The sequence below is a fragment of the Pinus tabuliformis genome, chromosome 1_1 (assembly GCF_031772625.1).
Source record: "Pinus tabuliformis cultivar Carrire ecotype Pingquan chromosome 1_1, CPIR1, whole genome shotgun sequence".
In the NCBI taxonomy this organism is placed as follows: Eukaryota; Viridiplantae; Streptophyta; class Pinopsida; order Pinales; family Pinaceae; genus Pinus; species Pinus tabuliformis.
In genome coordinates, this window is record NC_142297.1 from 774,885,319 (window position 1) to 774,957,407 (window position 72,089).

The 72,089-nt window shown below is 36.6% G+C and overlaps 2 protein-coding genes across 2 annotated transcripts; one reads left to right on the top strand and one right to left on the bottom strand.

Moving 5' to 3' along the window:
- Window positions 1-736: 736 nt before the first annotated feature.
- Window positions 737-5,215, bottom strand: LOC149216292 (uncharacterized). The gene is made up of 4 exons (XM_089389897.1): window positions 3,254-5,215; window positions 2,423-2,878; window positions 1,293-2,329; window positions 737-761 (listed from the first exon to the last, which is right to left on the bottom strand). The coding sequence occupies exons 1-4, from the start codon at window positions 5,213-5,215 to the stop codon at window positions 737-739; spliced, it is 3,480 nt and encodes a 1,159-aa protein (XP_089246023.1).
- Window positions 5,216-5,651: 436 nt separating this feature from the next.
- Window positions 5,652-6,402, top strand: LOC149216293 (uncharacterized). Its single transcript, XM_089391176.1, has 3 exons — window positions 5,652-5,990; window positions 6,124-6,186; window positions 6,282-6,402. Exons 1-3 carry the CDS (start codon window positions 5,739-5,741, stop codon window positions 6,366-6,368), a joined length of 402 nt encoding a protein of 133 aa, XP_089247302.1. The 5' UTR covers window positions 5,652-5,738; the 3' UTR covers window positions 6,369-6,402.
- Window positions 6,403-72,089: the final 65,687 nt, after the last annotated feature.

Here is a 72,089-nt window from a genome sequence, read left to right on the forward strand (position 1 = left end):
ATACTAGAACCTTTCTGAACTTAAAGTCTAAGATGCGTACCTGGTACTCGATTGCAGGGGTATATACTGTTTTCTGTAGTCACCTGAGAGTTTTCACTCTTAACCGCCCAACCTTGAGATCCACTACGCTGGATTCTCCCCCCTAGCCGTCTTGCAGGCCTGCAGCCCTCAACAAGACTTAAGCACCACGGTGCTGAGTTATCTGATCACAACCAGACATAACCCGTTTTACTTTCGCTCTGCAACTCCTCTCTCTGGAATCTCACCTCTGCCTGTTCCCAAACAGCCCAGAGGTCTCCTTCCCCAACCCTCTTCAGGGTGAGAGGCAGTTGTCTTTCTTTTTCAGTTTCTTAACTGATTCATTTCTTTTAATAGAAAAGCCTCTTTTAGAGGCTGCCAGCATTTCATTCCACACATGTGTAAAAATAATTCATTTCATTTCTTTTAACAAACAATAATGTCTTTTAACAAAACAAGTTATCACCCAAATTGTTTTTACTGCAGCATTTACCGGAAATTACAAGTTACCAGGGTTATTACATCTGCCCCCCCTGGGATTGGACGTCGTCCCGATGTCCATTCTTACTAAAAAAATTAGGATAAGCTTTTCTGAAAAGTTCCTCATCTTCCCATGTAGCCTCTTCAGGGCTGTAATGCTGCCACAGTACCTTAATTTGGGTAATAACCCGTTTCCGCAGCCGCACTTCTCTCCGGTCGAGAATGCTCTGTGGTTCGATTAGGACCCCGCCTTCCGGTTCGACCTGCAAACAACCAGCACTTAGTCAATTTTCATTAAGCTTGGTTGTATAATTAAGCCAATTGAGGTAATTCTTACCCGTACATCTTGCCATTGGATGACATGTCTGGGGTCATACACATACTTCTTTAGGACAGAAACATGAAACACATTGTGAATCTTAATGTGACTGGGTAAAGCAAGTTGGTAAGCCACCGGCCCCACCCTAGCTAGAATCTGAAAGGGTCCAACATATCGGGGAGCCAGCTTGGCGCACCCACTCCACTGCAGTGTGCTCCTTCTAGTTTGAATCCTTACAAACACATGGTCGCCCACGTTATGTTCTGCAAATCTTCTTTTCCTATCTGCGAAACTTTTCTGTCTGTCTTGTGCAATCTTTAAGTTCGCTCGCACTTTCTTCACCATCTCTTCCATGTCTTGTAACATTTCCGGACCCAAACTCAATTTATCCTCTAACCCACCCCAACTTGAGGGTGTGCGGCACTTCCGCCCATACAACACCTCAAAGGGACTTAACTGGGTGGAGGTATGATACCCATTATTATAGGCAAATTCCACTAAATGCAAATACTCCTCCCACTGATTAGGCTTGAGCATCACGTTTGCCCTTAACATATCCTCCAATACCTGGTTGACCCGTTCCGTTTGGCCATCAGTTTGCGGGTGGTAAGCTGTGCTGAAATTCAGCTGGGTACCCAACTCAGCGAACAATGTTTTCCAGAAAATAGATGTGAACTTCACATCACGATCCGATATGATTACCTTTGGCATTCCATGCAAGCGGAACACATTTTGCATAAAGAGGTGTGCAATTTGTACTGCCTTGTAGGTCGACTGCACAGGTATAAAGTGTGCTGCCTTACTTAGTTTATCAACTATGACCATAATAGAATCATTACCCTTTCTTGTCCGCGGTAACCCGGTTATAAAATCCATGGAAATGGTTTCCCATTTCCATTCCGGGATAGGCAAAGGCTGTAACAGTCCCGCTGGATGTTGGTGCTCTGCCTTGATTTGTTGACATTCCAGGCATTTTGCCAAGTATTCCACCACTTGCCTCTTCATCCTTGGCCAGTAATACTCTTTCCTGAGTGCTGTAATCATCTTTTGATATCCTGGATGTCCAGCATAATGACTGGTGTGAAATTCGTCCAGGATCAACTTCTTAAGATCATCGGAATTAGGTACATACATTTTCTTGTTGAAATACAGCAATCCAACATTATCCAATGTGTACTCTTGCTGTAACTGTCCATGGTCAGACTGCTGTATCTGCTGCTTCAGCTGCTGATATGCTGAATCGCTGTCCGCTGCTATTTTTATTTGTTCTATTAACGAACTCCGCCACCGGCTGGCTGAAAGTTCACACAAACAATGAACTTTCCGACTTAAGGCATCTGCCACTCGATTTTCCTTGCCCTTTAGATGTTTTATATCAAAATCAAAACCACTAAGAAAATCTGCCCAACGACCTTGTCTCGCATTCAAAGTGGGTTGATTGAAGTAATGCGTTAAGCTATGATGGTCAGTCAATAACAGAAATTTCTTTCCGAGTAGGTAATGTCGCCACATCTTAAGTGCATGAATTACGGCAGTTAATTCCAAATCGTAGGCAGAGTATCTCTGCTCGTGTTCCTTCAACTTCCTTGATTCATATGCAATTACCTTACCTTCCTGCATTAATACTCCCCCCACGCCCTCTTTGCTTGCATCAGTGCATACCACGTATTCCTTATTAGGATCCGCGATTCTCAAGATGGGGGCGGTGGTGAGTAAGTGCTTCAAGCGGTCAAAGCTTTGCTGGCACTCTGCTGTCCACTTAAATGCCCTTCCTTTCTTTTGCAATGAGGTAATGGGGTAGGCTATTCTTGAAAAGCCCTCCACAAATCTTCTGTAATAGCCAGCTAGCCCCATGAAAGATCTGATGTCTGAAACATCCTTGGGCGTAGGCCACTCCATAATCGATTTAATCTTCTCAGGGTCAACCGCAATTCCCTCATTTGTAATTACATGACCCAAATACTGAATTTCCTCTTTAAAGAAATCACATTTGCTAAATTTAGCATAAAGCTGATGCTCTCGAAGGGTCTGCAACACCAATCTAAGGTGTTCCTCATGTTCCTGCTGAGAACGAGAATATATCAATATGTCGTCGATAAATATCAGCACAAACTTGTCCAAAAACTGGTGGAACACGCTATTCATCATACACATAAAAGTAGCGGGTGCATTGGTTAAACCGAAGGGTAGCACTACGAATTCGTAGTGCCCGTAGCGTGTTCGGAATGCAGTTTTGGCAATGTCCTCATCCTTGATCCTGATCTGATGATAACCAGATCGCAGATCGATTTTGGAGAACAACTTTGCTCCTTTCACCTGATCAAAGAGTTCGTCTATTCTGGGTAGGGGGTACTTGTTTTTGACCGTGAGCTTGTTCAGCTGTCGGTAATCTATGCACATGCGAAGGGTCCCATCCTTCTTCTTCACAAATAATACTGGAGCCCCCCAAGGTGACACACTAGGTCGAATGTACTGTTTATCCAGCAATTCCTGGAGCTGCATCTTTAATTCCGTTAACTCCGGAATGCTCATCCGATATGGTGCCCTTGATACTGGGGCTGCCCCTGGTATCAACTCAATAGTGAAATCTATGTCCCTCCTTGGGGGCAGACCCGGAATATCTTCAGGAAAAACATCTGTGAACTCCTGCACCACCGGTATGTCATTTATTGCAGACATCTTATCTTTCTGGTTCACATAACCAACTTGTACAGCGTAAATCTGGCATTTCTTTCTCACACATTTGGCCAGCTGGGTTGCAGTGATAGGTCGGATCTGAACAGGATGCTTAATTCCTTGTAATTCCTGCTGCTGGTCCATATCATCTTTATAGTATATGGTCTTGGTCTTGCAATTTACTAATGACCAGTGCTTTTCCAGCCAATCCATGCCAATCAGAATGTCATAGGATCCCAATGGAAGTACATTCAAGTCTGCTGTCACAGGCTGTCCAGCTATACTGAAAGCGCAATTATTAACTTTCGCTAGAACTCGCCTTTTTGCTCCCGTAGCTAGCTGGACTAGCCATGGGTTTTTAAATTTTTCTGATGGTAACTTACAATATTCCACTATTTTTGGACTAACATAACTTAGAGTAGCTCCTGGATCAATAAGCACAGCTACAGCAAGGGTTGAAATCTTACCTTCAAATTCCACCATGGAAGGTTGATATTCTGCCTGTCGGTCCTCCAATGCCGCATTGATCCTCGGTACGCTGCGTGCCACATCCCCTACAGTGGAAGCTTCATGGACTTGGGATATCTGATCTGTTCTTTTTCGCTGTGGACAGTTCCTAGCATAGTGCGGCCCCTCGCATACCCAACATTGAACTGGAGGTCTGGTTCCTTCCACCTCTGATTTAGCAGGGAGCTCACTCATCCTACTCTCGTTTGGCTTAGAACGGAAAATACCCTTACTTGTGCTTCTATTCAACTGCCCTTTTCCAACCCCTTTGCCACCATTTCCGCGGCTGCCCTTGTTGCTTCCGACATTTCTGCTACCTTTTCTCTCATTCCATTTCCTGCCTGGATTTTCTCCCTTTTGTTTGTTCTGCTGGTAGCAAATTCTGGCTTTCCTGATTGCCTCATCCATGGTTCGGGGGTTATCAAACTCAATTCGTTCTCTTATATAAGCTGGCAGACTACTCACAAACCTCTGCACCTTGGCCTTCTCCTCTTTTATGTAGGGCACATAACGCAATAGTGAAGTAAAGCGATTTATGAATTCATCCATGGATTGTTGTCCTAGTCGTAAATCATGAAATTCTCGCGCCTTCTCATCATAAAAGCGCTCAGTTAAATACCTCTCCTTGAAATATTTCTGGAATTTTTCCCAGGTTATACTCTGCTCAGTTACACCTTTCACGATTTTAATTTCTTCCCACCACAAGGTGGCTTTGCCCTGCAACTGGAAAATGGCCAAACGGGCCTTCAGATTTTGGTCATATTCATACAATTGGAAATATTTATTAATATTGATCAGCCATGCTTCCGCCGCTTCCTCCTGCTCCCCATCGAAAAGCGGGGGCTTGATTTTACGAAATTCACCCTGCAATTCCGTTTTCTGTCTCTTGGTAGCCTGCTGCTCTTGTACATTGTCAGAATGATCTTCATGTTCTTCTGAAAACTCAGGAGCGTAGTTCCGTTCCTCAGTGCCCCTTCGTTGCTCTGCACTAGGACTGGGTAAGGGTGGATTTTGTTTTTCAGATAAGCTCTTCAATATTCGTTCTTGTTCCATGGTTAATCGTGCATTGTCTTCCCGTAAGCGTGCCATCTCACCTTTCAGTTCCTGAACTGTTTGAAGTATTGCTTGATTAGTACTGTGTGTCTCAGCACCAAGCTGAACCCACATTCCTGCATTATCTGCTGGGGTGCTGCCAGCTCCCGGCATATCCTCCATCTTACTGTATAACTGTCAGCTGTTGAATGTCTCAATATGCTCCTGGTTACACAAAAACATGATTAATAACATTGTACTGTATACATGTATAACATAACTGTTCTGCTGTTCCCATTGTTGTTCCAGAGGTCTCAGCTTTGGAACTTGGCTCTGATACCACATTGTCACACTCCCTTTCCAAAACCAAAATTACAGTCATAAAAAAAAATTATGGTATGGTTATTACACGGTTAACCTTATATTTGTAATCTCCTAGTTAACATGCACTTGTCATAGTCCATCTAACACATATCCACAAGGAGGTTAGCGTAAGTAATAAGGGTCGAATGTTCCTTATTTGGTACCAAGGATATACTCCGGTTAATAAAGTTCGACCGCACGCTGCCCAAAACCTTTGTTAACCTTATATAATGATACAGCAATTACGAAAGGACGGCATTCATTTGAGTTTACTGCCATTTGGCAGAGCATTGCGCCAGCTCACCACAATCTAGACCAGGTGGCTCCTTATCACGTGAAGGCCATGTGGTCTGGGAGGGTTGACCAACCCCGGGTTTTGTGCACAGCTTCCCGCCCACAATTGACGATGGAGATCACTCGACACCATCGGACGGTCTGGCTTCACTTAGGGTTTCATCGGGTGTATAAAAGTGCCAGGGTTTCATTTCATGGATCATTTGTTCATTCGTTATTCATTGACCTCCTCCGCTGGTTACGCTGCAACATCCAGGCCCCTTCGTTCTGCACCGGATCGTCACTCCTCTGCCTTCTCCAGGTTTATCACGCCTCCCTAACTCATTTATTTGCTGGTAATGCTTCACTTCGACTTGTTTTAGTGCTAATATTTCTCGTTTATATCCCACTGGATGAATAATAATCCGACATGGTTCATTTTGAACGTTTGCTAGGTTTTCTCTTACACTACAGCTCGCATGCATCAACTGCTGAAGGATTACGCAAGTCTGTTTCAGGTATGCCCCTTAACTCCCCGAGTTTTCTTCTGTCTGTATAGTGCGTTTCAGGGTTATGTTATGGCTGAGGCAGCCTACTTCTACCTGTGTCACAGGTGGCTCCTGGACCCATCCTTATGCGGCTATGTTTGACGGCCTTTCTGGAATGGTCGTTTTCTGCTGTACCTAGGTTATGGCTTTGATACTTAGATTCTTTTTACTGTTAAGCTCTGTTCCAAACTATGTATTCTGAAGCTTAATCATACCTAGGTTGATTCAGTGCTTTGTTGTTTACGAACAAGTTACACAGTTGTATAAACCCAACTTTATTCATCGTATTTAAAGATGTGGTTATCATGGCGGACTGGGTTTCCAAAGATCCCTGTTTCGGACTGAGTTTTATAATGGAAGTTCTGTTTTATTTTAATGTCTCAACTCCGTCACTAGAGAATGATATCGGTTTGTTTTCTGTTATTAATATTCACATAATTGCTATTATGTTAATCAGCGACTATTCATAGCCTCGCTGCGACATTTGATGTGTTTGGTCACGGTTAAGGGTTTCATATCTAATCTGTTCTTATAGAATAAATATATGCCTCTGATTAGTCTCTGTTACTGCTAGGCTATTTCTATTCCGTGCCATGTAGATTATCAAGCTGGTAATGAGCTCTTATATGTACTGTGGTTATATCATTGTTCGTTTGCTTCACAGATTTAATACGCTCTGGTTTAAGGTTCCTCCGAGTTAAGAAAACCTATGATTTCTCTACTGTATTGTTTTCTATGGCAATGCTTTCGGCCTACAGCGAGAGGATAGACTTACCTTCATTCCATGAAGGTGTAGCCTATCCCTTTCCGCGCACAGTCTCACCATATGTGTACTCATATGTCTGGTTTATGCGTTTATTGGGTTTCTGGTATCTGTCTTTCGACATGAGATTTACTTCTCGAATGCATTGATATTTCTTCATTTCTTTCTGCAACTAGGGATTGATATAAATGTTCATTTCAGCAACTAGGGTTTGATATAAATGTTTCTTTACTTCCGTTCTTCACTCGCCCGAAATACTTACACACATAACTGGAAGTAACTAATGTATGAAATGCTATTCTGTATAAACTAATATATTATCACAAATACTGTTTAACTGGTTTGGACGCATTCATAATTTCCATCCTTATAGTTCTGTCTCTCTTTAATTACTCTGTTGATTAAATGTACACCACAAGGTTATCTCATCGGCTAAGAGTTATCAGACACTTCGGTGTCGGATTGCCTATGCCCTTGGTTAACAGCCCACTCGGCCCTTATCTACTCAGACCTTTACAAGCAAGGCTAATATCTTCCTGGTTAAACTATCGAGGAAATTAGCCTTTCTGTTATACAGATTTCCTGTGTTATTTTGTTAAATATTTCACCTGAATGTCTGAGACATGGTTTCATTCTATTTGTTTAATAATAACAATCTCACTAAGCTTCTATACGGTAACTCTTTAGTAAAGATATACTAAGTACTTCAATACTAGAACCTTTCTGAACTTAAAGTCTAAGATGCGTACCTGGTACTCGATTGCAGGGGTATATACTGTTTTCTGTAGTCACCTGAGAGTTTTCACTCTTAACCGCCCAACCTTGAGATCCACTACGCTGGATTCTCCCCCCTAGCCGTCTTGCAGGCCTGCAGCCCTCAACAAGACTTAAGCACCACGGTGCTGAGTTATCTGATCACAACCAGACATAACCCGTTTTACTTTCGCTCTGCAACTCCTCTCTATGGAATCTCACCTCTGCCTGTTCCCCAAACAGCCCAGAGGTCTCCTTCCCCAACCCTCTTCAGGGTGAGAGGCAGTTGTCTTTCTTTTTCAGTTTCTTAACTGATTCATTTCTTTTAATAGAAAAGCCTCTTTTAGAGGCTGCCAGCATTTCATTCCACACATGTGTAAAAATAATTCATTTCATTTCTTTTAACAAACAATAATGTCTTTTAACAAAACAAGTTATCACCCAAATTGTTTTTACTGCAGCATTTACCGGAAATTACAAGTTACCAGGGTTATTACATATATATAGAAATTAATTTAATTTAAAAAATAATCATATCAACATATCTAATATTACATATATAATATTAATAAATCATAATAATTATCCCTAATATTATAACATAAACTATTTACCTATTAAAAATTTACTTTTATCCCTAATTTTATTTTTCTCGTTTCTTGTTATTTTTAAGTTGACTTATATTATTTTTCTCATTTATTTATTCATATTTTTATTTTTTAACCATCTCTTTCTTTTATATTCATATAAGAATGGTCCTGTTTTTAACTAAGTTCCATTTAAATACTAATTTAACTTATAATTTTTAATAATTTTTAACTAACTATTATCATAAATTATTTCTAAATACCAATTTAACTTATAATTTTTAATTATTTATTAATAATTTTTAACTAACTATTATCATTATTTTTATATATTTTAAGGGATTGGTCCCCTTAGGATAACTTTTTTCCCTTAAATTATTAAAAAAGTTTTGATCTCGGTACATTAGTCAAAAGTAGTTGTTGGTCTTGTTACCCGTTGGAGGCTCTGCTCAGTCTATTTAACTTGCTAAGCTGGATCTGTTTCTTCTTCAACTTGTCCTGACCATGAACCACACTGGTTCGTTCGAAACGTGTCAACAAATAGTGTTTCATGTGATCTTCGCCGAAAAATCTTTTGTAAACTTGATATGGATCACAGAAGCCTCAACTCTACAATTGTTAGGATGTTTGGATATTTAGATTGTTTTTTAATTACACTGTGTTATGTAAGATATTTTTATATATATTATTAATTTTTATGAAATTATAACTAAATAAATTTTAGTTATTTTATTAACTTTCATTATTTTTGTTATTTATTAATTGGTAAACAAATTTTTATATCACTTTACAAACGATTTTTTATAGACATCTCCATACTCTGGATTTTCATTATTTTTTAGTAAAATAAAAAAAATTAATAAATTTTATAAAAAATTCCATTACTTTATTAAATTTTATTACTTTTTTGTCTGTTTCGAGTAGCTCAATTGACAATAATGGTGGAATGAAGTCTCACTAAACCAAAAGTCTTGGGTTCAAATCTTATGCTATCCCCCAATCAAAATGAGAAGTTATAAATGATAAAGATATTGTCCTACCCAGGGACAAAAAAAATTCATTATTTTTTTAATAAAAAATAAAATTAAATTTTCCACAAATTTGTTAAATTTCATTATTCTTCTAATAAATAAATAAATAAAATCCCGTACTTCAGTAATTTCTATTATCTAAATTAGTCATCACTTAGAAAAAATTCCTGGACATATTTTATGGTGGTCAATAATAGCCATAAGTACTTAATAAATTTGGTAATTATAATGTAAATATGTTATAAAATTATTGTTTTTAAAAATAAATTAAAATATTTTATTTTTATATTAATTTTTAAATATATTTAAAAATATATATATTTTTATTATATTGATTTGTCTTTTACATTTCTTAAAATAATTTTTATTTGGTATTTGACATATATAATAAAAAATAATCATATGTCTATTAGAAGTTTCTTGACCAATAATTCCAGAAATCTGATCATGATACCTACCATGTGATTGTGATGTGACGTGTGTATAACTTTTCTTGGTCGTTTAGGGGGTGTAAAGCAGATGCTTATGTGATGTGATGTGCCGTGGGATGAGTGAGAAACGTGAGGTGTGTGTAACCTTTTCTTTGTCGTTTAGGGGCGTGTAAAGCAATGCCAGAGAACAGCGCATCAACAGGGACCATTACATGTTTCATGTTTCCACCACTACTTCTTGCTCTCTACTTGGTTTTTTTTACAAATTGCTTTTCAGCCTTTTGGATTCACTTATTTTTACGGCATTCATTGTTTCTGTGTCTTGGCTTTGCAGGATCTACTAGAGTCTGTGCAAAGATGATGTCACAATAATTTTATTAGTTCATCTTTCATGTTTTTAACATTAAAGTTAAAGTTGAAACCGCTTTTATTTTGTTTATTTTAACGAAATTCATTTTTTAATACTCTACTTTCCTTATTTTGTTTATTTGAATCAAACCATACTTTTGGATATAGTATTAGGCTCTCGATGAAGGAGTTTTTTTTTTTTTTTTTCTGGACCATAATAGGTTTATATTGTAATTTCAGAATATAGTCATTTCTGAAATGCAATGGAAACAGCTGAAGATATGGTATGGAATTCGCTATTCTTCAAATATGTTTTTGTTTAAAATACACATTAATACGTATTGATTTAAAGAAAATTTTAAAATATACATTAAGAAATTTCATTTTATATATAATTTTTTTTACTGATTTAAAAAGAAATTGAATTATTTTTATGTATAAAATAGTTAATTTCATTATATGTATATATATATATGTATATATATATATATATATATATATATATATATATATATATATATATATATATATATATATATAATATGTTTCCATACTGATGTAAGGAAAACCCTGAATTATTTATATATTAGATAGTAATTTTTATGAATAAGTAGAAGTAAAATATTTTGTTGAATAACTTCTATTCCCTAGTAAGAATGACGGTTGTTATTTCAATTTTCCTAAATTACAGTAAAGAATATTTGGCAATGCCAAGAAATGAAAACATCAATCATATTTTGAAAACAAAAATATCTAACAACACAGAAAAATGAGATCACCAATCTATGCAATCTTGTATATGTAATTTTAGATTAGTTTATTTTCTAAATAGTTATTTTAAGGGGCATTAGTTTCATTATTTATATATATATATATATATATATATATATATATATATTCAAATGTGGGTTTGATATATAAATTTAGACATTTTGTATTACAAGTATTACATTTGAAACTTAGGATATACAAATTTGAAGGGTTTTTAGGGAAAACCCTATAGAGATAAGCATATAGATTGAGTTTTAAATGAGTTTGTATCAATGTGTGACTTTAGTTATCTTTGTATTTATATCTTAAAAAAATTGTTATATATGTCTCTATATCTTAAAAAAAAAAGTGTTATATATGTCTATGAGCATCAAAATCTATGTTTGATATGTTTTTCAACACATTGTAAATTCTAAGTATACAACTTTTAGCTGAGAAACTTACGAAGATTCATGTCAAACTGGGGCTTAAATAGCTATTTGTTGATGTTAGAGTGTGATACTTAATGTTTCTTGTATTCATATGACATATATTATTTTACATGCCCGACTATTTATTTTTGTTAAAACAGTCAACAAATTGTTTACCAATACAATATGCAATTGATCAAGAAAATCATGTTGAAAAATAAGTGGAAAACCCTACATGAAAAACCATGGGGAAAGATTTGTAACTTCTCTATTACTTCATGTTTATTGTATTCATATGACATATATTATTCTAGAGGTCCGACTGAAAGTTGATGATCAAATATTTATTTTTGTTAAAATAGTCAACAAATTATTTACCAATACTATATGCAATAGTTATGTAAAAGCATGTTGAAAAATAACATAAACCAATTCACAACCAAAATTAACAATAGTTTTAAGTGGAAAACCCTACATGATAAACCATGGGGAAACATCTGTAACTTCTCTATTAAATATAAATTTACAGCCATTTGCTCAGCTCCAATATTATTGCCTTCTCACTGCACACACTAATGTCTTACCAATATTACATGTAAATAATCTATCATCCAATAATCTAGATAACTAGCATTTGCACCACATGTTGCAAAGAAAACGTTGTAAGGCAATGGTATAAGAAACAATAATATAGAAGAAATAACTCAACATTTTATGTAATTTTGTTTCTTTACTAGTGTTTCTTTTTTATCATAAACTGGGTTCTATTATCTAATCGATCATCTTCATTGATTTTTACACTTTATTGATAAAGTATAGAATCAGAGTCCTAGCAAAGTTGAAATTTATACCTTATTATCTTAAACTTGTGGTTATGTTGTTGATGATTCAAGCCATTTTAACAAAAACAAAGTTGAGATTTATAACTTGTTATCTTAAACTTGTGGTTATGTTGTTGATGATTCAAGCCATTTCAAGAAAAACAATTTGAGTGGAATGTAAACTCCCATTTAGAATAATCTATGGTCTAAGTTCCTGTATATCCATTAAGTCAATCCTATATCAAAGTATGCACTTCAATGGTTACAAAGTACAAAATTGTTTCAAATAAAAGGAGAAAATACAAATACGGACTTAAAAAAATTCCTAAATTTTTAATTGTGGAAGGATAATTGAAGCATACTTGTTTTGCAATGCTCATTGCAACCCAAGGGGCAGATTTTTCAAGAAGAAGAAGAAAAAAAAGAAAGTGGGGGATGGGGGTTCCTAGACCCCACACACTCTTTAATTGCAGAACAAAGTTTGGCATCACCAACTCTTGCCTACCATATTCGTCAATAGGCGCATCATAGTCGTAATGGTGGTAATGTATGGACCTCAGCTTGTCTGGCCAAATACAGAGGAAATTTTTATTAATACCAAAAAACAGATGATTTAGAGAATCATGAATAAAGAATGATTTAGGCCCTTTCAACCTGGTGCGCGGTCAATATATAAGAAGGAAACTCTTCCCGGAAAGCACGGATTTCTCCATTGTTGCATATATGTTTTAATCTTCCCTGTGATGGCATGGGGTTTCCAAAGGCTTTCTTGAGCCTTACACGGAAGGCTTTTTATAGTACGATGGACGCTGGGCAATATTTGGTGTTGCAGGGAAACCCCAGTCAAGAAGCTGGCTTGTTGGATCTTCGGGGAGACCAGGAAATCCATATTGCTTTTAACAGAGGATCATCCCGCCAGACTGCAGTGAACCACCACCAATTGCTTCAAGTGATTTCTTCGACCAGCCTGCAAGGAATTCTGGTTTCCGCTTTAAATTTCCATCTTTACATTATATTCATGTTTACATGGTATATAGATGATAAAACCTGCATATTTTGTCTCTATTGGTTTGGAATCATGGTTTTAAATCTTAAAAATAGCTTTTTTTTTTATTAAAAACTAATTATTTCATGTATTTTTTTAAGACCGGTTCATTTAGACCTGACTAGTCCTGGTTTGACCGGTTCCAGTTTGAAACCCAATTTATTAAGCGGACCGGTTTGATCACTAGTTCCGGTTTTTAAAAATATGGTTGAGAAGGATTTCGATTACTACTTGTGGTTTAAGGAATCGTGGAAATGGGACATACCACAGAAACTCAAATGCTTTTGTTGGTTGGCACTACACAACCGCATCCTTACTTGGAAGAATCTTCAACAAACAGGATTTATTGGTACAGGTATTTGTCTGATGTGCAAGCGGGGGAATGAAGATGTTGATCATTTGTTGCTTCAATGTGCATTTTTTATGGTAGTCTAGGAGGGGGTTTTGGATGATTTTACATTATTTAGTCACTCTGGAGGAGTTGGAATGCACTAATTTGTTAACAGAAAGTTGCAATTGTGCAGGAAGTTATCATTAAGTCTGGTACATATTTTGCAGAAATAAGGCCGACTAAAAAATTCAGATTCCTAGGTATCTGGAAGGACTTTCTAGTGGGGTTTTTTGATGGGGCATGCTTGCATAGAAAATGTGATTCCGGTGCAGTCATTCTATTGGATCGGACAACTATTGCCATTTATGTTGGGAGGGAGGTCATGGGACCAACAATAGAGCTGAAATTATTGCTTTATGGGGTGTCCTCATAGGAGCGAAATGGCTGGGACTAGAGAGCTTATTTGGAGATGCTAAGGGCATAATTGATTGGGTCAAGAATTACACTTTGTTTAATCCTCCTATTTTATCAAACTGAATGAGGTGATTCAACACCTGGTAAGTACTTTCCAACAAATAGATTTTGGTCATATATAGAGGGAACAAAACCAGATTATCAATCTACTTTCAAAGCAAGGCATCACAAAGGAACCTAGTAAGATTCATTTCGCAACTTTTATTCAGGATGTAATGACAAATGTTGAATGCATTAATTTTACTTAGGAGGCCACTAATGATATGATTTGGAAACATAAGAGAAATTATGCTATGGGTATTTTGGGGGTTAAGATGTTGGATACACATGTTGTAAATTTGTGTGTTTTTTGGACAATATGATCTGGAAACATAAGAGAAATTATGCTATGGGTATTTTGGGGGTTAAGATGTTGGATACACATGTTGTAAATTTGTGTGTTTTTTTGGACAATATGCAGTTTAATTTAATTTGATATAGATGAATATAGGGTAGATCACAGAGAGAAACTCTAAAACAGAAAGGAAATAGACATGAGAGATTTAGGAGACATGAAATTTTTTTATAGACAGATACAAGATCATGTACAAGAAACAGAAAATCTTACCGATAAGAGAAGCTATGCTATGGGTATTTTGGGGGTTAAAATGTTGGATACACATGCTGTAAATTTGTGTCTTTTGGACAATATGTAGTTTAATTTGATATGGATGAATATAAGGTAGATCACATAAAGAATCTCTAAAACAGTAGAAAGAAAATAGACATAAGAGATATAAAAAAATCTTATAGATAGATACCAGATCATGTACTCTCTTTTTGTATTAATAAAAAGAATGAAAAAAAATCTGAACACCTCCACGATTACACTGGACATGAATACTGACTCATTTTCTTCTCACTCAACCGAAGGGGCATCATCTTTCACACCCTGAGAACTACAACATAATTTCTCATCTTTGCTCTGTCGCATAATTGCTAGCACTGGTTGCTTGACCTTTTCCATCTATTGTTTCAACGATTTGCCGCAAAACATTTGCCCAGGGAACTACAAGAAAAAAAACCCCAAAGTGAATTTGTGCAGGCCATCTTTGCAGGACTGAAAGGCGTCGATGTAATTTCGACATTGCTATTCTTGATTGAATGATCTTCATCTTCTGCCGAATCGGTAACATTATTGTCAGAGTTTTTCTCTATACAAAGCCCGGGAAACGAGTTGGATGGAGCCGAAACCTTCAGCTCAGGAACCACATGGGATTGGGGGGTGTCACTGAATGATGGGCTAACTAGATCAAGGCTATTGGAATTGGTTGCCAGAATTAATGATGACGATTTGGGACTTGCAGGGGGCTCTAAGGTACCGCTCATAGGAAAGAATTCAGCTTCGTGTGCATTCAATTCAATTATATCCTCATCCTGGTAGTCATTCATATTTTCTTGCTACAGAGAACCCTCAAAGACTTCAATCGATTCTTTGTTTAAATGAGAGGGATTCCAACTGAAATGGCCCCCAATTTCTTTGGGGGATGCTGATGAAGTTCTAGTGGAAATCGAGGGAGGTAAAGTTATAACACTGTGGGTCCTTGTAGGCACATGACCCCTTGATTCTTCTTCTGTCTGCACTGACTTACAAACCCTAGGCCATCTGAAAGGGGCAGAGTCTAGTGGTGCCTTGTAGGAATAATATTCCTCAGACAAATGTGTCATCTGCTTCGTGGGTATACCAAAATTTTTTAGTAGCTCACCTGATGAATCGCTAGGTGAATACATTTCGAGTACCACTCTGTGTTTATATACACTATAACTATGTGGGGTTTTTGAATAGCTTCTACAGCTATATATCTCCTGTGTAGCAGTGGCAAGCGTATTCACATGCAACATTTGTTGGCAATGATCACTGAGATCATCGATGGATAACTCTGCTAAAACTGATTCCAGTAACATGATTTTTAAATCAAATACTGCTTGATAATCTCAGATATGGCATTTGAATAAAATGGTGGGTGGCAGTGGAATCGTGTATTTATGGTGTGCACAGGAAACTGCAACTGCAAACATTGAATATGTGTAGAGAAAAGTAGGGTTTCGCCTTTTTCTATCAATAGGTAGGGTTTGTTGAGAAGAGAAAATGTGTTGAGTGGCATTGCACTAAGCGGGATTGTTGGGATTCAACTTTGATTGCGCAGTTGTTGCATACACAACCACGAAATTTATGTAAGCAAAGAAATTGAGAAATGCAGTGGGGTTTTAGAGATATGTGATGTCTGTGAGTATAAACTCTTTGACATTCTTAGAGTATTGAAATTATATATTACCGTCTTTCCAATCTTATCATTTTCAAGTCTTTGATGGCTATGCAATGTCAAGATTTGCTTAATGATGTTTACGGATTTATATACATGCTGTATTTCTTAAACGATTCATGTTGTTCAGAGAGAGTGGATTGATAGGGTAACACTCAAAATTTGAAAAAATAATTATCCACGGTACTATATGCATGCAGTGATGAATGTTGTGTTTCTCCCTGTTTCAATCTCTTTGTAAGCACCCTTTTTTAAACCTTAACGATATTTATATTAAGCCAAACTAGGCTCAGAACAATATCACACTAAAATTTCTTTTTAAAACCCTTGAACAAAATTTGAAAAGAAGATTATGCTCCATCTTATATTTATCACCATAAAAGCTCAAAAACAGCTTCAAGTGGATCATCCCACCAGACTGCAGTGAACCGCCACCACTCGCTTCGAGTGATTTCTTCGACCAGCCTGCAAGTAACAAAAAGCTAGTAAAAGCAAGCAAGCAGCCAGCCAGGTTCTCCTCAAAGCTGCCTACAATATCTCCGTCTCTGAGCGATTTGGGCACTTGGTTTAGTTTTCATGGGGTGAAGTTGGTTTAGGTACTGTATCCCATCTCCAGCACGACCAAGGCTCCTTCTCCCACTTCTCTCATCCTTTGCAAGTCAATGAGCCAAGCTGAGTAGCCAGGCCTCATATTCCATCATCACACTCGTGAACGACGCGAAAATGAATCCCCCTGCAGAAGCTTGCCCACAAACGACGGAAATGTACAATAACTTCAATTCCATGAGGGTTGTGACGAGCTGCATGAATTTGTGAGCAAGGATCTCAAATCAATTCTCTCTGCTGCGAGTTTAGATGCAAATGTGCCGCTTTATCATTTTCTCCAGCTGAAGAAGGTTGTTACTAGCATTTGCACCAAATGCTGCAAAGGAAATCATCATACTACATCTCTAGGATGATATGTCTAGATTAAGATCTCAACAAATATCAAAGCCTCTGATTAGTCCTCAGTTGATATAAGAAAATATTGACGAAATTAACGAGTGTAAAAGAGAGCTTGTTACTAAATCACCTTAATAAACTGGGATCATTTACAGTGTCAAGGTTGCTCCTTTAGATTCCACCATAATTGTTGCGCCAGCAGTTGCGTGTTAACAATTTTTAAAGAGTGTCTCTACTTTCTTGCAAATTGGATAGAGTTCTTAAATGAAGAATAATGCAGTGTATCCAATTTCAATGAGCTGCTCAAGAGTGTCTCAGATTTGCTTTAGTTCACAAACCTTTGTTACAACCTTTAGAACCAGTGATCATGAAGGGATCCCAAAATCTCATCTTTGGAAAGAACTTCTAGGTTCTTTGACTTTTCAATGACAACTACTAAAACATCAAATTTGATTTACAGGCTCCTCAAAACCTTCTCAAAAATCTTATGGTCACTTATATATTCACCATACGTTCCTGATTTGTTCTTTGATTCATTTCCAGAGTCATAAACTGATTAACATACTCAAATCCACAATGAACATTGGCCAATACACAGGCTGTGCTATCGCTTTCTAAAATGTAGAGCCTATGAGTTGCTGAAGAGTGTCTCCGATTTGCTTTAGTTCACAAACCTCTATTACAACCTTTAGAACTAGTGATCATGAAGGGATCCCAAAAGCTCATCTTTGGAAAGAACTTCTAGGTTCTTTGACTTTTCAATGACAACTACTAAAACATCAAATTTGATTTTCAGGCTCCTCAAAACCTTCTCAACAATCTTATGGTCACTTATATATTCACCATACGTTCCTGATTTGTTCTCTGCATTCATTTCCAGAGTCATAAACTGATTAACATACTCAAATCCACAATATACATTGGCCAATACACAGGCTATGCTATCGCTTTCTAAAATGTAGAGCCTATGTCCCATGGGTTTTTCAATCAACAACAAAAAGAACCTTGCATACTATGTTTCGAGTAAAAGCTATTAACCTCCTAGAGTTGTTTTGTGGCGTATCTCCTCGGTTTGACCTTGAATGCCCATCTCTTTCTGGGTTGGATCTATTATATCTACCCAATTACTATAGTTCCCTTTCTACCTCTATCGACGTATGCTTGTGATTCGAAGGAATTCTTCCAAGGAGTCATCATCTCTGTTCATACTTGTTGTAGGGGATAGCAAGGATCCCATTAGCTCATTTATGCAAAGCTATGCTATATTCTTTGATTTTTCAATGACAACAAATAAAACAACAAATTTGATTGGTAGCCTCTTTTAAACCTGGTCAACAATCTTGTAGTCAATTATATCTTCACCATGTGTTTTTGATTGGTTTACTTCATTCATTATTATAGTCATAAACTGATCAACATACTCAAAATCCTTCATAGTTAAATTCCTAAAACTCCTCCTATAAGTATGCAAGTTTTTTGTTTCTACTTTGCCCAACCTTGGTAAGCAATATCTAAAGTGCCCCATGCTTGCTTGGTATAATTTTCTACTACAAATTTTGGAAATGTTGGCTCTTTTAGTCCGTGCTAAATAAGCCTTAGTACTTTTGAATACAAACATTTAGAACTTGCCTTTACAGATTTACCTTTGCATATAGAGTGGGTTTTCTGCTGCTTCTGTTAAATCTGTGGCTAATCAAGTAAGAGTCTATCTTGATGTACCAAGCCCTTGGACAAACATAAATAATCGAAATGTTTTTGTTTTAACCTTGTTGTACCAGGCTCTTGCTGATGGCCTCTACCACTAGACTGCCAGAGTTTTTTTCTAGCGTATCTCCTTGATCTAAACTTGATTTGTCATCTCCTTGTACGTTGGCTCTCTTATTTCTACCCCGATTTTGTTGTTCCTTTCTCTGCCTATGCTCAATGGGACTAGATAGTAGACTACAAATTTTGATCAATCTAGCTGGAGTCGTCAATATCTTGAAGTTGCATAGCAAATTCCATATTTGAACATAGAGCCACGGTCACAACCTACACATGTACATATTCTTAACATGAACAATAGTAACAAAATGCAGAAATTCCATCTAAAAAGAATAAGTAGAAACTTGAAATTCTGGCTAAAATAAAGAGTAAACCTTGTTGGACTACGTTTTTGGGTTGACTCTCCAATTGTGATACAACCCTAGCATTCACAGGCTGCTATAGAAAATTTATGTGGCTCTCGTAAGGAAAAACAAGCCAAATATTGGTGAATATTGAAAAGAACCAAGTGACGATATGGCCATTCTTGACTACATTTAATATATAAGACAGTCATAAATTAGAATAGAATCTGATAAAAAAGAATGACCAAAGTAAATGAATGAACTCTAAAACAGAATACCACTTAAGAAACATCAAAAGGCTCAATTCTTGTCCAAAGACAATACCACTAGGGAAAGATCCATAATAACTGCTTGAGCTACTTGAGCTACTACATTGCATGCTAACTGCTGTCATCTCTTTCTCAATATTAACACTAGGGAAGTTTGTTGCAGGCATCTCATCCCCACCAACATCAACAGATTCATCACCAGGGTCACAACCTACACATTTACATATGCTTACATGAACAACAATAACGAAATGCATAAATTCCATCTAAAAAGAATAAATAGAAACTTGAAATTCTGGCTAGAATAAAGAGTAAACCTTGTTGAACTACATTTGTGGGCTGACTCTCCAATTGTGATACAACCCTAGCATTCACAAGATGCTACAGAAAATGTCAGTGGCTCTCGTAAGGACAAACAAACCAAATATTGGTGAACATTGAAAAGAACCAAATGACGATATGGCCATTCTTGACTACATTTAAAATATAATACAGTCATAACACTAGGATAACATACCGCAGGATCAGGAAGCCTTGCTGAAGCCTGGGTATTTCTGGTGCCTTCGCCTATCTCTTTGAGGCAATTGAAAACAAGGTTCTGTAGCTCCCATAAATAATCATCATCAAAAGCATCAATATCAACTTCGATTTCCTCCTCATTCTGACTTAGACCAATGTGCTTCCTTAAGAATGTAATTATGGGTACCGCCATCTCATCTGGTAATTGTTCAAGATCCTGACAAAGCTTCTTCTTTTCGTTAAATGACATTGGGTGTTTTCATTTTTCAACCTTCGGTTTCTGCTGACTTGGTACATCTGAGAGAGGAGCAGAATTTGGAGGTTGCACCTTTGGCTTATTTCTTGTTTCTGTAATTTTGTTACTATGCTGTTACTTCTTGGTTGGAATAAGTTGAACATCCTGAGTTAATTTTCTATAAACTTTATCTCCAGCCAAATCCCCTATAACCTCCAATGCATAAGGGTAATCAGGAAGCATATTGTATGAAGTCCTAGCTCATACCTTTTTAGATTTTTTCATGATGGAATTCCTGTTGAGGTTGTTCTGAAATTGGTATCGCTCACGAGTTAGTATAAGGAGAGAGGCCATTCAATGTATGAGCCAGGGCTTTCTCTTCCGCCAGAAGAAAGAAACCCTTGCCAAACGTAAAAACCCTTGTATGAGCCAGGGCTTTCTCTTCTGCCAGAAGAAAGAAACCCTTGCCAAACGTAAAAACCCTTGCCAACCGTTCCAAGAGCAAAGGCAAGTACTCCTATGGGTGGAACAGAGTGTATGAGTGCCCAGTTAATGTTCTTGAAATTACATATGCTTACATGAACAACAGTAACGAAATGCAGAATTTCCATCTAAAAAGAATAAATAGAAACTTGAAATTATGGCTAGAATAAAGAGTAAACCTTTTTGAATTACGTTTGTGGGCTGACTCTCCAATTGTGATACAAATGTAGCATTCACAGGTTGCTACAGAAAATGTCAGTGGCTCTCGTAAGGACAAAAAAACCAAATATTGGTGAACATTGAAAAGAACCAAATGACGATATGGCCATTCTTGACTACATTTAAAATATAAGATAGTCATAGCAATAGGACAACATACCGCAGGATTAGGAAGCCTTGCTGAAGTCTGGGTATTTCTGGTGCCTTCGCATATCTCTTTGAGGCAATTGAAACAAGGTTCTGTAGCTCCCATAAATAATCATCATCAAAAGCATCAATATCAACTTCGATTTCCTCCTCATTTTGACTTAGACCAATGTGCTTCCTTAAGAATGTAATTATGGGTACCGCCATCTCATCTGGTAATTGTTCAATATCCTTACAAAGCTTCTTCTTTTCGTTAAATGACATTGGGTGTTTGCATTTTTCAACCTTCGGTTTCTGCTGACTTGGTACATTTGAGAGAGGAGAAGAATTTGGAGGTTGCACCTTTGGCTTATTTCTTGTTTCTATAATTTTGTTACTATGCAGTTACTTCTTTGTTGGAATAAGTTGAACATCCTGAGTTAATTTTCTATAAACTTCTTCTCCGGCCAAATCCCTGTAACCTCCAACGCATAAGGGTAATCAGGAAGCATATTGTATGAAGTCCTAGCTCATACCTTTTTAGATTTTTTCATGATGGAATTCCTATTGAGGTTGTTCTAAAATTGGTATCGCTCACGAGTTAGTATAAGGAGAGAGGCCATTCAATGTATGAGCCAGGGCTTTCTCTTCTGCCAGAAGAAAGAAACCCTTGCCAAACGTAAAAACCCTTGTATGAGCCAGGGCTTTCTCTTCTTCCAGAAGAAAGAAACCCTTGCCAAACGTAAAAACCCTTGCCAACCATTCCAAGAGAAAAGGCAAGTACTCCTATGGGCGTAACAGAGCGTATGAGCGCCCAGTTAATGTTCTTGAAATCAAGGGGTGTTTCTTGATATTGGTGGCTCCGCGGGCCAAGCCGAGGCGCCTCCTTGGGTCTTTTACCTAAAGCCATTTTATCAGATCCTGTGTTGTCATCTCTTTCTCAATATCAACACTAGGGAAGTTTGTTGCAGGGATCTCATCCCCACCAACATCAACAGATTCATCACCAGGGTCACAACCTACACATGTACATATGCTTACATGAACAACAGTAACGAAATGCATAAATTCCATCTAAAAAGAATAAATAGAAACTTGAACTTCTGGCTAGAATAAAGAGTAAACCTTGTTGAACTACATTTGTGGGCTGACTCTCCAATTGTGATACAACCCTAGTATTAACAGGTTGCTACAGAAAATGTCAGTCGCTCTCGTAAGGACAAACAAACCAAATATTGGTGAACATTGAAAAGAACCAAATGACGATATGGCCATTCTTGACTACATTTAAAATATAAAACAATCATAACACTAGGATAACATACCGCAAGATTAGGAAGCCTTGCTGAAGTCTGGGTATTTCTGGTGCCTTCGCCTATCTCTTTGAGGAAATTGAAAACAAGGTTCTGTAGCTCCCATAAATAATCATCATCAAAAGCATCAATATCAACTTCGATTTCCTCCTCATTCTGACTTAGACAAATGTGCTTCCTTAAGAATGTAATTATGGGTACCGCCATCTCATCTGGTAATTGTTCAAGATCTAAACAAAGCTTCTTCTTTTCATTAAATGACATCGAGTGTTTGCATTTTTCAACATTTAGTTTCTGCTGACTTGGTACATCTGAGAGAGGAGCAGAATTTGGAGGTTTCACCTTTAGCTTATTTCTTGTTTCTGTAATTTTTTTACTACGCTGTTACTTCTTGGTTGGAATAAGTTGAACATCCTGAGTTAATTTTCTATAAACTTTATCTCCAGCCAAATCCCCTGTAGCCTCCAACGCATAAGGGTAATCAGGAAGCATATTGTATGAAGTCTTAGCTCATACCTTTTTAGAATTTTTCATGATGGAATTCTTGTTGAGGTTGTTCTGAAATTGGTATTGCTCATGAGTTAGTATAAGGAGAGAGGCCATTCAATGTATGAGCCAAGGCTTTCTCTTTCACCAGAAGGAAAAAACCTTTGCCAAACTTAAAAACCCTTGTATGAGCCAGGGCTTTCTCTTTTTCCAGAAGAAAGAAACCCTTGCCAAATGTAAAAACCCTTTCCAACTGTTCCAAGAGCAAAGGCAAGTACTCCTATGGGCGGAACAGAGCGTATGAGCGCCCAGTTAATGTTCTTAAAATTAAATTTTCTTACATGAACAATAGTAACGAAATGCAGAATTTCCATCTAAAAAGAATAAATAGAAACTTGAAATTCTGGCTAGAATAAAGAGTAAACCTTGTTGAACTACGTTTGTGGGCTGACTCTCCAATTGTGATACAACCCTAGCATTCATAGGCTGCTACAGAAAATGTTAGTGGCTCTCGTAAGGAAAAACAAACCAAATATTGGTGTACATTGAAAAGAATCAAATGACGATATGGCTATTCTTGACTACATTTAAAATATAAGACAGTCATAGCACTGGGACAACATACCACAGGATTAGGAATCCTTGCTGAAGTCTAGGTATTTCTGGTGCCTTCGCCTATCTCTTTGAGGCAATTGAAAACAAGTTTTTGTAGCTCCCATAAATAATCATCATCAAAAGCATCAATATCAAGTTCGATTTCCTCCTCATTCTGACTTAGACCAATGTGCTTCCTTAAGAATGTAATTATGGGTACCGCCATCTCATCTGTTAATTGTTCAAGATCTTGAAAAAGCTTCTTATTTCGTTAAATGACATCAGGTGTTTGCATTTTTCAACCTGCGGTTTCTGCTGACTTGGTACGTCTGAGAGAGGAGTAGAATTTGGAGGTTGCACCTTTGGCTTATTTCTTGTTTCTGTAATTTTGTTACTATGATGTTACTTCTTTGTTGGAATAAGTTGAACATCTTGAGTTAATTTTCTATAAACTTCTTCTCTAGCCAAATCCCCTGTAACCTCCAACGCATAAGGGTAATCAAGAAGCATATTGTATGAAGTCCTAGCTCATACCTTTTTAGATTTTTTCATGATGGAATTCCTGTTGAGGTTGTTCTGAAATTGGTATCGCTCACGAGTTAGTATAAGGAGAGAGGCCATTCAATGTATGCGCCAGGGCTTTCTCTTCTTCTAGAAGAAAGAAAACCTTGCCAAACGTAAAAACCCTTGTATGAGCCAAGGCTTTCTCTTCTACCAGAAGAAAGAAACCCTTGCCAACTGTTCCAAGAGCAAAGGCAAGTACTCCTATGGGCGGAACAGAGCGTATGAGCGCCCAGTTAATGTTCTTGAAATCAAGGGGTGTTTCTTGATATTGGTGGCTACGCGGGCCAAGCCGAGGTGCCTCCTCAGGTCTTTTACCTGAAGCCATTTTATCTGATCCTGGGTTGTGTTACATTGCTCGGCTTCGGCCCATCATCTTTCCGCCATCTCTCCGCCTGAATTGTGCTACTCATATCGGCAACCCATTTCATTATCGACAACCCATTTCATTAGGTTAACTTTTTCACTATAAATTTGGTTAACACGGGCGGTTATTATATGAAACTGTATCAATCCGATGGTACACCTTTCTCCAATCGTCTAACACTTGATCCGACGGTGTAGATCGATGAAGAGTGGCAGATAGGAGAGTTGATTTCAAAGGGAAATGCCTTATGGCGTAAATATTATTGCCACAATACCATGTGCTATGAAAACCATGGGTCCAAAACCATGGCTCTTCGAGAAGTTTCAAGATATCATAATATTACATTATGCTTTTGTTTTATTTATTTGGTCTCGCACACAACAAACTTTCACTTGAGACCAAATAAATTTCTCTCTCTTTGTTATAGATCTTTCCCAAGCCTCCTTTATCATCTTTGCAATAGGCCAACAAAGGTTCTACAAATATCATGCTTATCCCTTCGAAATATCTTTGTTAACACATCAGTTGGATTGTCCTTTGTGTGAATCCAAACATATCTAACATCAAGGGGCTTTATCTTGTAGTGAAAAGTAGGGTTTTTCGTAAGATGGACTGTAATTTGGCTATCACAATTCAATACATACTTCTCTTGTTGCATCCCTAGTTCCTATGAGAAATTATTCATCCAAATCATTTCCTTCCATGCATCGGTTGCTTCCATATACTCAACTTCTATGGTAGAAAGAGTCACTACCTTTAGCAGTCTAGATATCCATGATATTGCATCCCTTGCAAAATTATAAATGTAACATGTTGTAGATCTTCTAGAATCCATGTCCCCTGTGAAATTAACATCTATAAATCCTTCCAACAAGGTATTAGTGCCTCAAAAGCACAAGAAATAGCTAATTTATCCTTTAATATATCTTAAATTCCACTTAACTGCATTCTAATGTTCCTTGTTTGGGTTTGTAAGAAACCACTTACTACTCCCATTGAATGGGCAATGTCAGGGTGAGTGCATACCATAGCATACATAAGACTTCCTATTGTAGAAGAATATGTAATATTGGAATTTTTTTCTTTTTCTTCAGTGGTAGTGGGGAATTGTTTAGATGTTAATTTGAAATGAGAAGCAAGTGGTGTACCTATATAAGTTTGCATCAACCATATTGAATTTTTCCAATACTTTTCCAAGATATTGTTGTTGTGATAGCCATAACTTCTTCCTTTTTCTATCACGTATAATTTTCATCCCCAAAATCTTCCTTGTCAGTACTAAATTATTCATTGCAAAGGCCTTGTTTAATTCTTCCTTTAACCTATTAATCGTGATATTATCTTTCTCAACAATCAACATGTCATCAACATATACTAATAAGATAATGAAATTGCATCTTTCATCTCTTTTAATGTATACAAAATGATCTTCATTTAGCCTTTTAAAATTATGATCGAGCATAAAATAGTCAAATTTATTATACCATTGACAAGGGGCTTGTTTCAACCCATAAAGGTTCTTCTTCAACCTGCAAACCAATTTTTATTTACCTTTTGCAATGAATCCTTCTAGTTGCTCCATATATATATATATATATATATATATATATATATATATATATATATATTCTTCTAAATCTCCATGTAGGACGGTTGTCTTGACATCTAATTTCTCCAAATCTAAATCTAGAGTAGCTACAAGGCCAAGTAATACTCATGTTGATGACATTTTAACAAATGCAGAGAATTGTTTTGTGAAATCAATACCTTGTTCTTGCCCAAAACCTTTAACCACTAGCCTTGATTTAAATATTTGTTGATTTTCCTTTCCTTCATGTTTTATTCGATACACCCACTTGTTCTTTAAAACATTTCCTCCTTTTGGCCTTTCAACTAAATCCCACGTCTTATTATCATGTAGGGATTTTAGCTCTTCCTACATAGTTTTTTTTTCCATTTGATGTTATTTTTTCCTTCACATGTTTCCTGAAAACAAGCAGGTTCACTTTCATCAATCAATAAAATATATTCTGAGGCAGAATACCGTTGAAAAGGCCTATGTGCCCTACTAGACTTGCGAATTGATGAGTTTTGTGGTGGATTTTCTGCCAATGGTTGCTAGTTTTGTTGTTCTTCATGTTCTTCTCCTTGTTGTTCCTCACTTTCATTTTGTTGCAATGACTACTCATTATCTCTTGATGAGTCTTCTTGTAATGATGGTAAATTTTCCTATTTCTAAAGAATTTCAATAGTTTATTTCTCCTCCACATCTTTGCCATTAGTTTTAAACAAATTTTCTCCATTAAAATTAACATCCCTACTTCTAGTAGCTCTCTTTTTCAAAGGATCCCATAACTGGTAACCTAACTCATTATCAGGATATGTCAATAAAATGCATTTTAATGACTTTTCAACCAACTCAGATCTTTAGGAATATGCGCATATCCTTCACAACCAAATATTTTCAAATGCGCATAACATAAATATTTACCAATCCATACCTTTTTCAGGAATTCCACCATCTAATGAAGTTGTGGGAGAACGATTTATTAAGTTGCAAGTTTTTCAAACAACCTTTGCCCAAAAGTATTTAAGCAAACCATAATTTGAAAGCATACTTCTCACCTTCTCCATTATTTTCCAATTCATTCTCTCGGTTGTTCCATTTTGTTGTGGAGTGTGAGGAACTGTTTTTACATGCTTTATGTCATGTCTACTACAATATTACTTTAATGCATTGAAGCAATATTCCCCATCATTATATGTTCTAGTACATCTCAATAACTTATTAGTTTCTCTTTCAATAGCCAAGTGAAATTTATGAAAAATGACTAAAACTTGATCCTTGCTTTTAATAGGGAAAGCCCACATCTTTTTTGAGGCATCATCAATAAAAGTAACAAAATAAGCAACTCCTCCTAGTGATTTTATGATGATTGGATCACAAACATTAGAATATATTGGATAAAATATTTGCGTATCTCTTTTATGACCATCTCTCATAAATGACACCCTCTTTTATCTACCCATAATATAATGTTCACAAAATTTAATTGTGTACCTTTTATCCCACGAAAAAGGTTTTGCTCAACAAGGATTTTTAGTCCTCTTTCATTCATGTGCCCAGCCTTAAATGTGTCATAAATATGTCGTAAATTCCCCCTTAGCAACACCAATATTGGAATTTCATATTTTTGACTTTAATGTGTAGAGAGTGCCAATTTTCTGCCCCTTTGCAACAACTAGTGAGCCCTTCACAATCTTCCAACCTCCTTTGTCAAACACTGTGAGGTACCCTTCATCATCTAACTTCCCAACTGAAATCAAATTCATTATGGTACATAGCTAACATGCTTAAGCAATAAACTACAACCATCTCTTGCCTTTATTAGTACATCCCCTACCCCTTTGATGCTACAAAGACTTTTATTACCCAAGAAAACCTTTCCCATATTTCAAGATTTATAAGAAATAAAACTTTCTTTACTTGGGGTAGCGTGGTAGGAGGCTCCAGAATCTAAAATCCAGTCATTATCACGACAAGAATTATAAGACATGCATCTTCATAAGAAACCGTAATTAATACCTCACCATTTGATGCAATAGCAATAATTTCTTCAATTTTGTTGTTGTTGGTTGCCTTCTACTCATTTTTTATCCTTTTAACACCTTGCAACTTTTTTTGATATGGCAAGGTTTTCCACAATGGTAGCAGGTTATTCTGCCTTTCCTAGACTTTGATCTACCTCTAGATATGGAACACCATGATTTCCTTCTATATGGTTGTCTTCTGTGGTCACCAATTGTTAATGCCTCAATATTTGGCATTTCCTCCTCCATATATTTCTTACGCATTTCTTCATTTAATAAACTGTTAGAAACACATTCAAAACACAATTTACCTTTTGGTTTCGAATTACTTATTTGTGACAATCAAGTTTTTCCAACTATGTGGCATTGAGCTCAAGAGTAACAAGGCTTGGATCTCATCATCAAATACAATTTTCAGTGAAGTGAGCTGATTTAATATTATAAGCAACTCATTTAAATGTTCCACTACTAGTCTCCCTTCCTTCATATTGATATTAAATAATATCTTCCTTAAAAATAATTTTTTATGGTTGTATCTTGTTCATATAAATCATAAAGCTTTTTCCATAATTATTCAATTGTTTTCTCTTGAGAAACATTGAAATATACCTTAATATTATAAGCAACTCATATAAATGTTCCACTACTAGACTCCCTTCCTTCATTTTGATATTAAACAATCTCTTCATTAAAAATAATTTGTTGATTGTTGTCTCTTGTTCATATAAATCATGAAGCTTTTTCCATAATTATTCAATTGTTTTCTCTTGAGAAACATTGAAATATACCTTAATATTATAAGAAAATCATTTAAATGTTCCATTACTAGACTCCCTTCCTTCATTTTGATATTAAACAATCTCTTCATTAAAAATAATTTGTTGATCGCTGTATCTTGTTCATATAAATCATGAAGCTTTTTCCATAATTATTCAATTGTTTTCTCTTGAGAAACATTGAAATATATGGTGTATTCCAAATATTGTTGAACAGTGGAAATTGTTTTTCGATCTATCTTCTCCCATTCTTCATTGATCATGGATGAGGGTTTCTTTGATTTACCCTCAATCGCCTGGTGCAAAACTTTCAATGTCTATATATCTTCCATTTTCAATCTCTATATTGTGAAATTCACCCTAATAAGTTTTTAAATAAACTTTCAATGTCTATATATCTTCCATTTTCGATCTCCATATTGTGAAATTCACCCCAGTAAGTTTTTAAATACTTATGAGTGATTCCACTTGAGCCGTTTGTAAATAAATCCTACACAAATCGAATCTCTAACAAGAACTTTTCTCTAATATCACTTGGTAAAAAAATCAACAAATTAATCTATAAAATAAATTTTAGATTGTTGATAATGCAATACATATGTAAAAGCATGTTAATTTAAAACCCAAATCTGAAAAATAATAGTAAAAACAATTCATACAACTAAAACCAAAAAGAAAAACCATAGGGAAATATTTGTAACTTCTCTATTAAATAAAAAATTGTTCTTTCCTTATCACCTCACACACATAATGTCTAACCAATATTGCATATAAATAGTCTCTCATTGAATAATCTAGAGAAACATTATTGGTACAATACCATGTGCTATAAAAACCATCCAAAACCACTGCTCTAGATTTCTTCAAAAAGTCATAATATTACATTATGCTTTTGTTTTATTTATTTGGTCTCACATATAACACTTTTAGCTTCAAAAATTGGTGGAGTTGCAACCAGACTTGTTCAATTGAAACTCTTTTATGTATTTGAATTATGGCATTTACACAACCATTTAAAAGAAAAAATGTTGTTTATGTTTGTTTTCATAAAATATAAGCTAGGATAGAAGTGGGATTGCGTAGGTTTCTGATACAGTTGTAGAGTATTTGGATGTAAGAGATGGTTTCAGATCTTTTGGAAGAAAAACCTTATACCAAACTTCTAAAATATGATCCCATAACAAAGAAGACTATTTTTACTCCATATTCTTAGGTTTGCAAATGGAGTTTCTTTTTCATTGAAGGAAGATTACAAGCTCATATGTGAGACATGGAAGTAAGTAGATAGTATATGTACTATATACATTAGCTTAGCATTAATTCATCTTATACAACACAAATTAGATCAAACACTATAAAAAATATTCTTCCATTTTTTTTAACATCAAACAATTGCTTCTGTCTCTACTCAATTATGTAAAAATATAGATATAAAAGTTAGATTGTTTTGTGTTCCAATGAATAATTGGATAATATAATGCTTAGATTCATATGCCTAAAACATTGGGTCAAAAGGATAAGCTTGTAGGCACAAAAATCTTCATAAAGAATTTGCATATAGCTCTTTGCAAAAATTAATTATGTCACAATCCATATATATTTTGCCTAAAGGATTCACTGAAAGGGAACTCAAACTTTTCCTAAGAAAAAGAGAATTCAAATTTTCACAAATTTTATTTGAATTAATTGATTATATATATGAGATTAGAATCATGTAAATAAGAAAATTAAAATTAACATACTAATTCTATTTTGCATGATTCTCTTATCATAGTTAGCATTTGCATACATAAATGTCCAATGATAAAGCAAACTTCATTGAGTTCAACATCATATTTTGTAAACTTCCATAAATATTTGGACAACATGTTTGATCTCTTTTTTGTGTGAAGTGTTGAATTTTAGTAGAAAATAATTGCTCTTACTTTATAAACAAGTGTGCAACCATTAGTCCTAATAACTCCAAAGACCGGATGTCATAATTGTTATAATATATATAGATCCTATGACCATTAACTCATGATCTTATTAAAAATTATTGTTGCTAATGGTTGATTTCAAGGTTAATGGTTGCATACTTGTTTATAAGATGACATATTGTATTCTAAAATAAATGAGTATCATTCTTTACTTAAGACAACCTCAATCATTCTTTTGATTTGTTTTAATTTTAAAATTATAACAAGATTGTCAAAGTAGACTCATTGCATGGTCTATGCTATAAGGGGACTCTGTAAAATATTTGTGAACAAGTCTTACAATAAAGTACTTTAATATTTCACAATTCACTTTAATTTTAATTTGATTTTTTATTTGGTTATTGAGAAATTTTGATATAAAAAATAGAAAATATATTATTATTATTAATTATAAAAGAATAATTAGATTCATGATTCAATAATTCATTTGTGTTATGGCCATTTTGGTTTTATTCTTAGGATAAATAGGTGAAAAACTTTAATATGATGGAAATTTATCAAGGGTGATTTTATTGGTAAAGGGTTAATTGATTATCAAAACATCACTCTTCAAGTGCAAAATTTTAAATATAATGTTTTTTTACAAGAAGCATAAAAATCCAAAACATAAAAAAAAACCATTTGACAGATAGAAAGGAACCCAAATTCCAACTCTAACCAGGCCTAAGCTAAATAATCACAAGGGATTTACTTTTATTGTTATCACGTAAAACTTAGATGGCAAGCTAATTGTCAAGAACTTCTTTTTAGGAGTATTGTAATATTTAATGTTGTTGTTGTTGTTTTTTTTATAATCAAATTTAGTCATAAAAATTTTCAATTTTTATTGCTTTTAATGGATTTAGTGTCTTAAATTTTTTTTCTTCAATATAATATATTCTCAAAGAAAAAGTTAAAATTTTAATAATTAATCTGGTGCTTTCTTTCTTCAGTTTTTTTTATCCACCATTGTAGAGTAGCTTAGTTCCTAAAACTCAAGTTAAAGTTATGCTCTAACAAAATTGCATTAAAATTTCTAACTTACATTCGTGAATAAAAAATTAGATAAATTGATTACTTGATTAGGCACAGAGACTTGCATAAATTTTAGTCGGTGGTAACCACTAGTAAGTCTACACGTTTACAATTTTGCTCCTACATAAGCACTAAGGAAAACATAAATAGTGGTGGGAAGTAACTGGTAAGTATATTAATTTACATCTTATTCCTATTCATTTTTATGCAAAGATTTCCTTAAATTATGGTGGGAAGTACCTAATGGTAAAGATGTTATTTACTAGAGTATGATCTATTTTTGAGAATGATGGTTTATCTATAAAGCTTAAGAATAAAAAATCACTACAAAATACCTAATTATCATGGATGAATATTAAAACCATATCCGTAAACTATACATAAAACATCTGGAGCACAAAATTTTCAAAATTAACATTGTAAGTTGTGTTCTAAACTAATAGTAGTCAACATAAAATAAATTGTTAGAATCATAGCTTCGCAGTGACTAAAAAATGAATATATTAATAAAACTACTTCACTGTATTAAATAAATTTAAAATGTATTAAAAACTTTCTCATTGAGAATAAATTTGGAGGTTAATAATAATAAATAGTCTATATTTTTTAAATTATAATGTAATGAAATAAAATTAAATTCGTTTTTTTGAGAGAGAAAAAAGCACTTATAATTGTATTCATAAAAAACAAAATTACATTTTATATATAAAATGCATTTATAAAACATAAATCATGGTAATGAAGTATAGGTAGTGACTAGCTATAAAGTGAAGAAAACAATTGAGAAATTATGGGGAAAAATATTATACAACAATCACGATTAAATGTAGGAAAATCATTTAACTTATCTTTTGCCATCCAGGAATCGAAATTAAATGGAGGAGGAATTATTTAATTTTTCTTTTACCATCTATGTGGATTTGGATAGCAAGGACCATAGTGAGGTAATAAATTACCAGTGAATATAGAAAAAGTATCATACAACAAAGTGAAATTAAATGTGAAAATAATCATTTAACATCTCTTTTACCATCCGTCCAGATTTGGATCAACCAGGACCAAAGTGAAGTAGTGAACTATAAAATAAAAAGGAACTACTAAAAAAATATGGAAAAACTATTATACAACAATCGAAGTTACATTCGAAGATACATGTAGGAAGAATCATTTAACTTCTCTTTTACCATCCCTGTGGATTTGGATTAAAAAGGACCAAAGTGAGATCACATCCCGAAAACTATGGTGAAAGTCATTTGTTAATCCAAACTCTCATGTACAGCGGGTTGTTTGGTGCCCCACATTCATCAAAAACATGTAAAAAAAATCATTAAATTTTAATCTATATGATTATCTCTTAACATATTTTCAATAAGATGGTATAATATATTATTTATTAATTTTATAAATTTAGTTGGTATATAGGTTAAATAATATGACTAATTACTTATATAAAATTTGTTTAGTTTTGAAGATGGTCTTCTAAGTCTATTTTTTTCTGATTTAAATTTGGTGATATCTTGAATTTAAGTCTAGCTTGGTGAAGTATTTAGATTGTTGCAACTGATCCAATAGATTATCTATCCAAACAAGGGCTACATGTTCTTGAGCATAGTTTTGTTTAACAATTGTAATAAAAACACATCTTGCAAGTCTCATCTTCTTTAGCACAATGGTGATGGGCGACACACATGGTGAGGCACTCAATAAAATGACACCCTATTCTAGTAATTGTTAAAAGTGCTTCTTCACCTCATTTGCTTCTTAACATACCAATTTAACAATCCAATATTTGGCAACATGAGTCTGGCAACAACTCGATCTCGTGATCCACTTTGCTCTTGGGAAATCCCTTTAGGCTCCTAGAACACACCCCTATATGCCTATGGAAACTCTTCCAACTATTATTTTTGTTCCTTAGTACACCCCTCTAGGGATGAATTTAATCGCATTGACTCTTTTACACACTGATTTTCCCTTAAAAGCATTAAATCATCCTTCTTGTTAGAACTAATCAATTTATTGGCTTGGTTGACACTTACGAGTAAAATTATGGGATTTCCATAGTGTGCATTGATGATGAATGATTTGCCATCCTCCATGAGGCGATATTTGTTGGTTCGTTGCATGGATATGTCATCCCACATGTACATATAGGGACTTCCAAAAACCACTCCGCATACATCAAGGGGAACTACATCTAGTTCTACTTCATCAATAAATTTAGCACTAGTAACAAATCTAATTTTGCATTATTTGGTTACCTTTATTTTTGCATCCTTAGTTACCCATCCCAATGGATATGAGCTTGGATGATCACAAACTTGGAATCCCATATTTTTGACCAACTCTATTGCAATGAGATTCACCATTAATCTTGAGTGGAAAAGAGCATCAATTTTTGTCTTCTTGACTTGTATCTTTATACAAAAATGTTTGGTCATTTCCTTCTCTTCTTGTTGTTAAAGGCGAATAAAATTCACCCCCTTCTACACGATGTGTATATAATATTCTCATCCACGTCTAAGTTGCTTTCTACATAACTTCTTGAATTAGTGGCCATGATATTTTTCTTCTTAGCATCTGTCTTCTTGTTATTTGTTTTGAGCTCTGGATGCAACTTTCAAAGCCTCTCCTCTATATGACTATCAATGTTAGAGTGGTTGCAGTGGTTGTTAGGATCAATGCACTAGTGTTCTAGGGTTGTTATATTTTCTTCTTTTTTCCCTTTCACTTCTTCTTCCGCTCCTTAAAAGCTTCTTGGTGCTCCTTCTACTTTGACCCACCTATTTTCCCTTTTTTCTTGCCTATTTTCTCTAGATATTGTGATTGTACACTGTCCACCAATATGGGTTTGAACAACATCAATTTCTTCCATATATGGTTTTGTAGACCCCTCAGATACTTGAGGTGTACATCTGGGTTCCTTGGGGAGATACCCAACATTATGGTCATGTTTCTAAATTTTATGGTGTACTCCTATACATTATACCCCTACTTCTGCTTTAAGTAATGCCATCAAATCCATTATTACTCTACATAAACCATAGGGTAGAATTGTGATTTTATGAAAGTTTTGAAATACTCCCACTTATTCATCGGTGGATCTCCCTCCAACCTTAAGGTGTCCATGTGCTTTCCCCCAAGTCAGGACACAACCCCCTAATTTCAAATAAGCAAATGAAATCATATGTTCTTCCTTTACATGATGAACATTAAAATATAATTCTACATTTTGCATCCAGTAATTTAAATTTAGAGCATCAATATGACCTTGATATGGCTTGATGTCGACCTTTTCTTCCATATTGAATAAGGATTATGAATTATTCACAACGCTCAAACTAGGTTGATCCTTTTTAGGTTATTTCTTAAATTTCCTCTTTGGTTCTTCTTAATCTATTGATTTCCCATCTGATACGACCTCCATGTTAGAAACCCTATCTTATTTGAATATCTTGAGCTTATTTGTCAAGGACACCATGTTCACATTACGATTTATATCTATGACCTATGCTTCCAACCATTTAAACCTCTCATTTGTAGGATCTTGAAGGTTATTAACAAATTTGTCAGCCATGGATGTGGTTTTATGATTTTTGGTTTAACATACTTGGATTCCTTGCAACTCCCTACAATATACCCAAAGAAAATTGATTTGATAATAATATGATCCAAAAATTTCCATGGATATTCCACTAAATAGCTCATTGCAACAAATATGATAAATTTATACTAAAAATATGAAATCTATATTATGAGAGTTATTTTCATTAGAGTTATATATTTATTAAGTTAATTTTTTTATAAATGTAATATAGAAAATGAAGAAAATAGAGAACATACAAAAAATAAATTACTCACAACCATAATAACACAAGATATGACCTAGGAAACCCTTTCAAGAGAAAACCCAACTTGAAGGTGAGGCTGCTTTTCTCCCACTTTCTCTAAATGGAAATGGATGTTAGTACTTTTGGTATGCGGGATACTACTAATCACAAACCCTATATTTTTTCTCTGTCCCTATCAATTTTCAGCTACTATGTTTATCTATGCAAAAAAATGCACTCGAAGAGAATAGACCCCTTTTTCCTCCTAGCGGTTTTGTTATAACATATCTTGATATCGTACTAGTGGTTAAGCTTGACTCCTTAAACTCTTAACTAGTGTTACAACATAAACTCTTTCAAAGTATTCTTCATCATGATCATGTGGGTAGCCCCTTTTCCATGAATAACGATGTTTGATGTGCCATCTTCTGAAATCATGGTGGTCAAACATAAGATTTTTTCATTTTTTGTTATTTTTGGAATCCGAAACTCATTATCTGAAATGAACATGGGGATGTGGCCCTAGTGAGACCAACTGAATTACATAGATATGATCGGTGTGGTGAGAAGCTAGTTTCTCCCATAGTACATAACCTCGATGCGATAGAGACACTAATAGAGATAGAGCACAACCTTGAGATGTTGACTTTGGACATATTGAATTTCGTGATAGATGATTTGCCTCTCTACTACTAGAGGCATACTACAGGGGTTCCTGGACCTATTAGTTGTTTTCTATGATGAGTAGCTCATGTTATTGTATGCTACCATAATCAACATCATGGGTAGTCACTAGTTTGAGGGCTAGATTTTTTTATTTTTGATGATGTATCAACATGTTTGGAAAATAAAGGTCATGGGGCCTCATGTCTTTTTGATGAGATTTTTTGTAAAAGGCACACTATTTATAGAATCTTATCTAATTAAAACTACTAATTCTATTTCTATCTATCTTGTATAATATATGAATGAATATTGCATTGATTTATTTACAAATGTTTTACAAGTGCCAATTTAACACATAATTAACTAATGCATATGTTAATGTGTTTAAATTTGTCGGAATATGTTGATACTCAATATAATCAAATTCCCTTTCGAATAGGTGAACCCGCAAAAACATCTTTAACATGGAAGCACTTATAACTAAAAAAAATGATTTAAATGTAATACCACGAGTTGCAAATCTAACCTAAAGAGAAACTGATGAATGCCAAATGCAATGATATCAGATAATAGCTCAATCACTGCATTATATTCTGCAATATTGTTCGTTGTTCTACTGAGGCATATCCCATGAATAGAAACTAACTCACGTGTTGGTGAATAAATGACCCAGGTTGTGGAAGACAAATTCCAAGTACTACAACTATGTTAGGTCCCTATACTACTAGTGTAACCCCTTATTTTTATTAGTGCAACCCCCTTACTATATTGTTGTGCCCATGTAGTACCCATATTGTTATTATTGTGCCCCATAGAAACCCACTATTGTTATTTTTGTGCCTTTACATTATTATTCTTATGTCAGCTTTGATTATATTATGACCCCTTAGAGTCCTATATATAGAAAGGAGATCTTCTCAATTGTATCATCCAAGAATTATTCATTTGTGTAATGTAAAGGAGGTTTCCCCCTTGAAGAGGCCGATTTCTAAGGCGTTGATATTTCTTTTCTATCTTTTTGTGAGCTGGTTTCATAAAATTTGGTATCATAGCTTTGGATTCTAAAGTTTCGCTGCTCTAAACAGGTCATCGTGGAATTTTCGCTATAATGTTTTCACTACGAAGTTTTAGACGCTTAAAAAAAACCCAATTTGAGACACGATTGTTTGGAACCTCGCGTCCGAATTTCAAATCTTTTCTTGCTATATTTTTAGAGATATGATCTGATGAAGTTAGGGTTTTTGCAAGCTCTAGAATTCCATCTCAAATAGGTCATCGGGTCATTTTCGCTATAAATTTTGTTCTATGAAGGTTCAAACTCAAAAATATTTTTGAAGCTCGGTTCCGAATTTCAGATCTTGTCTCACTATATTTTCAGAGATATGATCCAAGGAAGTTAGGGATTTTGCAGGCTCCCGAATTACATCCCAAATAGGTGACCTTGGGAAAATCATCATAACTTTCTCTTTGAGCATCAGATTGAAATTTCGTAAGAAGTTATAGAAAAAGGGCGGATTGTAGTTTTCTATGTATTGGTTTCAAGTCCGAAGTTTGAAACAATGACACGTGGAACATCGTACAAGTTCAATTTTTTGAAAAAGTATATAATCAGGTCATCTTGGGAGATTGGGCATAACTCTTTCTTGGAGAATCCAATCCCAATCAGACTGGTGGAATTGGAAAGAGGATGCAGAGGGCTAACGCAAGTCGTAATTTTAGAATTTGGAGATTTGAAACTACAGATTTACATTTGTTTCAAGATCGAGCTCCTAAAATCAAGAAAAAGAGATATGAGGAAGTTTGATGGCAAGGATCCGGTAACATGGATACTACAGATGGAGAAATATTTTGATCTACATGATGTGCAACTATTACAAAAGGTATGTATTGCATATTTATATTTAGAAACAAATCAGTTTGTATGGTATAGAGGGCTTTGTTCTCGTAAACCACTTGTCACTTGGTCAATTTTCACGGAGGAAATGATAGCACATTATGAGGATACAAAGAGAAACACCTTATTTAGCCAATTGATAAATCTCAAACAAAAGGGTTTAATGGCAGAGCACATTGAGGAATTCCAAAAATTGAATATAAGGGTAAATGATATTCCAGAGAAGCAGAGGATTGATTTCTTCATGGGGACTTTAAAAGATAACATCCAACATGAGGTTCGCTTTTGGGAACCTGATTCATTGGAGAAGGCATACAGGTTGGCAAGAAAAGTGGAAAGAAAAATTATGTCAACAAGGAAGTCTACCACTCACAACTATAAAGATGGAAGTGTTGTTTCTCCTAACCTTCCACAACCTACAAGGTTGACACCACAATAATTGGAAGAAAAAAGAGCAAAAGGGATTTTTTACAATTGTGATAGAAAATACATTAAATGTCATAAGTGTGCTGAGAATAAATTATCTTACATACATTGTGAAGAGGAGGAAGAAAAGGATCAAGAAACATTAAAATGAGAGGATATACACCAAGAACCAACCCTAGAGAAAGAAGAAATTAATCCGACCATATCTTGTACTACATTGGCAGGAATTACCACTCAAACTCTAAATATAAAAGGACATATCAAGAAGAAGAAGGTTCAAGCAGTGAAATATCAGGAAGAAAGGGATCAATAAATGTCAAAAGAAAAGGATACTCACCAGGAACCATCCCAGAGAATGAAGAAATGAATCTAACCATATCTTGTAATGCATTGGCAGGAATTACCACTCCTGAAACTCTCAAGATAGAAGGACATGCCAAGAAGAAAAAGGTAATAGTGTTGATTGATTCGGGTTGTACCCATAATTTTATTCATTGAAAGATAGCCAAGGAATTGAATTGCTTCCTATATCCAGCACCAGAGTGTCAAGTGATGGTTACAAGTGGAGGAACCATAAATTTCTCTGGAAAGTGCCATAATATCAAGCTATCCATGGGAGAATTTGTATTGAATAGCCCAATGCTTTCCATTCCAATGGGTGGTGCTGATGTTGTACTGAGAGTCCAATGGCTACAATCCTTGGGTACAATAGCTTTTAATTTTCAAGAACTTTTCATGAAATTTTCTTCAGAAGGAAAGGAAGTTGAATTAAGGGGTATAACATGGAAATCGGGGAAGATAATAAGCTCTAATGGAATGACAAAGCTTCTAAAGAAATAACAACAAGGCGTAATTGCACAATTATGTTCACTAGAGGTTCCCACATCGAAATCATCTATTTATTTGGATCTCCAAAAAGTCGTAGACAATCATTCCAAGGTATTTGAGACTCCCAAATGCTTCCCACCTATTCTTGATCATGATCATGCTATTCATTTGATTCCAGGAAGTGTTCCTCCAAACATCAGGCCTTACAGATATCCATATCCCCAAATGAGTGAAATTGAATGTATGGTTTTAGAAATATTAGAGGCTGGTGTAATTATCCAACCAAATTCGATAAACGAAGCAAGGGATGAATGGATAATGACGAAGTAGGGTGGGAACTCATTCAAAAGTTGTGAAAGGTCCCAATTCAAACAATATTCACAGAACTTGATAATGAAGGAAAAATCATATTGGAACCTGAAGCAGTTATAGAACTGAGAAATCGACAGCTACGAAATCAATCAATTTCAAAGTATCTCATCAAGTGGAAGAACTTAATCGTTGAATATTCCACATGGAAGGATGATAATTTTATATAAAAGCATCCATAACTACTCAAGCGTTGAGGACAACAATTTTTGAAGGAGAGGGGCATGTTAGGTCCCTATACTACTAATGTAACCCCTTATTTTTATTAGTGCAACCCCCCTTATTATATTCTTGTGCCCATGTAGTACCCATATTGTTATTATTGTGCCCCATAGAACCCCACTATTGTTATTGTTGTGCCTTTACATTATTATTCTTATGTCGACTCTGATTATATTATGACCCCTTTGACTCCTATATATAGAAAGGAGGCCTTGTCATTTGTATCATCCAAGAATTGTTCATTTGTGTAATGTAAAGGAGGTTTCCCCTTAGAAGAGGATGATTTCTAAGGCATTGATCTTTCTTTTTTATCTTTTTGTGAGCTGGTTTCATAACAGACTAGAACCATCAACGAAGCCAATGTAAGTCTGAAGGAATGTCGAAATCCGAAAATCAAATGTAACACAAGATGAGTAGGAGACGTAGCGAAAAATCACAAAAATCTGCTAAAAATGTCACACATAAACTATGGTACAATAATATACAAATGTTTCACTGAACAATCTAAGTATAATATCTATTTAGGTAAAGACCATTTATGGGATTTCCCAAAGGAATTTCGTCATAATCAACTAATTCATAAGCCCCTTTTGTCAATGCACATTTTACAATATAAGGGACATAGACCATCGTGCTCTTGATCATAGACCAAGACTAAATCACCTTCTGCATTAGGAACGAGGTTTTAAATTCTGATCATATTGTGCTTCAACTTGTTTCTTTTGGGCCTCACTAGATATTGCAACATCATGGTAAGTCTCATCAAGATGTGCTAAGTATAAGAAACATTGTTCCTCAATAGAAATGGCTGCTAATAATTCAATTGCCAGTGACAGTATCTCCCATTCAATCAGTAGAACTGCTTCCATGTTGTAGACAAACTGGAAAGGAGTAAAACCATTTCAAGTTTTTGTTGTGGTATGGTATGCCCACAAGGATGGATAAAGTATTGTATGCCAATCTCGTTTATGAGTCCCGATAATCCATTAAAACCTTGTTAACAACTTCCACTTGGCCATTTTCCTGTAGGTAATAATGAGTAGAATTGTCATGACACAGGCCTAGCTTCGTCGTAAGATCGATCATTATATAGTTTCAAAAATGGATACCATGGTATGTGAAGATAGATTATGGAACTCCAAACCGAGCAATTATATGATTTAACACGAAAATGGATGTTGTTTCACCATCATCCTTATATGTAGGCATCACCTTGGACCATTTTGTAAAATAATCTACCGCAAGGATAATGTACCCATGCCCCCCGGCCAAGTGAGGGTTACATATAAGAAAATCAATGCCCCATTTAGAAAAAGGACTGACACAAATTAATGGGTGAAGAGGAGTTGGATGTGCACACATTTTTTTATCATAGATTTGACAATTATGCATTTATGGACCGCAATTATACAATCTTTAAACATAGAAGGCCAGAAATACCTTACGCGCAGGATCTTTTGAGCAGTGGAAAACTGTGACATATGATCGCCATAGACTCTATAATGGAATTCATTTAATTCCTTTCTGGCTTCCTCGTGAGTTAAACATCGTTGAAAATAGAATCGGCACCAAGATGATAAATTATATCGCCAACAATATTGTATTGCTAATATTGATATGAGATACAATGACGATAAGTTTGACACAATTCTGGCCGAAATGTCTAGGTCCGAAGATAAATGATGATATCTCCATACCAGGGATATAAAGTACTAATTAGAAAGAGAGATTCATCTTGAAGAGAATCCTCTGCCACATTTTCAGTTTCAGTATGGGGAAAGTCACACAATAGTTTAGCAAATGCCAATGATTTCATAGATTTGGATTTAATAAATTCCAAATCAAATTCTTGTAGTATGACTATCCATTTGGAATACTTGCCCCCAACAATTGTATGGTAAGAATGTAAACCATGGGGTTGCAATCAAAAATTGCAATGGTTTTTGACAATAAATTGTAGTGATGGAAACATTGGACAACTTGAACAAATGCCAAGGCTGATTTCTCCACATGTGCATATTTTGCTTCAGTTTTGTTCAAATTACGACTTAAGTAATATACCATATTCTCTTCGTTCGATTCGTCTTCCTGAACTAGAACCATGGTAATGGTGCATCGAACACGACTAAGTATAAAAATAATCTTGGTGATAATAGGGAGGATGAAACAATGGTGTATGGGTCAATGCATATTTAATTGCATCAAAGGCCTTTTGAGCCACTTCATCCTAGATAAATGGGATGCCCTTTTTCAAAAGTAAAGTAAAACCTTTAGTCAACTCGGCGTAGTTCTGGATAAATCGACATAGAAAGTTTACTTTCCCTTGCAAAATTTGGAGTTGGTGAAGATTGGAAGAAGGAGGCAAATTCAAAATAGCCTCAACCTTAAACGGATCGACACAAATGCCTTTCCTTGAAATGAAACATCCTAGCAATGAACTAGATTTCACACAGAAAATACACTTATGTGGATTCAAGCAAATATTGTAATGACAACATATGATAAATATTGCTCTCAAATGCATTGGATGGTCTTCCCGTCGTAGTGAATGAGCTGACAAGTCATCCAAATAAGGCTGCACGATATGCTTGATCTCGTGAAATGCATGACATTTCTCGTTGAAAATTTGGGCCAACGTTCTTCAAACCGAATGGGTTTGATAGGAAAAAGTCCCCCATGGGTAGTTGAATGTGGTTTTGTGTTGATCAGTGCTATAAAAATAGCTCACAAAAAGATATAAAAGATAGATCAACACCTTAGAATTCACCCTCTTCGAGGGGACAACCCCCTTTACATTACACACATGAACAATTCTTGGATGATACAAATGACTAGACCTCCCTTCTATATATAGGAGTCTAAAGGGTCACAATATAATCAAGCCGACATAACAGTAATAACATAAGGGCACAACAATAATAATAGTGGGTTTCTATGGGGCACACTAATAGCAATATGGGGACAATAGGGGCACAATAATAACAATAAGGGCTACAATAACAACAGTAATGGCAGAATCACTAGTATTATAGGGACCTAACAAGCCCCTCTCCTTCCAAAAATCATTGTCCTCAACGCTTGAGTAGTTCTGGATGATTCTGTATAAAATTCTCATCCTCCCATGTAGAATCTTCAGTAGATAAGTTCTTCCACTTGTTGAGATACTCTGAAATTGATCGATCTCGTAGCTGTCGAGTTCTTGTTTATGTGACTGCTTCCGGTTCCAATATGATTTTTCCTTCCTCTTCAAGTTCTGGAAATATTGTTTGAACTGGGAGTTTGTCACCTATAACCTTCTTTAAACATGAAACATGGAAAACTGGGTACACTCGGGAAGTTGCAGGAAGCTCCAATTTGTATGCCATAGTACTAATATTTTGCAACACCTTGTATGGAGCATAATACTTTGGTGATAATTTATTATCCTTCTCAGCTTGCTTGAGGGACATTTTTTTATATGCTTGTAGTTGTAGGAACACTTAGTCACCTACATCAAAACTTCTTTCGTTGCGATGTTGATCTGCCTGTTGCTTCATTCTATTCTGCACCAATGTGAGGTTATCCTTTAAGAGTTGGAGAACTTGTTGTTGATGCTTGATGTGATGTTCCATTGCTTGAACCTTAGAATTTTCTCTTAAATATGATGTGATGGATGGTGGATGATATCCATAAAGTGCCATAAATGGGGTCATTTTTGCTGCAGTATGGAAGGAAGTGTTATACCACCATTTAGCCAGAGGCAACCATTTGACCCATTGTCTATTTATCAGATAGAAAGCAACAAAGGTATCCTTCCAAACATGTGTTTACTATTTCAGTTTTCCGATTAGATTGAGGATGATAAGATGAGCTATAAGCTAACTGAGTACCGAGACAAGAAAATAATTCTGTCCAAAAATTTCCAGTGAAAATGGGAACTCTGTCGCTTACAATAATCTTTGGGTTTCCATGTAGCTTTTGAATTGTTTCCATAAATGCATTAGAAAATATACCGACTTTAAATGGATGCGATAATGCACAAAAGTGTGCATACTTGGTAATTCTGTCAACTACCACCATGATGACACTCTTTCCTTTGGACTTGGGTAAACCTGTGATAAAATCCATTGAAACCTCCTTCAATGTTGACTTGGAGTGGATAAAGGTTGTAATAGACCTGGGGTCTTAATTGTTTCAAGTTTATTTTGTTGGAAAACCAAACATTCTGCCACAAACTTTTGAATATCCAATTTAAGGCCATCCCAAAAAAGTTCCTTCTTAACCCTGTGGTAAGTTTTAAAAATCCTGAGTCCCCTCCTAAGGGAGAAGTGTGCAATTCCATAAGAATCTTTTGTTTGAGTTGGGAATTCTTACATAGGTATAAGCGATCTTTGTACCATAACAAATAATTTTTCCAACTAAATGTATTAGATGTACTGGGATCTTGTTGTAAATTTTGAATGAGTTCCCACACTTTTTCATCATTCGTCCATTCATCCCTTGCTTCATTTATCCAATCTGGTTGGATAATAGAAATGGCGCACAACAATGCTTCCACATCCTCATCCTTTCTTGAGAGTGCATCTGCCAAAACATTTTGCTTACCTTTTTTGTAGATGATTTCAAATCCATAACACAACATCTTTGTGACCCATTTTTTTTGCTCTTCAGAGGATAATCTTTGTTCTAAAAAGTATTTAAGACTATCATGATCCATTTTACCTTGAAATGTCTTCCCATTAAGTAGGGTCGCCATTTCTTAAGTGCATGTAGTATTGCAAACATTTCCTTCTCATAAATAGCTTTGTGTAAATACTTTCCTTTGATTGGGCGACTTTTGAAAGCAATGGGTCTTTCATCTTGCATTAAAACAACACCAATTCCATTTCCTGAAGCATCACATTCCACAATAAAGGTTTTTTTGAAGTCCGACGTAGCTAAGACCGGTGCTTGGCACATTGCCTCTTTAAGATGTTCAAAGGCCTTTGTTGCTTCTAGAGTCCATGAAAATTCATCTTTATTCAATAATGTTGTTAGAGGTGTTGCTATTCTCTGATAATTCTTAACAAACTTGCGATAATACCCTGTCAACCTGATAAATCCTCGCAGATGCTTTATGGATGTGGGGATTTTCCATTCCTTAATGGCTTTAATTTTTCTAGGGTCTATCTTAACACCTTCATGAGATACAATATGACCCAGATATTCCACATCTTGTACTCCAAAGAAACATTTGGATCTTTTTGCATATAATTGTTCCTCCTCCAATAGTTTGAGCACCTTGTCAACATGTTGAACATGATCCTTCCAAGACTTGCTGTAGATTAGTATATCATCAAAAAATAATAACACAAATTTTGTAAGGAATGGTTTGAAAATGGAATTCATCAAACCTTGAAATGTAGAAGGTGCATTGGTAAGGCCAAAAGGCATGACCAAAAATTCATAATGACACTCATGAGTTCTAAATGTTGTTTTTAGAATGTCTTCGGTCTTCATTCTGATTTGATGATATCCTGAATGAAGATCCAACTTGGTGAAGTAAATTGATCCATGCAATTCATCCAATAATTCATCAATGACAGGAATGGGAAATTTATCACTAATAGTGAGCTTGTTGAGCTCCCTATAATCCAGACACATGTGCCATGATCCATCCTTCTTATGCACCAATACTACTGGAGTAGAGAAAGAACTTTGAATAGGTTTAATTATACCAGCCTCTAGCATTTCTGCAACCATACATTCAATTTCACTCTTTTGGGCATAGGGATATCTGCATGGCCTGATGTTTCGAGGAACACTTCCTGGAATCAAATGATTAGAATGATCATGATCACGAATAGGTGGGAGGCCTTTGGGAGTCTCAAATACCTTGGAATAATTGTCCAAGACTTTTTGGAGATATGGAGAAATAGATGATTTCGATTTGGGAACCTCTAGCAAACATAATTGTGCTATTACGCTTCGTTGTTCCTTCTTTAGAGGCTTTGTCATACCGTTAGAGCTTATTATCTTTCCCGGTTTCCCTGCAATATGCCTTAATTCAACTTCCTTTCCTTCCACACAAAATTTCATGAAAAGTTCTTGAAAATTAAAAGCTATTGTACCCTAGGATTTTAGCCATTGGACTCCTAGTACAACATCAACACCACCCATTAGAATGGAAAGCATTGGGCTATTCAATACATATTCTCCCATGGATAGCTTGATATTATGGCACTTTCTAGAGAAATTTATGGTTCCTCCACTTGAAACCATCACTTGACACTCTGGTGCTGGATATAGGAAGCAATTCATTTCCTTGGCTATCTTACAATGAATAAAATTATGGGTACTTCCCGAATCAATCAACACTATTACCTTTTTCTTCTTGATATGTCCTTCTATCTCGATAGTTTGAGGAGTGGTAATTCTAGCCAATGCATTACAAGATATGTTCGGATTCATTTCTTCTTTATCTAGGGTTTGTTCCTGGAGTATATCCTCTTCTTTTGACATTTCTTGTTCCTTTTCTTCCTCCTCTTCACAATCTATGTAGAATAATTTCTTCTTGGCACACTTATGACCTTTAGTGTATTTGCTATCACAACTGTAACAAAGCCCTTTTGTTCTTTTTCTTCCAATTTTTGTGGTGTCAACCTTGTAGGTTGTGGAATGCTAGGGGCAACAACACTTCCATCTTTATAGTTGTGAGTGGTAGGCTTCCTGGTTGCCATAATCTTGCTTTCCATTTTTCTTGCTAACCTGAGTGCCTTCTCCAATGAATCAAGTTCCCAAAGGCGAACCTCATGTTGGATATTATCCTTTAAAGTCCCTATGAACACATCAATCCTATGCTCCTCTGGAATATCTTTTACCCTTATGTTCAAATTTTGGAAGTCCTCAATGTGCTCCATCATTGAGCCCTTTTGATTGAGATTTATCAAATGGGTAAAAAAAGTGTTTCTTTTTGTATCCTCATAATGTGTTATCATTTCTTCCGTAAAAATTTCCCAAGTGTAAGTTTTTTTATGAGAGCAAAGCCATCGATACCATACAAACTAATTTGGTTCCAAGTACAAAGTTTCATTACATACCTTTTGTGCATTTTGCACATTATGGAGATCGAAAAATTGCTCCATATGTAGTATCCATGTTCCGGGATCCTTGCCATCAAACTTCCTCATATCAATTTTTGGAACATGGTGGGTCTTCAATCCAACATTAGAGTCTATGAAATCATGATTAACATTTCTTTTGTTCTCGTCATGAGTTTCCTTTACTACCCTTTCACCATTAGTAACCATTTCTTGTAGCAACTTATTCAATTTTTTCTTCAATTCTTCCATATTAGCATCCATGCCATTCATATTCGTTTCCATGCCATTCATCTTAGCTTCCATGCCATCCATTTTAGCTTCCATGCCATCCATCTTAATCCTAGAATCCAAAGCTCTGATACCAAATGTTATGAAACCAGCTCACAAAAAGATAGAAAAGATAGATCAATGCCTTAGAATTTAGCCTCTGCGAGGGGGTAACCTCCTTTACATTACACAAATGAACAATTCTTGGATGATACAAATGAATAAACCTCCCTTCTATATATAGGATTTTAAGGGGTCACAATATAATCAAGCTAACATAACTGTAATAACATAAGGACACAACAATAACAATAGTGGGTTTCTATGGGGTACACTAATAACAATATGGGGATAATAGGGGCACAATAATAACAATAAGGGATACAATGACAATAGTAATGGGGGAATCACTAGTATTATAGGGACCTAACAATCAGCTGGGAGTTTGTTGATTTGATTGTAGTCAGAAAATCCATCCATAACTGAAAACATTTCTTTTTTGGCACATTCATCAATGATTTGATCGATATAGGGAGTAGGATAATTCTCTTTTGGACAAGATTTATTGATATCCCTGTAATTGACACATACTCTAATGGTTCCCTGCTTCTTATTAATAGGTACGATGTTGGACACCCAATCAGTTAAGGGAACCAAGTAGATGAAACCTACTTCGAGAAATTTCTCGACCTCATCTTTAATCTCAACAAATTTTTGTGAATGCACTGACATAATCATTGTCTGATAGGGTTGGAATTCAAGTAAGTCTTAGTTTTGTGTACTAAAATTCTTGGGTGAATTTCAGGCATTTCCTCATAGGAGTAGGAAAAAATGTCGCGTAATTCTTGAAATAGGGCCTTATATGTTCGAATTTCTTCGATTGAGCATGAGGCACATATGTGAATATTTTCAACAATTCTTGTTTTAATTGAGATGTCAATGGTTATCATTGTAGATATATTCCCCAAATTCCTTTCAGACTTAGTTTGAAATACCGAAATGGGTGATTCTGGACTATCAACTATCTTAGGTGAAAACATAGTTGAAAAATCATTCTTGATTTTATTAGGGTCAGGTAGAAAAGATGAACGATGATGGTAATCATTCAATGGCATTTCATCTGAATTCATGACCTCCATGATAATTTCATCAGTTAGAAATGTATAATCGAAAGGATCAAAGAGTGAAACTGGTTATAACCATGGTAAAGGAGAATAATAATCATTGATCGTATCCATGTGATCAATATCAAAAGATGAAGGGTCAGCAAAATATTGTACTACTTGATAATCCAATTCAAAAGGGCTCAAAGGCATCTCATCGCCATAGCAGGCTAATTCAGATTCTAAAGGCACTATCCATGGATCAGAAGATTCCATAGTGCATGATGTAATCATGTTAACTCGGTGATATTAGAAGGAAAATTCGGTGGAGGAATAGCAAAGGTTCCCCATTAGTGATGACAATTTGAGTAAATAAACACCAATATCCTCATAAAGAGTATTTTCTTTTCAACAAAAGGTATGTTACTTGTAGAGTTAGGGTCTGAAGTGTACTAAGACAATTGGTCTACTTTGATAATTTTCCCTTTTTGCGGAAATTGTATAATTCGAAATAGCGATGAGACCACTGTTGACATAACATAGGCCCAACTTCGACCAAGAAAAAGGTCGTAATTGAGTTGAGCATCAAAAACTTCAACCTCGATGGAAAACATTTTTCCCTCTAACTCTATGGGAAAATCGTTCAGGACCTCATATGGACGAAAACCTCTTCCATCAAAGGCTTTTAGAGTGGTAGGTTACTGATTGATGGTTGGAGAACCTAAATATTTGCAACAAGAAATCGACAAAATACATGTAGAAGCTCCTTCATCAACAACTGTGTGAAATACTCATCTAGTTTTAACAAAAGCTAGAATCTGGAAAGCTAGTTGTTAAGGAAGTCTCAGAATATGATTCTGAAGATCAAAGATAATTAGGTTAAAATCCTACAGATCAATGGATCCTATGGCTGGAAATAAAAATATTTCATTGTTTTGGGCATGTTTGCAACACCTCCAGAGTTGGCATTGCAGAAGGAGACATAGCCAAATCTTCAACAATGTTGTAATTTTGTGCATCCCAAGCATGCATGTAGAAAGATGATTTTCGAAGCACACCTTTGGGAGGTAGTCAGATCATCATGTCAGGATTCAGTTTCTCGATCTATAATGGTTCATAAGGAGGAGGAGGAATTGAATAGAAAGTTTGACCAGATGAACTAATCTCATTTTCATTGTCAACAAGACACTTAGACGCACAATATTTTGATCTCATAGCTACCATAACTTCTTGTGAAGACATCATCATGATATCTTGTGATGTGGAAGAGGAAGATGTGCTATGACAAACCATTTCTATATCTCAAGAATGAAATGGATCCTTCAAAACAATGGGAGTTAGAGAACCTTTAATGAATTTAGAAACCTTTGCCCGATGTGGGCATTCCTTTGTACAATGATCCTCATTGCAAATAAGACAAGGATAGCGAGGTTTTCTTTTTTTGTCAGTAGGCTCAGTTTTAGTAGGTTTCTCTTTCGAAGAAGAATTTTGTTTCAATTTACCTTTCCCTTTCTTTTTACCTCTGGTTGATTTTGCCTTGCGGTAGATGATTCTACGACATTAATCTCAGAAATAGTTTATATGGTGTATCTTGTATGGCCAAAGTTTGAGTATTATTAGAATTTTTCTTTTTCCCTCTAGAATGTTGGCAAACAGAACCTATAATACCATTAAAGAAATTAGATCCTATGGGAGATGTAATGATTGGTTCACCCATAGGGCGTGGTAAGTTCGAGATTTTTTGTACAAAGTGCCAAATTGAGTGTAGACTAAGTACTGGCCACAAGAAATTACCTGCTCTTCCGTGATGACACCTCCCTTGGAAACATCCTCTGGAATAATGGGAAGAAGTAACTTCGTAATATGATCTAGAATAAAATTTTTGACTAAGCAACATCTACGTCTCCATTCATGGATATGATCATAAATGTGAGTCAATTTTGATTGTTTTAAAGAAGTCAATAGTTCGGTAATAGTATTATAACGGATCAGTAACTGAAAGTGGGTTAAAATTTTTGTTTCCATGGAATTAAAGTTATGGAAAGAAGCACAAGGTAGCTCAATGTAGCATTTGGCTGCTGAACTAGTTAAAGTTCATTGGGAAAGGCAAAGGTGGATGGAATCATCGATTAAATAATTTGATGTACACCAAAGTTGATATGTCATCACATGATTGGATGGATCTTCTCTCGATTTGCATTCAAATTTGAGTATGTCACTCAGTAAATTAGTAGGAATCGTCAACCAATAAGGATAATAATAAATGGGATCGTTGGTTAATCGGGATAAATCTTGTAGATCTAGAGTTGAAATTAACGGTAAGTGTCAGTTAGGGTCTTGTGGTAAATATTGATAACCTTGCGGGTTAAGACCAACCCCTGGAGGAGGATACCCAAGATATCCTGGAATAACCTGTGCAGTTGGAATTGGAATTCCACCAAGGTAACTAGGGTGAACCATATCAGGTTGAGGTTAACAAGGACTTAATAAGTATGATTGGGGTATGGTTGACTCTGAAAAGGTTTATCTTGACCCATTTGACCTAAATAATATTTCCCTTATACAGGTTGAACTTGCAAAGGTTGACCTTGAACAAATTGACTTTGAACGGGTTGAATTAGAATAAATTGACCTTGAAAAGGTGGGTTTTGGAATGTTTTACCTTGGAAAGGTAGACTTTGAAAAAATTGTCCTTGAAAACATGGAACCTGGTAAGCTTGACCTTGAAAAGGAGTTTTCACAGTTCTGACAATGGGTTTCCTGAGAAGAATCTATGGTATAGAGTGGACTGTAGGAGTAGTTTGATAAGCAGAAGCCTGCAAGATTTCTTGAGTAGTTTGAGGAATAAATATTTGAGGGCTTACTAGAACGGTCATTTGTGATACTCTTGGAATGCGTTTATGAGGAGAACTTGGAACCGACTGTGAAACATGTGTTTGAATAGGGGTTTGTGGAGAACTCTAAACAGGTCATTGAATTGGTTGTTGAACAAGTGTTTGAGAAATTCCTTCGATAGGTTGTTCGATAATTGTTTGAGGAATCCCCTAAACAAGTTGTTGGATAGGTACGGAAATACCTGGAACAGGTATTTGAGGAATAATTTTTCCAGTAGACTAGAAAGGTTGATAAAGTGGAATTTGTGGAGAATATGGATCATATTGTTGAGTAAAAGTAGGATTCCAAATATTGTTCATCCCAGGATAAGGAGTACCAAGTAAAGGTTGATTTACAACAGGTTGACCTAATCTAGGCTGAAGTATCTGACCATAAGTTCCAATAAAAGGTTGAACCCTAGCAATAGGTTGTCCTCCAGGTGGAGGATAAGTTGGTTTCCCCCCCAGGTTGGTAATAAACACCATTCGGGGTTACTTGAGGGTTACTTGAATTACCAAAAAGCATGTTAATTTGCTGGTCTGATGCCATAAGTGCTTCATGCATGGAAGTCATGCTCTGAACAATAGATGTAAATAAACGAGATGACCAAGTAGAAGGTTGGGGAGAAGAAGCAACTCCTAAAAAATTCCTAGTAAGTGACTGATATCAAGGAGGAACTAATGGACCACCATACAATAGTGATTCTGGGGAGCTGGTAAACATAGATGAATCAATAGGTTGGCCATGGGGACTTCACTGGGGAAGCAATACCATACCACGTGGGTTCATATTAGGGGATATATATTGAGGAAAACATGACATAATATATTGGGGGATATATAGGAGTAAACGATTTTTATATTGATAAGTATAAAAAATGGAGCTAAAAGTTAATGAAAAAATGGATACCTACAATATCTAGTGAAACACGGTTTTTTTAAATTGGGAAGGTGTATTTGGTTTGTATTGGTATGGGGTTAAATAATTTGATTTTTAAAGGTATTTTCCAATATGTATTCAAATTAAGGGTATTTTTTAATATGCCATGAACGCACGTGATATGTCAAAGGTTCATTGAGTGAAAACCCTGTGAGTTTGGCTCCCAATAGGAATTTATGACATAGCTATTTTTTGTGAATAAAAAGGAATGTGTGGCGGTGACAAGTTTTGACGTAAAAAACTCAAAGTGGTAGAATACCAAGGGTCAGGTCGGAAAGGAGAGAAAGGATCTCTTGGGTCAAAAGTTTCACTACAGGTAAATGGAGAATGAGGTGTTTTTGTCTCTTCATTAACGTCTTCAATGCTAATTAGCCCTGGAGGTAATTTAGTTTCAACTATCATATTCCTTCGAGGTGAAGGTGGCTTTGGAGTAGGAGCTAAAACAATCAAAGGTGATTCAGGTTGAGAAACTTCGGACTCAGGATGTTCTACCTCTGTTTCGGTTATCTCAGTATCTGAAACTTCACCAATATCAAGTTCAATGTGAACTACTTTAGTAATATCTAGACCAGAGTAAACTAAGCCTGATTCTATTTCTTGCGTTCGATTCACTTTAGTTTTGATTGTCTCATATTGTAAAATTGTTGATGTTTCAGGTTCTTCTGAGACTTTTGATCATGTTGACTTTGACCTTTGAGTTTTTATCTTTTCCAATTGACTAGTTGTGTATTCAGGAGGTTTACCTTGTATTCTACGTGAGTTCCTTGGTGATTCAACTAGGATGAAAGTTTTATCACAAAATCAAACAATATTCAAAATCCAACCTTAAGGTCTCTAAAAATTAAAAACAAACAATTAACACACATTAAAAAATCTAAGGATTCAAACCATGCAAACAAGATTTCACAAAAAAATCACTAGTTGGTAATGAAATCCAACGTTGCATAAATCAAAGTGAAAAGTGGTTGTAGATAGAGAAAATGGAACCAGTTACACTGACAACCCGCTTAATGAAAAAATCAGGTGCAAGTAACTTCATTTATGCCATCTCAAGCAAAGATTACCATCTAAAAATTCCAAGTGAGTCTAGTCAACGACTGTTCCAATTACGGAAGGACCTTCCCTCTGCTATCACCTCGGGTAATAGTCCTAGGATTATGGTCACTAATATTATTAACTACAACAATTCTACTTGGGGGGACAGTCGTAAATCAGACATACACACAAGGGTAGAGTAACAAATCTCAATCCCCTTGACAACTCCTCAACATGGTTAATTGGATGTTTACTTTCACGTGACCCCAAGTACCTTTCCGCACCATTGTAATATGTGTAAATCACTATAACATATCCAATGAAGTGGGTACAATCACTTCACAAGGTCTGATATGATCTTGTGCTTGACTCCTTTGTAAGGGGAGCTTCCTAGAGAAAAATTGAAATAACTAGATTTATTTACCTATCATAAGATTCTAGTGTTTGTATATAGCTTTGGAAAGTTTACTCACTTCCCTATTCCAAAGCCCTACAACCTAATCTACTGTAGGTGGAAAAGAGCCCTAAAAATAAACTTTCTAGATCAATTTTAATTAGTGTTGATTTTAATAGTTTTTGTTTATGCAAAGGTAATGGATTTGAAACTTGATGAAATTGTGACTTGACGCAATCCTAATGCAATTGAAAATGATGATATTGATCTTTTTAGTTCAATGAAAATATATCTAGAGTAAGGAAAGATTTTTTCACCTTTTCAATTGAAAAGTAAACAAAAACTCTAAACCCCACTATAACCCTTTTCCTAAAATGCAAATATCCAATTTCAAATCACCCGAATATTGAAAACAATTACAAATTTTCATTTTTCCTAATAACACAAGCAAACAAGAAATCTCTCTTTTCATACAATCACTCAGAAATTCAAAAAATGCAACAAGAAACCAGTAATGACTAAAACTGGATTTTCTTTAATAGAATGCTATGAATTCACTTGTAGCATAAGTACGGTTCATGTTATAGACATTTTTGTGCCTTACAACATTGAGCATGAAATGTCCATAATCCAAGGGATCCAAAGTCCCTAAAAGAGTTGTTCCTGCCCCTAAAGGAACAAGGTCAACCAATGACAGCTTCTCCCAGAAGTTCTCCACCAAAAACCACTCAGAAACAGTCAATTCAGGATCAATTCAGATGCTCTACTAGCTGCCTGCGTTGCAATGCACCTCAGTACACTAGCTAGGTGCGTTGCAACACACCTAAAAGCACTACCAGGGTGCGCTGAGCGGGAAATGACAAATTGCAAACTCATTCAACAAGGTGGAAAGACCATGGAAGCTTCCAGAATCTTCTCCAATGACACTTGCCTCAATGAATTCGACTAGTGATGAGTAAGAGGCTCTCAACCTCCAAGTGGAAGCAAGAACTGAAAGAGAGAAGCCACAAGTCAAAACATAAGATGACTCATCCTCTCTGCTTACATCTATATATGGATCTCTCACCCAGAGGTCCAGGAGGTTGGAATTTTGTACTTTGCAGAGAATTGCTGTTGGTTTGAGATTGAGATTAGTGCATTGGGTGATTTATGCTTTGTTGGAGGAGAGGAAGGGATTCCTTTGCTGGGAGGTAGATGCTGGATCGGGACTCACTTGGTTGTATCTCCTCTTGGACTTTCTTATCATATCAATAAATATTTGAGTTTCTCCTATATGCTTGTATATCAATGATGTTTTGCTATATTTGCATATTTAGTTTATATCTGATCCTAAACTAGTTATGAATGTAAATCTACGTCTTTTGTGTAGTTTTCCTCTCTTGTGATCTTGCAGGAACTTGGTGAAGCTGGACCAGTGAAGGAGCAGGCAGCGGGAAACAAGCAAAAGAGGAGAGTGATTGGATCGACAAGCTAGCAAAAGACACAGGTTAGTTACATCCTTCTTCTCCATTTACATTTCATAAAGAAGAATACTCGGATAGTTTTCCTTGTTTGTTGCTAAGGCACTATCACACCTTAGAGTGGGATAGGGGCATTCCGAATTGGATACTTTTCCCAACAACAAATTGGTGACTCCGCTGGGGATCGTATCTTGTTAGTTTATTTGTGTTTCTATTGTTATTCATTTCATAAACTCAGGGGTGCCGAATTGAACTGCATTTGCCATTTACAAATGCAAAGTAGAGATCTGCTACTCTAGTCTATTCGCTGGGCCTGTTTATGATATGAACAGCTGATCCAAAAATGCTCTAACATCTCTTTTTGATAGATCTTAGTCCTCCTTTAAATCATCCCTCTAATTGTACCTAATTGATAGCTTTTATTCGGCCAAAAACCGTAGATTAAATTGCAAACCGTAACCCAGAACCCATAAACAACTCTCGTTTCTGCTTCTACGCAGAATCTGTGAAGAGGTTCTGCATTTCAACGCAGGCCCCGAGAAGGCTACCTGCGCTGAAGTTCAGTTTCTCTATGCTGAGGGTGCGCTGATCAACCTTTGCCTTGTGCAGCTGTGGTTCTCTGCTTCCTTTTGCTCAGTTTTCTCTCTGATTTTTGCAGCCTATTATCAGCGTGTGTACCTATCTGAAACCCCTTTTCTTTGCCTCAATTCCGCCTCAGTTTTATAAAGAAATTGTATTTGTTTTTTTGTATTTGTTACATCATTTGCAGTTTCCCATTACAAAAGTAAACTAGTCATACTGTCTCCCTTAGATCTGGACCTGTCGTAAGTGTCGTTTTGATCTTAGGAGTGAGTTTGTTTGCTGTTCACAGTTGATTACACTTTTAATTTTGTCTTTTGGTTTGAATTAATGCATTTCTAGTGTCGAAACAAGTGTTTATTTCAAAATCATAAAGTGTCGTAATCGTCTTTGTTGATTTCGAAAAAAGCTTGTTTGTGTTTTTCACTTGAAATAGAATTCAAATTTGTACAACAGCTTTATTTTTAGGCATCAATATTAAGAAAGTGAAAACAAATACATGCATATGTGCATTTGCATTTTGACAGTTTGTATGTGTTGATTTAGGAAAAGTGCATTTACAGTGTGCTCTGTGCTCTTTGAGAAAAGATTGTGTCTTTCTTTTCCCCTTGTAGCTAGGATTTTCATTGTTGAAAAGATATAAAAGCTTGCTTATCATCCTTAGACTACATTTAGGAATTGTATCATACATCTCGTGGTGATCCAAAAAGGCAAACTTCTAAGAAAGATCAACCTAAAATAAATTGAATGAACTTAACAATGCTTTGTAACTTAACGCACAACATAGAGGTCTAGGCTAGAGACGTGTTCCGACGTCGTAAAACCTGGTCACTGGTCGCCTCACTGATGGTTGGGTGATTCCTCCTGAGAGACGATAAGTGCCAGTACAGATTGTGCTCCCACGTACCGTCGAGTATATATTGGGAGACCCCTATAGGAATAAAACCTTTATCCATAGGAAGCCGTGTCGGCCGCCCTACTGATCGCAATGCACTGAACACAACATTCGGGAAGATTGACCGCCCGTACCCTAAAAAGTATTCTGCGGTTTTGCGAAAAGTTTGGCACACCCTCTACCTAGAACTCCAGAGCAGTCCCTTTCATTCCTTTTCAGACTCCTTAACGGAAAAGGTCCATCTGAGCACTTGTCACTTCAGGCTCATTAAAAATCGAAGGAGACTAGAGTCATCTTTAGCTTTTTCTCGACTCTTTAAAATTGAAAAAGCAAGTTGTGTCTAAAGCGTCTAAAAATTCATTTAATTCGGAAACACACTTTCCCCTTTTGTATTTTGGTTGATCGAGTAATCCTCAATCGTGGAAGAAAGTCAATTGAAACCCCGTCGTTCGCGGAGGCTTACGAGTCAACCATCTTTGTCTTCGGAATCGAAAACAGTACGGACAAAGCAGACTCGTTTAACCGGTTCGAAATCTCCTATCAAAGTTAGAACAAGTGTTCCAACAACATCCGAGATTCCGGTTACTCCAAACATTTCTGGAAACCCTGCCTCTACAGAAGAAGTTCAGTAGCCACAGAGGGACAGTGATACTGATCCTAGTCTGAGAGCAAACACTTGTGTTACTGAACCAGTTCCATCTGCAACCGGTTCGGAGAATCTTTCTCCTGAAACATCTGTCGCTGTCGATTCAACGCCTTCTTCGGCACCAGAAATATTTTACGGACCTGACGGTCTTCCCCTTGCACCTGGTTTGATTGCGATAGAGGAAATTGTAGAAGATCTGAAAGCAAGTACTCCAACACATTTTGGAGTCGGGGTCACTCTATTTCCTTCGGCATCAGAAGTTAGTCTACCACCAGTGGAAGTTCCTGTAGAATCGCTAGGTAATCTTTTGGATAGATTCAAAATGTCTGAACAACCGTCAACATTTAGGACTGTGTCGAATGACACAGCGATGGCAGAACTCCCTGCCATCACTCCGACAATGTTTGCCGGCGTACCATCTATCCCGACTAGCTCACAACCGCTAGAAGGAGTCCATCCAGGGACTATTTCGACAGTATGGTCTGTTCCTGTTTGTTCCTGCGGAATAATATCCGGCAACTCTTATGTTGAAACTCGACAAATTGATCCATTTGGAGGTCAATTTGGGCAATCCAGTCCCCAAGGGCAATCTATCCCCTTGAGTTCCGGATTACCACTGTATAGGGGGTAGTATGCCCTTTCATTACCACCTCTGGGAGGATATCCATACGGGAGTTCTCAACAGTATTCAGGTTATACTGGAGTTACGTCAAGTGGTTGGGTACCTATACTACCCCGACAACCAAGAGTTGTGTATTCTATGCAACAATGTGTACCTATGTCGAACATCCCAACAACACCAGCTATTGTAATAGTGTCACAAGTTCAAACACTACCTGTCGTATGTCAACCTCAGATTTCTCAGGTTGTAATGCAACAGCCCCTTGACCCTGTGACTTAACCACAATCGCCAACTGGTGGGGCGACATAGGTCCAAACGGGTACAATTACCCCACACCTTGGTCCAACGGTTAGTATATCGCAACAGAACATGGCTTCGCAACCGTGGCTGGTGCAATACCAACAACCACAATTCCAACAAGTATACCAAGGTTCTGAGTAGCAGATCTTTGTGAACAGTGGACAACCGTACATTCAAAATGGTCAAAATCAACCAATTTATAGTGGTCATGTCCACCAACCGTATCAGTCGTACCAGCATCAACTACATTATGCTGGTATGCAAAGGCCAACTGCTCAGGCAATTCCATCGTACCCTGGGTATGCTTCACCTAACCTGAATCAATAGTTACCATTCGTGGCAACTTTAGAGTTACCCGATTTACACCAGTTAACAAACGATCCAATTGCTTATGTCCCTTGGTGGCCAACGATTCCTCATAAACTTCCATCAGATATTCCTAAATTTAATGGAAATCCAGGTGAAGACCCATCGAATCACGTGATGACATTTCATCTATGGTGTTCATCAAACACCCTAAACGATGATTCGATAAGGCTTCGCCTTTTTCAGAGGACGTTAACGGGTCCAGCGGAAAAATGGTATATTGAATTGCCTAGAGCTTCGTTTGACAACTTCAGCACCTTAGCCACGACTTTTTTAACCCATTTTCAATTACCGATAAGGTATGAAACGGGAACGGAAATCTTAACCAACTTCAAACAGACAATGGCCACTCACATATCTGATCATATACATGAGTGGCGGTGTCGTCGTAGGATGGTAAAAATGTACGTTCCCGATCAGCTATTAGCTGAATGGTTTATCAAGTCGTTACTTCCTGCCATAACGTAAGATGTGGCAAAGGGGGGAGTCGTAACGGAAGAGCAAGTTATCGCTCGTGCGCAATATCTAGACTTAGTCTATACTCAGTCTGGAACGCTCTATGACAAAATACCTGACGCCCCTAGACCAGAATTCTCAATTCTTCCTCCTCCTAAATCGAACAATGACTCTCATGCCGGCGATGGTGTGATTGGCACGACAAATGCGAAATCGACAAAGGCTACGTCCAAGAAAGCCCGTAAGATTTTAGATCAAAATGAAAAAGACGAAATTCTTGCTTCGGAAGTAAATGCCGTATCAGTAGATAAAGGCAAAGAAACCAAACAACCAGGGAGCAAGAAGAAACAAAGCAAAGGGAAGAAGAAGAAACAGGGTGAATCATCTCCTGAAAAAACTTCTTCAAACCCTCCTGGAAATAGGAAACAAAAGTATCCATGTCAGATATGTGATGAGGATCATTGGACGAGAGAATGTCCCTACAAAGCTGAGCTTAAAAGGTTCATTAAGAGTTCACAAACCTCAGCTGTGTTAACTGACCCGTTTCCAAATCCAGGCACAAATCTGGTTGATAGTGGAAATGCTTCCCCGTCGCAAGTGCTAATGTTGTCAATTTCAAAGCAGCAAAATGATGCTTTAATTTCGACAAGGAACAAAGATTACGGGAATCCGCAGCTGTCGAATGACAAAGGTAAAGATCAACCAAGTAGTTCGACAACAACTTCGACAGAAGTTGTACCACCCATCATTCCTGAATTAACAATAAAACCGCCAAAGGGAGTAGTACACAAGTCGACATTTAATCCTCGCGCTAGAGCAGCGCAACATTATAACATAGTGGAAGATTTGGCCCAATCGCCATCCGCTATGTCTACTCTTGAAGTACTACAAAATTGCCCATCCCAAAGGCAGGCTTTGTTATTAGCCATTGGTGGGGTTGATCCTAAGGATTTCAATCTTGTATCCTTTGACCACAAAGGATACGATCCTCAGTTACCAGCTCAACTAGCTTTCCTTATTCAAGTGAAAGCCCTCAAGAAAACTGTTCATCGAACAATTATTGATGAGGGGGCATCTACATGTATTATGTCGATGAGTTGCTGGAAATCTTTAGGATCTCCAACCTTGTCGCGATCTTCGACGACACTAAAAGCATTCGACGGTAGGACATATACCCCATATGGTATCCTAAATAACTTGAAGGTTGAACTAGGGGGAAAGGCAGTAGAAATAGATGTTGAAGTCATCGATGGGAATCTTGATTACAACATCCTGCTAGGAAGACCGTGGATCTACGCCATGGCAACTGTTATGTCGACCTATTTTAGAAAGATTGCATTTCCCTTTCAAGGGGGGATTACAATCGTCGACCAACAAAACTTCCTCCCTAATGGTTCACAAGTTACAGGAAGCATTCCCATGATCCATGGAAGCCCCCATTCGCTTCAGAATATCAGAGTAGGCCTACTGAAAGATCCTATACTAATGGGAACTTTCACTCTTCCACCTCCAATCAACTTGGCGGAAGTAGCGTCGATAGGAACCTGCAATATGATATCTTCCACGAAGATCTCAAAAGACGATATCAACATGGATCATGCAATGTTTTTTCCCCCAAGCCCAAGAAATATTGTAGCAATCAATGTTTCTAGCATGGGAGGCGAACCCAAATCAACGCTCATCAAGCGTTTGGGTAGATAGGTCTAGAGAATATGGTACCCCTTTAGATCCTTGGTCGCGAGTGCATGGAACCCAAGGAAAATTTTAAGGATGGAAAATTTTCTTGAAGTTTAAAACATTCGCGAATCTCACTAATCCCTAATATGCAAATTATAAATGTTTATTGATATATTTGTAAAATTATTCAAATTTATAATTATTTTATATATAGTCTCTATATAATGTTGGCGATTTTTAAGGTAAAATAATTTTATATTATAAAATTTGGGCGAATCGTCTTTTATAAAATTGGAAAATGGCGAATATTTTTTATGGAAAAATCATGGAAAATTAGCCCACTGGGCGAACATTAGCCCCTAAAATTTTCCATGATGGAACCGACGAAGGAATTCTACAATCAATGTTGATTGAAGGGGCACCATGGAATGATTGCCACCATCGTTCCCTTCTTCCAGATTATGAAGAAGATACTCAAGATGACCTTTATCATCCTTCAGTGTTTGAATTCCTATCAAATACTGTAAACACGGTGGATTCCGAGCGAAACTTATCCAATATTGAAGAGACTATAGCCATAAATATCTCGACTAAAACAGATGTTGTAGAGAATATTTATGTCGGCAAAGGTTGTTCTCCTTCAGAACTGGAAATATATAACGCTCTTTTTCGCGAGTTCAGAGACATCTTTGCTTGGTCATATGATGAAATGCCAGGCATTGACTCGAGTATCGTTGAACACGAAATTAAGATGTATCCAGATGTCAAACCGGTACGACAGTGGCTCAGGCAGGTGCACCCCAAGAAAGCCGTTGCCATTAAGGCAGAAGTTGAAAAACTTCTCCATGCTGGTTTCATCTACCCGGTTCCTCTAACCGATTGGGTATCGAATATTGTCCCTATTATGAAGAAACAAGGGACAATTAGAGTGTGTGTCGATTATAGGGATGTAAACCAAGCTTGTCCAAAAGACAACTACCCTACACCCTTCATCGACTAGATAATTGATGAATGCGCCGGATGCGAAATCTTTTCATTCATGGATGGATTTTCCGGGTATAATCAAATAAATATCCGCCCACATGACCAGTCAAAGACTGCATTCATTTGTCCGTGGGGCACATTCGCATATCAAAAATTACCCTTTGGTTTAAAGAACGCAGGGGCGACGTTTTAGAGGGCAATGAATTATGCCTTCCATGACATCAAGAACATAATTCAACCATACCTCGACGACCTTCCGGCTCATTCGCGAAAGCGAACTGATCATACATAGCATTTAAGAGCGATATTTCTACGTTGCTGACACTACAAGATACGACTCAATCCACACAAATGTGTATTTTGCGTCGGTTCTGGTCGTTTACTTGGCTTTGTAGTCTCCCAGGATGGGATTCGTCTCGACCCTTGCAAGGTCCAGGCAATCATAAATTTGCCTCCACCTTCAAATTTGGTTCATATTCAGAAACTCCAAGGGAAAGAAAACTTTCTGAGGAGGTTCATTCCAAATTACGCCGAACTTGATAAAGGTTATACACGTCTTTTGAAAAAGGATGTACCCTTCGTCTGGGATCAAGTTGCACAAGCTTCCTTTGATGCTTTAAAAGATTCCTTAATTTAAAGCATCATTAATGTACGCCCCCGATTATAAAAGAGACTTTAACCTGTGTCTGGCTGCAACAGATACAACCATCGCAATGGTTTTAGTTCAAGAAGTCGATGGAATTGAACACCCTATATATTATTTAAGTAGAAACTTAAATGATACAGAGAGCAAATATTCTTATGTTGAAAAACTAGCGCTTGCAGCTGTTCAAGCGATACAAAGGTTTCGACACTATGTCCTCTTTCGGAAAACTACCATACTGTCAGATTGCAACCCCATGACTTATATATTGTCGCGATCCTTCAAGATTTTGATCTGGAATTTGTAAAATCCAAGTCAAAGAAATCTCTAGTTTTCGCAGAATTATTGTGCGATCTCCCATCGTCGTCCAACGATGAAACATCCGAAGAATCAATCGTGGATAAGAATTTGTTTCTGATATCTGCAAGCAATGAGTGGTATGGAGATATAATAATTTATCTCCAAACCCAAAAATTTAGGCCTAACACCTCTCACTCTAAACAGAAACGTATACGATACCAAGCAAAAGACTACATGATCGTCGGTGATACACTTTACCGTCGTGGTATCGATATAGTTCTGAGAAGGTGCCTCACCCATGAGGAGGCCGAAAAAGCCCTGAATGAGTGTCATTCAGGCGCGTGTGGGGGGCATCAATTTGGATATGCTACAGCACAAAAAAATTCTTATGAGCAGGATACTTTTGGCCAACCATGTTCAAAGATTGCATAACCGCAGTCAGAAGTTGCCATGCTTGTCAAATTTTTGATAGCAAAACCAGAAGACCACCCGCACCTTTACAGCCGATAGTTGCTGTTGGGCCTTTCGCCAAATGGGGCATCGAATTCATGACATGTAACCCCACCTCGACCGGGGGGCATGGGTATATTATAGTCGCCGTTGACTATTTTACCAAATGGGCCGAGGCGATGCCTACATTAGATAACACTGGTGAAACAACTGCCCTTTTCTTTTTCAATCATGTAGTCGCCAGATTCAGCGTACCACAGGCTATAGTTACAGATCATGGATCGCATTTTCGCAATCACATGATGCTCGAATTAGCTGCCAAGCTAGGATTGTCTCACGACAGCTCTACTCCGTATTATCTGCAATCCAACGGACAAGTTGAAGCGATCAACAAAGTCCTGAAGCGTATGTTGCAAAGGATGATCGGAGTTCACAAAAGAAGGTGGCACCTAATACTGTACTCAGCCTTGTGGGCTTACCGAACATCGGTAAGGAATGCGACCGGGTTCACACCCTTTCAACTGGTATATGGCTTGGAAGCAATCTTACCAGTCCAATGCGAAATTTCGTCTCTTAAACTCGCAATCGATCTCCTCCCCGGAACTTCAGAAGAAGAGGCTCGTTTCTTGGAATTAATCCAATTGGATGAAACCCGTCGTGATGCTGCTTTGGCTAACGAAGCCCATAAGAAACGAGTCAAAGCGCAGTTCGACAAAAATGTCAAACCCCGTGTCTTCTCAGAAGGTGACTTGGTCTTGCTTTACAACCAAGAATCCGATAAATTGGGAGCAGGTAAATTCAATTCTTTATGGATGGGCCCCTACATTGTTAAACGAGTGTTAGCAAAAGGAGCCTATGAATTAATGGATTATGACGGAATTCCACTGGCGCAACCTCGTAATGGGTTGTACCTCAAGCGTTACTATGCTTAAATAGTAACCAATATGCTTTTGTTGTATTTTGTTTTTGCTAAAGTGGTCGTTTTGGTCGAGTAATCCACCTTTTTACATTTATTGCAGATGTCAAACCTTTTGGAGACATGTGTTGGATATGCCCACAGAGCGAGTCGTAGTTCGCGGAACCTATCCTCCGCAGCCTGGGCCATTTTTAATCCAAGTGGCGAGTTAGTAAGTTTCAGAGGTGTATGTATTGGTCAATCAACGAATAACATCGCTGAGTATAGCGCGTTGATAGAAATGCTCTCTGATGCCATCACCCATGGTATACGCTGACTAATCATCAGGCTAGACTCACAACTCGTAATACTACAACTCAATGGTATATATTCCGTCTGAAATCCAACCATTTATCGCATGTTCCTGAGGGTTAAGATTTTGGAAAGACAATTTGATTTGATTCAATACCAACATATTTCCAGAAACTTAAACACATTAACCGACTCATTAGAAAACTATGTGTTAGATAGACATTTGCGACATTTATAAAAAGAAACACATCATCAATGTTTTACATGTGGATCATATAACTCAACCAGAATAAAACCCCGAAAATCAAAATATATATATATATATATATATATATATATATATATATATATATAGCTGTTTATGGTTTACATATAATGTTCTGTAACCAAGACAAAAATCGGTCACGTGACCCAAAAACTCAAAATGCTAGGGGGCACCCTAGTCTAGTGATGCTCATGATAGCACGTCACAGCTTGTGCGATCATGCGTAAAAGACGAGTCCATCGTCTAGGCACACCAGTAGTATGCCGCTGCAACTGTAAAGGTAACTCGTCGATCCTCACACTTGGAATACCAAGAGTAAGGCTCTCAACTTGCTCCTGCACAGCTGTGAGGGCCTCGGCCACATCAAGGTCACGAAGGATAACCCTCCCGGCAGCCTCTCTTGCTGGGGCAGCGGCTGGCACTCTCAGACGAACTACTGGACGAACAGGACCAACATCTGGACGCACACATGCGTTTGATTAAAAGTCTTGATAGAATAAATCACAAGGACATTATAAAAACAATAAACATAAGATCGAGTAGTTTTAGCACATAGTTCATGCTCGTTAAAAAATAAACATAAGACCGAGCAAGTGTTTCAATCCGCGTTTAAGCTCGTTAAAAAATGAACTACTGTTGGGTCCCTATAATACTAGTGATTACCCCATTACTATTGTAGTTATACCCCCTATTTATATTTTTGTGCCCCTATTACCCCCATATTGTTATTTCTGTGCCCCATAGAATCCCTCTATTGTTATTTTTGTGGCTTTATATTATTATTGTTAGGTCGGCTGGATTATATTGTGACTCCTTAGACTCCTATATATAGAAAGGAGGTTTTGTCATTTGTATCATCCAAGAATTGTTCATTTATGTAATGTAAAGGAGGTTGCCCCCTCGAAGAGGCTGAATTCTAAGGCGTGGATCTCTCTTTTCTATCTTTTTGTGAGCTGGTTTCATAACATTTGGGATCAGAGCTTTGGATTCTAGGGTTTCGCTGCTCCAAACAGGTCATCGTGGCATTTTCGCTATAAATTTTTTTCTGTGACGTTTCAGAAGTCGCAAAAAAAACCCATTTGAGAAGAAATCGTGTTGAATCTTGGGTCCGAATTTCAGAACTTTTCGCACGATATTTGCGGAGATATGATCTGAGGAAGTTGGTCTTTTTGCAGACTCCTGAATTACATTCAAAACAGGTGACCTGGGGAAAATCGTCATAACTTTCTCTCTGGGGATCGGATTGAAGTTTCGTAAGAAGGTACAGAAAGAGGACAGATTTTAGTTTCTTGTGGGTGTTTTTCAGATCCAAAGGTCGAAACAGTGACTCGTGGCACGCCGTACAAGTTCGCTCTACTGAACTAGTCTATAATCAAGTCACTGTGGGAGATTTCGCATAACTCTTCCTTGGAGAATCCAATTTGGGTCAGACTTGTGGCATTGGAAAGAGGACACAGAGGGCTACTACAGGTCACAAATTTAGGACTAGATAATCAGAGAGTACAGAGATACATCAGAGGCAATATCGAGCTCCTACAAAGTGAAAAAAGGTGTGTAGATTTTCTTAAATTTTTGCTTAAGCTTGGTTTGAAAATTTATTTTGAAGGAATTCAAAGGGCATAGTAGAGCATTATTATCGGTAACTGATGCCCCGAGGAAAGAAAATGCAAACACCTAGTAAGGAACCTGAAAGCTCTGGCATGACTCATGAAGAAGAGGAAGAAATGCAACATGATATATCAAAATTACAAGACCAAGTGCAACAACTGTCCCTTACACAAAAAGGAACAAAATCTAAGATGGATGGTTTAAAGAAAGGTGTAGAAGCTAAGATGGACTATTTAAAGAAAGGCGTAGAAGCTAATATGCTTGACGTGGAAGCTAAGATGGATGATTTGAAGATAGATTTGAAGACAGACATGGAAGAATTGAAGAAGTTGCTACAAGAAAGGGTCACTAATGGTGAAAAGGTAGTAAAGGAAACTCATGATGAAAACAAAAGAAATGTTAATCATGATTCCATAGACTCTAATGTTGGATCGAAGACTCACCATGTTCCAAAAATCGATATGAGGAAGTTTGATGGCAAGGATCCCGCCACATGGATATTACAGATGGAGCAATTCTTCGATCTCAATAATGTGCAAAACACACAAAAGGTACGTATGGCAACTTTATATTTGGAACCAAATCAGTTTGTATGGTATCAATGGCTTTGTTCTCGTAAACAATTTATCACTTGGGCAATTTTTACGGAAGAATTGATAGCACATTATGAGGATACAAAAAGCAACACTTTTTTTAGCCAATTGATAAGTCTCAAACAAAAGGGTTCAATAATGGAGCACATTGAGGAGTTCCAAAAATTGAACATAAGGGTAAAAGATATTCCAGAGGAGCATAGGATTGATGTGTTCATAGGGTCTTTAAAGGATAATATCCAACATGATGTGCGCCTTTGGGAACCTGATTCATTAGAGAAGGCATTCAGGTTAGCAAGAAAAATGGAAAGCAAAATTATGGCAACTAGGAAGCATACCATTTACAACTATAAAGACGGAAGTGTTGTTGCCCATAATCCTCCACAACCTACAAGGTTGACACCACAACAATTGGAAGAAAGATAGAAAATACACAAAAGGTCATAAGTGTGCTGAGAAGAAATTATTCTACATAGATTGTGAAGAGGAAGAAGAAAAGGAGCAAGAAAGGTCAAAAGAAGAGGATATATTCCAGGAACAAAGCCTAGATGAAGAACAAATAAATCCGACCATATCTTGTAATGCATTGGCGGGAATTACCACTCCTCAAACCATCAAGATAGAAGGACAAATCAAGAAGAAAAAGGTAATAGTGTTGATTGATTCAGGAAGCACCCACAATTTTATTCATTGTAGGGTAGCAAAAGAATTGAATTGCTTCCTATATCCAGCACCAGAGTGTCAAGTGATGATTGCAAATGGAGGAACAATAAATTGTTCTGGAAAGTGCCATAATATCAAGCTATCCATGGGAGAATATGTATTGACTAGCCCAATGCTTTCCATTCCAATGGGAGGTGCTGATGTTGTACTAGGAGTCCAATGGCTACAATCCTTGGGTACAATAGCTTTTAATTTTCAAGAACTTTTCATGAAATTTTCTGTGGAAGGAAAGGAAGTTGAATTAAGGGGTATTGCAGGGAAACCAGGAAAGATAATCAGCTCTAATGGCATGACAAAGCTTCTAAAAAAGGAGCAAAGAGGTGTAATTGCACAATTATGTTCGCTAGATGTTTCCACATTGGAATCATCTATTTCTCCAGATCTCCAAAAAGTCCTGGACAATCATTCCAAGGTATTTGAGACTCCCAAAGGTCTCCCACCTATGCGTGATCATGATCATGCTATTCATCTGATTCCAGGAAGTGTTCCTCCAAACATCAGGCCGTACAGATATCCATATGTCCAAAAAAGTGAAATTGAACGTATGGTTGCAGAAATGCTAGAGGCTGGTATAATTCAACCGAGTCAAAGTTCTTTCTCAGCTCCAGTAGTATTGGTGCACAAGAAGGATGGATCATGGCGCATGTGTCCAGATTATAGGGAGCTCAACAAGCTCACTATTAAAGATAAGTTCCCCATTCCTGTTATTGATGAATTACTGGATGAATTGCATGGATCAATTTACTTCACCAAGTTGGATCTTCGTTCGGGATATCATCAAATCAGAATGAAGATTGAAGACATTCCAAAAACAGCATTTAGAACTCATGAGGGTCATTATGAATTTTTGGTCATGCCTTTTGGCCTTACCAATGCACCTTCAACATTTCAAGGTTTGATGAATTCAATTTTCAAACCATTCCTTAGAAAATTTGTGTTAGTATTTTTTGATGATATACTAATCTACAGCAAGTCTTGGAAGGATCATGTTGAACATGTTGACAGGGTGCTACAACTATTGGAGGAGAAACAATTATATGCAAAAAGATCCAAATGTTTCTTTGGAGTCCAGGAGGTGGAATATTTGGGTCATATTGTATCTCATGAAGGAGTTAAGGTAGACCCTAGCAAAATTAAAGCCATTAAGGAATGGAAAATCCCCACATCCATAAAGCATCTGCGAGGATTTCTTGGGTTGACAGGGTATTATCGCAAGTTTGTTAAGAATTATGGGAGAATAGCAGCACCTCTAACAACATTATTGAAGAAAGATTCATTTTCATGGACTTCGGAAGCAACAAAGGCCTTTGAACATCTTAAAGAGGCAATGTGCCAAGCACCGGTCTTAGCTACACCGGACTTCACAAAAACCTTTATTGTGGAATGTGATGCTTCAGGAAATGGAATTGGTGCTGTTCTAATGCAAGATGAAAGACCCATTGCTTTTGAAAGTCGTCCAATCAAGGGAAAGTTTTTAAGAAAAGCTATTTATGAGAAGGAAATGTTGGCAATACTCCATGCACTTAAGAAATGGCGACCCTACCTAATGGGAAGACACTTCAAGGTAAAAACGGATCATGATAGCCTTAAATACTTTTTAGAACAAAGATTATCCTCTGAAGAGCAACAAAAGTGGGTCACAAAGATGTTGGGTTATGACTTTGAAATCATCTACAAAAAAGGGAAGCAAAATGTGGTGGCAGATGCACTCTCAAGAAAGGATGAGGATGTGGAAGCATTGTTGTGTGCCATTTCTATTATCCAACCAGATTGGATAAACGAAGCAAGGGAGGAATGGAAGAATGATGAAGAAGTGTGGGCACTTATTCGAAAGCTACAACAAGATTCCAGTACTTCTGATACATTTAGCTGGCAAAATGATTCGTTATGGTACAAAGATCGCTTATACCTCTGTAAGAATTCCCAGCTAAAACAAAAGATTCTTATGGAATTGCACACTTCTCCCTTAGGAGGGCACTCAGGATTTTTAAAAACTTACCACAGGGTTAAGAAGGAATTTTTTTGGGATGGCCTTAAATCAGATATTCAAAAGTTTGTGGCGGAATGTTTGGTTTGCCAGCAAAATAAAGTTGAAACAATTAAGACACCAGGTCTATTACAACCTTTATCCATTCCAAGCCAACGTTGGGAGGAGGTTTCAATGGATTTTATCACAGGTTTACCCAAGTCTGAGGGAAAGAGTGTCATCATGGTGGTAGTTGACAGACTTACCAAGTATGCACACTTTTGTGCATTATCACATCCATTTAAAGCCAGTACAGTTTCTACTGCATTTATGGAAACAATTCAAAAGCTACATGGAAACCCAAAGATTATTGTAAGTGACAGAGATCCCATTTTCACTGGAAATTTTTGGACAGAATTATTTTCTTGTCTTGGTACTCAGTTAGCTCATAGCTCATCTTATCATCCTCAATCTGATGGGCAAACTGAGATAGTAAACAAATGTTTGGAAGGATATCTTCGTTGCTTTGTATCTGATAAACAGACACAATGGGTCAAATGGTTGCCTCTGGCTGAATGGTGGTATAACACTTCCTTCCATACAGCAACAAAAATGACCCCATTTATGGCACTTTATGGGTATCAACCACCATCCATCACATCATATTTAAGAGAAAATTCTAAGGTTCAGGCAGTGGAACATCACATCGAACATCAACAACAAGTCCTCCAACTCTTAAAGGATAACCTCGTGTTGGCACAAAATAGAATGAAACAACAGGCAGATCAACATCGCAGTGAAAGAAGTTTTGATGTAGGTGATTGGGTATTCCTACGGCTACAACCATATAAGCAAATGTCCCTAAAGCAAGCTAAGAAGGATAATAAATTATCACCAAAGTATTATGGTCCGTACAAGGTGTTGGAAAAGATTGGTACTATGGCATACAAATTGGAGCTTCCTGCAGCTTCTCGATTGCACCCAGTTTTCCATGTTTCATGTTTAAAGAAGGTTATAAGTGACAAGCTCCCAATTCAAACAATATTGCCAGAACTTGACGAGGAAGGAAAAATTATATTGGAACTGGAAGCAATCACAGAAACAAGAACTCGACAGCTACGAAATCGATCAATTTCAGAGTATCTTATCAAGTGGAAGAACTTATCTGCTGAAGATTCCACATGGGAGGATGAGAATTTTATGCAGAAGTATCCAGAACTGCTCAAGCGTTGAGGACAACACTTTTTTGAAGGAGAGGGGCATGTTGGGTCCCTATAATACTAGTGATTACCCCATTACTATTGTAGTTATACCCCCTATTTATATTGTTGTGCCCCTATTACCCCCATATTGTTATTTTTGTGCCCCATAGAATCCCTCTATTGTTATTTTTGTGGCTTTATATTATTATTGTTAGGTCGGCTGGATTATATTGTGACTCCTTAGACTCCTATATATAGAAAGGAGGTTTTTTCATTTGTATCATCCAGGAATTGTTCATTTATGTAATGTAAAGGAGGTTGCCCCCTCGAAGAGGCTGAATTCTAAGGCGTGGATCTCTCTTTTCTATCTTTTTGTGAGCTGGTTTCATAACAACTACCCTCCGGTAAATAACCACCGTGAATGTAACATTATCAGCCATTAAAGCCTTGGTCGTGTTTGCACCGTCACCTCCACTTTTCCATTGGCCGATCATTCACCTCCATTTTGATTGTTTACCCATTTTGAGGAACAACTGCGAAGAGTGATTTCACTAGCCATCCTTGTGACACTGCCATGATTGGAAAATTCCAACCCTTACCTGGAATCAGCTGCTACCTGTTTTATCACTCGTTCCTCAAAAGACGAGTCTTCTTTAAGCTCTTTTCATCTGACTCGTAAAACATGAAAAGATTGCCGAGTTTTGGCCTTCCAGCTCATTAAAGCAACCGGAAGTGATATCCCTCCTCTAGATTTTAATCTTTTTGGACCTGAGGAATTATTGCACAAAAAGATCGAGTGCTTGTTTTGCTCGGCTCGTTAAAACTATCGAAAATTCATCCCTTCTGTATTGTTTTATACTTTTTCGGACTTAAGGGATTAGATGACGAAAAGGAACTTTGGAGTTATCTTTACGTACCTTTTCAGACTCTCTAAAAATGAAAAGGATCGAGTTATCTTTGTCGTTAGACTCGTTAAAAATATTAATAGCGACAAACTTGTCTTTAGACGAGAACGAGTTTCACTATTGCTAGGCTCGTTAAAACATAGCGATGGGTTTGCCCGAAGGGCAAAATATAGAACAAGAATATGTTATCCTCCTCAAGCTTGACAAAAATAAAGAGGTACTAGTCAGAAATGACTGGGGAAAAATTGGGAAGAAACTCAAAGAACTTTTATTGGTAGCAAGTCGCTCTTGAACATGACACTTCCGCTCCATGCCTGAGTTGGGTTGGGTTGTTTCATTCACCGGTCACATCACCATGGTATCGCCATACCATCCATCTTTGGGGTAAATGCTACCAGTCCATCACATAAGTGTCACCGATATGTTCAAGAGAAGTCATCCAGAGAAGTCAACCGTGTCCCATCCACT

Excerpts from the sequence above, each read along its gene's own strand:
- LOC149216292 (XM_089389897.1), bottom strand. The coding sequence starts at position 5,215 with ATGGAGGATATGCCGGGAGCTGGCAGCACCCCAGCAGATAATGCAGGA. Across the intron at positions 2,879-3,253 it reads TGTCACCTTGGGGGGCTCCA|GAACATGAGGAACACCTTAG; the intron begins GTATTATTTGTG and ends CGTTCTCAGCAG. Across the intron at positions 2,330-2,422 it reads TATTAATGCAGGAAGGTAAG|ATGTGGCGACATTACCTACT; the intron begins GTAATTGCATAT and ends CATGCACTTAAG.
- LOC149216293 (XM_089391176.1), top strand. The coding sequence starts at position 5,739 with ATGTGGTCTGGGAGGGTTGACCAACCCCGGGTTTTGTGCACAGCTTCC. Across the intron at positions 5,991-6,123 it reads CACTCCTCTGCCTTCTCCAG|GTTTTCTCTTACACTACAGC; the intron begins GTTTATCACGCC and ends AACGTTTGCTAG. Across the intron at positions 6,187-6,281 it reads ATTACGCAAGTCTGTTTCAG|GTGGCTCCTGGACCCATCCT; the intron begins GTATGCCCCTTA and ends CCTGTGTCACAG.